Source organism: Tenrec ecaudatus, chromosome 2 (assembly GCF_050624435.1).
Source record: "Tenrec ecaudatus isolate mTenEca1 chromosome 2, mTenEca1.hap1, whole genome shotgun sequence".
In the NCBI taxonomy this organism is placed as follows: Eukaryota; Metazoa; Chordata; class Mammalia; order Afrosoricida; family Tenrecidae; genus Tenrec; species Tenrec ecaudatus.
In genome coordinates, this window is record NC_134531.1 from 193,039,757 (window position 1) to 193,111,845 (window position 72,089).

The 72,089-nt window shown below is 43.1% G+C and overlaps 1 protein-coding gene and 2 pseudogenes across 3 annotated transcripts; all 3 read right to left on the bottom strand.

Annotated features, from left to right (window-relative positions):
* Positions 1 to 10,026: 10,026 nt before the first annotated feature.
* Positions 10,027 to 30,862, bottom strand: CLK4 (CDC like kinase 4). 3 transcript variants are annotated; one of them, XM_075542063.1, is made up of 13 exons: positions 30,703 to 30,862; positions 25,158 to 25,318; positions 19,879 to 20,101; positions 18,730 to 18,820; positions 18,267 to 18,333; positions 16,337 to 16,453; positions 16,004 to 16,170; positions 15,707 to 15,801; positions 14,500 to 14,629; positions 13,498 to 13,580; positions 11,261 to 11,340; positions 10,558 to 10,648; positions 10,027 to 10,476 (listed from the first exon to the last, which is right to left on the bottom strand). In XM_075542063.1, the coding sequence occupies exons 2-13, from the start codon at positions 25,316 to 25,318 to the stop codon at positions 10,336 to 10,338; spliced, it is 1,446 nt and encodes a 481-aa protein (XP_075398178.1). In that variant the 5' UTR covers positions 30,703 to 30,862; the 3' UTR covers positions 10,027 to 10,335. The 3 variants fall into 3 exon arrangements, with proteins under 3 accessions (XP_075398178.1, XP_075398179.1, XP_075398180.1); XM_075542064.1 differs by lacking the exon at positions 30,703 to 30,862 and adding an exon at positions 21,196 to 21,254 and having other exon boundaries at positions 25,158 to 25,297; XM_075542065.1 differs by lacking the exons at positions 18,730 to 18,820; positions 25,158 to 25,318; positions 30,703 to 30,862 and having other exon boundaries at positions 19,879 to 19,952.
* A 12,829-nt stretch (positions 30,863 to 43,691) lies between these two features.
* LOC142441147 (large ribosomal subunit protein eL20 pseudogene) lies at positions 43,692 to 44,228 on the bottom strand (annotated as a pseudogene).
* Positions 44,229 to 64,088: 19,860 nt separating this feature from the next.
* Positions 64,089 to 64,619, bottom strand: LOC142441148 (large ribosomal subunit protein eL20 pseudogene; annotated as a pseudogene).
* Positions 64,620 to 72,089: the final 7,470 nt, after the last annotated feature.

Here is a 72,089-nt window from a genome sequence, read left to right on the forward strand (position 1 = left end):
GATGGGTTAGCTAGGAAGGTCTTTTTCATTTCAACCTAGAATGTTTAGATTCGGGTCCCACTAGTTTAAATTTGGGGAAGGGATCATTTATATCACACAGGTGCTGGGTAGTTCCCATTGTGATCACTAAGGAAACACATCTAGTTGTGGACCAGAGGTTCAGGACATCACCAAATTAGGGCATCAATCTGACCATTCTATTATCACATCACATCCCCTATTGCTTTTTGTGCCCAGTGACTTTAGGAGCCATTGATGACTGGTATACGTGGACAGCCAACTGCATTGCAACATAGTATTCACCATCATAGAATCTAAAAACTAAACCAATCATTAGCTACCAGAAGAATTAGGGACTAGAAGACTGGGGTTCACTATGAAGAAATCTTGAATATGGGGAATTGAGACATGATTTTTTTTCTATCACCAGCAAAATAGCATTAAAATTTTTTTTCAAAGGTGGCCAAGCAACTATAAAAGTTTTTGTGACAATCAGGAAGTTTAAATATGAACTGTGAAGTGATTAGGACCTTGTTAAAAGGATTGCTATATAAAACAAACCCTTACCTGCTGAGAGATACATAAAGAAAACTCGCTGCCATCCAGCCAATGCTGACTCCTAGCAACCCTATAGGACAAGGTAGAACTAGCCCTGTGAGTTTCTGAGACTGGCACTCTAGAGTAGGAAGCCTCCTCTTTCTCCCTTGGAGTGGCTGGTGGCTTAGAACTACTGACCTTTCAATTAGCTGTGAAACATATAGCCACTATGGTATAGGTGAAATCATAGTATCACCTGGCATTTGTATTAAAATATATAGGGAACCGGGTAAGGGAACATAGAAAATTGCAAAATAATTTTTAATTATTTTCATATTAGGGAGGTATCCTCTAATTAGTAATGAAAAAGAATTGCTAGAGCATTTGTAAAAATAATCTTTTAAATCCACATGCTCTGCTAAACAAAAACAAGCAAAATAAACCAAATAAAACAGTAATCTAAATTCATACCTCTAAGCCTACAACTATCATTGACTTGTAATTTCACTAATAAGATTGGAATGTCACATGCTAATCAGTATGAAATGTTGATATATTTTAATTGCATTTTGTGGGAATCACAATTTTCAAACTGAGATAAAACCCAGCCTGCCAGGGCAATGTAACCGAGAGGAATCACTGAAACCCACATCAAGGCTGCGCATGACAGTGGGAATAGAAGAAAGTAAAATCGAGGAAAAAACTAGGAGACAAAGGGCATTTATAGAGGTCTAAACATAGGCATGTACATATGTATATATATTGATATATGATGATGGGGAAATGTTTATGTGCATACATTTATAGGTTTAGTATTAAGGTAGCAGCAGATGGAAATTCAGCCTCCACTCAAGTACTCCTTCAATGCAAGAACACTTTGTTCTATTAAACTGGCATTCCATGATGCTCACCTTTCCAACATGATCCCTGAAGAAAACTGGGTGCATAAGCAAATGTGAAGAAAGCTGATGGTGCCCAGCTATCAAAAGATATAGTGTCTGGGGCTTTTAAAGGCTTGAAGGTAAACAAGTGGTCATCTAGCTGAGAAGCAACAAAGCCCACATGGAAGAAGCACACCAGCCTGCTTGATCACGAGGTGTTGAAGGGGTCAGGTATTGGGCATCAAAGAACAAAAAAAATCGTATCATTGTGAATGAGGGGAGTGCAGAGTGGGGAGCCAAAGCCCATCTGTAGGCAACTGGACATCCCCTTACAGACGGGTCATGGAGAGGAGATGAGACAGGGTGCAGTGTAGCAATGATGAAAAAGACAACTTTCCTCTAATTCTTAAATGCTTCCTCCCCCCACTATCATGATGCCAATTCTACCTTACAAATCTGGCTAGACCAGAGGATGTACAATAGGATCCTGGAAACAAAGGGAATCCAAGGCAGATGACCCCTTCAGGACCAGTGTTGAGTGGTGATACCAGGAGGGTGGAGGGAATGTGGGATAGATAGGGAGAACTGATTACAAGGATCTACATATAACTTCCTCCCTGGGGGACAGACAGCAGAACAGTGGGTAGGTAAAGGGAGACGTCGGACAGTGTAAGAAGTGACAAAATAATTTATAAGTTATCAAGGGTTCATGAGGGAGGGGGAAAATGAGGAGCTGATACCAAGGGCTCAAGTAGAAAGCAAATGAGAATGATGAGGGCAACAAATGTACAAATATGCTTGACACAATGGATGTATGTATGAATTGTGATAAGAGCTGTATGAGCCCCCAATGATTTAAAAAAACACCACCAAACCCCAGCCTGCCTAAATAAAAAGGCATTTCTTCATTTCAAGCAGTTCAGATACTGGTTTCTGCCTACCTACATAATATAGAACAACATGTTTTCAAATGGCTATACCGTATTAATCATTTTAATGGTTATTATTCGTATGATAAATAAAAACTTGAATCAATGAAATGCAAGTAATTTTTTTTAGCCATTGTTTTCCTCATTCCAAGCTATTTCACAGTACAACTGTGAACAATCAAGCAATGTGGACGCCATTACAAGATGGCGCTGGACCGCGCCCTTATCTTCAGGGTTAGTGATAACAAGTTATGCCACGCATGCGCTCAGTCTGGACTTTGACGCAGGAGAGCTTTGCGCCTATCTGAGAGAGCCCCGTCACCCCGAAGCATATATAAGCCAGGGTTTTTAGCCTGCCCGGGGTCTTCCATAGCTGACCTCGGATCTAGAGGCAGCTCTCAATAAACTCCGCTTATCACGCTATCAGAAGGATCCTGGTCAATTTGTCTCGTCGTGTGTCGCGTTCATCCTCTTATCTTCCGCCGTGGGAGGGTCGCGCGTGACAGCTGGTGCCGAAAACCCGGGATTTCGAGTCCTTAACAAGGCGACGAGACGGTTGAGTGGAGACCCCCGAAAGGGAGGATTCAGAACTGATCAGCGCTGCGGAGAGGGTGAGTTCTGCAAGGCCACTGCTGTGTGAATGTTTATCCGCTACGGCTGCGGCGGCCTTGGCTGAGTGTGGGAGAGAGTGCTGCTTCTGCTTTCGGTTTAGACCGAGAAGAAAATCCTGTGCTTAAGTCCCGTGTAGATAAACGGGCGACATGGGAAATGTTCCAATAAAACAGATGGTTAAAACTTTGCAGCAAATCTTGCTAGCTCGTAAACTGAAGATATCAGAAGGCACGCTTAGCAAATTTGTGAGGGAAATAGACCAGATTGCACCATGGTTTCTAACAACGGGCTCTCTGACTGTCCCATGTTGGGACAAGTTGGGAAGAGACATTGATCGAGCAAAAGAAGAGGGACAGATAAGACCGGGCACGAGACCGGTCTGGAAACTAGTTAGAAGTTGCTTAGTGGACGAAGCTTGTGCAGAAGTGATACGTCAGGGGCAGCGTGAGTGGATTGACTTTCAAGACAGCATGTCAGAAGCAGGACAGGAACACACCCGAGGAAACAGGACGTCCGAAAAGGACGATCCGGGAATAGATCGATCTAAAAGGAAAAAACACAGGAGCTCAAAATTGGAGACAAATACGGAGTCAGAGGAAACCTCCGTGACCGGCTCGGAATCAGAGACCGGAGAGGAAACGGAGACAAAACAGCCAAAAACAGGAGGGACCACAAGAGAGAGGGGGGCTGCCGCGCGGGCACGGCAGGAAGCCCCTACTGAGATTAAGCTTAAAGACAAATCCAAAGTGCCAGGAAGTATTTATCCCTGGAAGGAATTAGGGGCTTTAGTTCTTACCGAAAGTGATGAGGAGGAATTGGAGGAGGCGGCGGCTGCATATGACAGAGGGAGGTACGATGAGTTTGCTGCTATTAAGTCTATACCTCCGGCACCTCAGATACCTCCCCCCTATAGCTCAGGGGGACAAAATTATTCTCTTTTGACGCCGAAGAGCCAACGGATGCTTAGTCAGATGTTCCCGGTTTTTGAAAATGCCAACCAACAGCGATATCATGAACCTTTAGATTATAAAATTGTCAAGGAATTGGCCGAGGCAGTAAGATCTTACGGAGTCAATGCTAATTACAAACAATCTTTAATAGATCGTGTCTGTGCGCATTGTATGACTCCTACTGACTGGTGTTCAGTCACCAAGGCGGTCCTAACCACAGGACAGTACCCAGAGTGGAAGTCTATGTGGATGGAAAACAGCATGACCCAAGCAAGACAAAATGCAGCCAGGGGCATGCCTCAGCAGGCTTGGACATATGAGATGCTAACAGGAAATGGTCAATGGGTAAACAATCAGACAGGTTACCCTATAGATGTATACCAACAAATTAATTTAGCCGCCGGAAAGGCCTGGAAAGCGCTGCCCAATAGGGCAGAAGTAAGAGGGAACCTTACAAAAATAATACAAGGCCCTACGGAGCCATTTTCAGATTTTATGGCTAGAATGCTAGAAGCAGCAGGAAAAATTGTGGGGAGTGGTGAGAACCTGGCCTATACCCCATCCAGTAAATAGACAAGCCCCAGTTCTCCCAGTATTTTTTGCTCAAAAATGTGATAGATTGGGAGTCCCTTGTAGTCCTGCTGTGAGTAAAGTATCAACATTTTATAATGTCACAAATTTTACTTTAGTTAATAGCTTATGTTTCCATATCGTAAAAAATTCTTCCAGTAATCAGTGCATAAATTTGAGAAAGATAAATGTTACAACATGGCTTGATCCTGAAGTTACCCCAGGGTCAACTGTCAAGGTAGAGGTCGATCAAGAAGGCGAGATGATTTTTAGTGGCTCGCCCCCAGCCCCGCAACTAGGCGAATGGTCGACACCAGCAACTCCGCCGGTGACGCGTGTCGAGACATATGTCTGGCAAGAAGAATTGCTGGCACCAGTAGAGACGGGCGAAGAACATGAGGAAAGAACTCGATGCAATGGTACTCTGGAAAGAGTGAGGGTATTCCCTCCCTGTCGTCCTAGAGAAAGATTTCCACCAGAGTTTGAAAACTGTGACCCAGGGGTACAGGATAAATTGTATTTATCTAAACTAAACCTCAATTTTTCCCCAAAATTATATAACAGCACCCAGAATGTGAGCAAGAATACATGGCCGTGGCATCAGTGGATTCTAAATAACAGATTGAATGCTGCCACTATTATGTCCCCTTTTGCTGGCTTGTTGGGAAGCGTCATACGTCTCAAAAGAGCTAATGTAGTTATTGTGGGAAATATGGCAAACGTTAGTGAAGGCTTGAGTTATAGCCATAATTATATTTATGATTATAATCCAGTTTGCGTAAAAAGTCCTTTTTTATTTTTAGTTTTTAATGATACATGTATTATAAATGATGTTGTTAGTTGCAATAGTAGTAAATGTAGATGTAAAATTAGAGAGTGTTGGTCTGGAAACCGAACGCATAATGCTATGGTCATTCGCATTCCCACCTTAGTTCCTATACCTGTGGAAGCGGATCCGAATCAATTCCCCATTACTACTCTATTGAGACATAAAAGAGATTTTGGCATAACAGCTGCAATTGTTACAGCAATAGCGATATCAGCAACAGCGGCCGTAACTGCGGGTATCGCTATGGCCAATCAAGTGCAGACAGCTAAAGTTATAAATGAAGTTGTGGAAAAAACCGCGGATGCACTAATGGAAGCCCGCAATGCCCAAGCTCATTCAGCGGCGGGAATAATTCTGTTGAATCAAAAAACGGATTTATTGCAACAAGAAATTGAGCAACTTACCAGCTTGGTACAACTGAGCTGTGTATTATCAACACCTGCGGTTTGCGTCACCCCTATTGTATATAATGAATCAAGCAGCATTATTAAAAACATTTCAGATTTTTTGACAGGCCAATGGAGTGAAGAGCTGGAAGCGATACAGGACCAGATGTTGTTGAAGATTTTGAAATTGAATGGCACACGTACTAAGCCTATCACGCTTGGAGATTACACCTCTTGGTTGTCCTCTGCTTTTTCCTATTTCAAGGAGTGGGTGGGAACATTTTTATTTTTGGGCTTAATCTGCTTCGGTGGCATAATTCTTCTCTGGATGATTTGCAAGCTCAAGCGCAATCAGGCTAGCGAAAAGCGTGTGATATTACAAGCCCTCATGGCTCTTGAAAAGGGCGAGCAGCCAGAGATTTGGCTTTCCCTCCTCAAGCGCTAGACCATGCGCAAGCTGAGTCCGCAGCCAAAGACGGGAAAGACCAGTGGGACATGGTACCAACCTAAGACAGGAGCCTGCCGCTAGAGGGCAGGAGTTCCGATGACGGGTAAGGACCATGTGGCATGCTAGGTCACCTAAGACAGGCGGGATTCCAAAATCTTATTATATAAAAAGGGAGGAGATGTGGACGCCATTACAAGATGGCGCTGGACCGCGCCCTTATCTTCAGGGTTAGTGATAACAAGTTATGCCACGCATGCGCTCAGTCTGGACTTTGACGCAGGAGAGCTTTGCGCCTATCTGAGAGAGCCCCGTCACCCCGAAGCATATATAAGCCAGGGTTTTTAGCCTGCCCGGGGTCTTCCATAGCTGACCTCGGATCTAGAGGCAGCTCTCAATAAACTCCGCTTATCATGCTATCAGAAGGATCCTGGTCAATTTGTCTCGTCGTGTGTCGCGTTCATCCTCTTATCTTCCGCCGTGGGAGGGTCGCGCGTGACAAAGCAATTCAAGTTCTGGATCAATGTAGTGTATTTATTATCCCAGAGAAGTACTACCCTACAATCTAGGACACCCAAACCTCCTCAATTCACAATTCAGTCACGATTATTGGGATCATTAGGCAAGTCATTTCTAATTTCTCAAGCATCTAAGCCATCAATTTGCATTCAAAAGTTGTTTTATTTACTGAACTAGAAAAACCTCAGAGGGATTTTTCCCTGCTACTTACTATAAAAGCAGGCACCCATTCTATCCCATATTCTGAAGTCGAATGCATGGGTGAATGAGAGCTCAGGAAAATAATCAGTCGCCGGGAACAGTGGAGATGACAATTTAACTTCATTTTTCAAAAATTTTCAAGAAGAAAACCAACCTGGTTAGAAATGATAAATTGAGGTATCAAATGAAAAATAAACACCTAACTTGCAGATGATTCATATACTTGGACTCTTTCCGTAGAGGAATTTCCAGAACTGTCAAAAAACCTGGAGCTTCCAGAAAGTAAGTTCAGAAGCATGAAGGGCAGGAATTCTGGAGCAGGCACGAGAGAGCTCAGGGAAGATTTTCATGGAAGGAACCCAGACTGGTAAGCACCCATTTAGGCATTTCTCTAAGTTTCCTTCTCATGGCTAAAATTCTATTAACTAACATGTACCTTTTGTAAAGACAGACTTTTCAGAAGAAAAGGTTACCAATTATTGCAGAAGTTTTAAAAAATATTTTCTTTTTCTTGTATATGCTATGCTGTCAGTTATTATGAGGGAATGGAGTTTTGCTGGGGAAAAAAAGTTAAGGTTAATGGAGTATTAATTGTTAGGCATCCCACTTGGCACTGACTGGAAAATGTGCACGGGGAGGAGGGAGCACGGGTGGCAGACCACTGGGCAGGCAGCATGGTAAAGTGCTCCCTACCCTTTAAAGAGTCATGTTTTTAATACTCATGCCTTAACTATTCTGACAGCACATTAATGCTGGGTGCATTGCACAACAGATCTAATATAATTATGTAGTAATTTTATGTTAAACTTATTTCTACTTTCTTAAATTATTAGTCAACTTTAGGAACAAAACCTTTCTATTTTGGCCAATGGTGCCCTGGACTACATAAAAAAAGTTCCATGCATTTTTTTTTTCCTAATCATTTTTTCTCCTCTTTTCTTTGACATTTTATTAGGGACTCACTCTTATCACAATCCATACATATACATACATCAATTGTATAAAGCACATCCACACATTCCCTGCCCCAATCATTCTCAAAGCATTTGCTCTCCACTTAAGCCCCTTGCATCAGGTCCTCTTTTTTTTCCCCTCCCTCCCCTTTCCCCCCTCCCTCATGTGCCCTTGGTAATTTATACATCGTTATTTTGTCATATCTTGCCCTATCAGGAATCTCCCTTCCCCCCCTTCTCTGCTGTCCCTCTCCCAGGGAAGAGGTCACATGTGATCCTTGTAATCAGTTCCCCCTTTCCAACCCACTCACCTTCCACTCTCCCAGCATCGCCCCTCACACCCTTGGTCCTGAAGGTATCATCCACCCTGGATTCCCTGTACCTCCAGCCCTCATATGTACCAGTGTACAACCTCTGCCCTATCCAGCCCTGCAAGGTAGAATTCGGATCATGGTAGTTGGGGGGAGGAAGCATCCAGGATCTGGGGGAAAGCTGTGATCTTCATCGGTACTACCTCGCACCCTAATTAACCCATCTCCTCTCCTAAAACCCTCTATGAAGGGATCTTCATTGGCCGACACTTGGGCCTTGGGTCTCCACTCTGCACTTCCCCCTTCATTTAATATGGTATATATATACATATACACATACATACACACACACATCTTTTTTTTTTTTTTTTTGCATGATGCCTTATACCTGGTCCCTTGGCACCTCGTGATCGCACTGGCCGGTGTGCTTCTTCCATGTGGGCTTTCTTGCTTCTGAGCTAGATGGCCGCTTGTTCACCTTCAAGCCTTTAAGACCCCAGACACTATCTCTTTTGATAGCCGGGCACCAGCAGCTTTCTTCACCACATTTGCTTATGCACCCATTTGTCTTCAGCAATCCTATCATGGAGGTGTGCAGTCAATGATATGATTTTTTGTTCTTTGATGCCTGGTAACTGATCCCTTCAGGACCACTCGATCACATAGGCTGGTGTGTTCTTCCATGTGGACTTTGTTGCTTCTGAGCTAGATGGCCGCTGTTTATCTTCAAGCCTTTAAGACCCCAGTCACTATCTCTTTTGATAGTCGGGCACCATCAGCTTTCTTCACATTTACTTGTTCACCCACTTTGGCTCCAGCCGTTGTGTCGGGAGAGTGAACATCATAGAGTTCCAATTTAATAAAAGAAGGTATTCATGCATTGAGGGAGTGTTTGAGTAGAGGCCCAAGGTCCTTCTGCCACCTTAATACTTACCCTATAAATATAGACACATAGATCTATTTCCCCACCCTCCTATATATATTTGCAATTCACTTTTAAGCTGAAAATACAAACAAATAAAACTCAAATTGGTGTAACACACCTGCAAATGAGGATAATAAAAAAAATCTGTCTGAAAAAAGTAATTATGAATTTCCACTTGGCAGAATCAATATTAGATCTTTTTAAAAGCCTTAGAAAATTTAATATATACTGTAAAATACATATTTTTAAATTGCTGTTAACCAAATAATTAGGTTCTACAACTTCTGGAGCTTCCTTAAGAAAGTTTTCCAAGTGAATGCCTTTTTCTCCAGTGAAGGATTAACATAAATGTAAAAGCCCTTAATTCTCAGAGGCTGATATATTCCCTTGAACAGGAAGCAGCTATTAGACATTTTCAACTTGGCTCATAGCAACCTTATAGCAGGTAGAACTAACCCTGTGGGCTCGTACACTGTAATTCTTTACAAGAGTAGAAAGCCTCATCTGTCTCCCCACCCAATGGGTGTTGGTTTTGAACTCCTGACCCTCAAGTTAACAGCCCAAACCATGCCTAACCACTGTGTCACCAAGGCTCCAGGAGTCAGAACTGCAAGTTTGGTTTGATTTGACAGTGAAAACCTAAGCCTGTTATCAGACGTACTGTCTTTATGCTTGCAACTCACTAAACAGCCTTTAGGTTAATGTTCTAGTTTAATCTTAATGTACGTAGTTTGACAAAATGGATACTTTCTAATGCCTACTTATCAACATAACATCACCCAATAAAAAACAGAATGCTTTCAATTTAATTTATGAAGATTTCCCACATTAGGCAGTTTCCTATAGATTTTGGTTTCTAATACCTGTGTGCGTCCACCTAGTTAATAATTATTATCTACTCAAGAACGACAGGAAAAACTTTTAAAGATTAAACCTCTAAATCTGAAGCATATAAAGAATATCCATTTAAGAACAAAGTAGTCAAGATTTCCCTTTACTAAAAAAAAAAAATCACTTGAGAGTCAATTTCCACGTACAAAAGTATGGACAATCATTTATCACTAGACACAAAGGTCTTTAAAAATGATAAAACTTGAAATGGAAAATTAATTTTAACTTTTATATTTGCTTAACAAGATAATTACATTGATACAAAACAAACAGAATTTACATTTAACTGTACAAAATAATTTAATGTTTACAAAAATATTAGAATGTTTAGCTGACTGACACAGTCTTAAGTAATCTCTTGTAGAGAAGTATATAGTAAGACCATTGATTTCAATATCATTTCTCTTTTAATAAGTCAAAGAAAGGATGCTGCAATGCTTCATCCAAAGTAATTCTTTTAGTTGGTTCATATTCTAGCATTCTTCGGACCAAATCAAACAGTTTCTCGTGTTCTTCATCATCACAAAGCATAAATTCCTGAAAGGAAAAACATTTTTTTAAAAAAGATATTGAAAAGTGAAAATTGTGGGCTATTAAAAAGCTTTTTTCCCCTTTTACCTTTAATGGCTTGCAGCGTCTCCTGACGTATCTACCAGCAGAACTATGTTCATCCCAATCCAGCTGGTCATGATGAAAATACTTGCGTTTTCTACAAGAAAAAGAAGTCTGGATTAGTGAAAAAACAGAAGATTCATATTTCTATCCTGTCTCCACTGGGAGATAAGAGTATAAATGGATACATACATGCGTGTTTAAAACACTCTGAACAATGATCAGATATCGTATAAAACATTTTACTTAATCGTCCACTCTGAGATTTTAATATTCCAATGAAGCTGGTTCAAATATAGAGATTCCTGGATATCCATCCCTGTAATTCGGACTTCACAGATCTGGAATGGGCTGGAAAGTTTAAATAATTCCTTAGGTGACATCTTTGGTGAACCACTTTGGACACCACTACCGAACCTTGTCCCAAGGACATACAGAGTTGATCAGCAGGAGTATGGAATGCCAAAAGAAAACATTATTAAAAATTGACCATAAATGTGAAAAACACCATAAGGTTTACTAGACGAGGTGAATATTGTACCAAATTTTTAAAATTTGCCTTTTTAAAATGGGGCAAGATGTAACACTACGTTTGCATTCCTTGGAACAGATGCTGTAACACATTTGGGTCTTGTATAGTTCGAGCATACTTAGGCCCTTCCATGCAAACACCCAACACAGTGCTTGCATAATTAATTGGATAGCATACCTGGTTTTCTGAATCATGTGTGCTGGTATCGGTCCTAATATCCGTTCCATCATTGCCAGGTGCTCTTTACTATCATGAGTCTGAAAACAAAGGAAAGGTAAGTTTAGCTCTCTCCATCTCTCACCATGTCCATTAGAGGAGAACACAAGGAGAGCAAATGCACATTAAGGGATAGAACAAGACACTTACAGAATTCACATTACCCCTATTTCAGAGATAGAATTATATTCTAAGAGTTGTGTTGTAGTTACAAACCCAATAAAATTAAAGTCTTTCTGAAATAGCTCAGTATCAGCAAGGTTCTACAGAATGGGCAAAGACTAACCTGCTTAATATAAAACTGAACAACCTTCTTCTGTTTCTTGCACTGTTTCACCTTGAGGAATGATCAGAGAAGTCTCCTTCTTTAACCAGTTGCTTACCCAAGATTAATTTTTATTATATTACATTCTACCACTTTGTAAACTCAACCTATCAATCAATCATCATGAATACTTATTAATCTAAGGCAAAGAAAAAATGCTCACAACCACCCTGAGAGTAGTGTGAGGAACTTGAGTTTCAAATAGGTTAAGACACTGCTCAAAGACATACCAAGGTCAGTTGGAAAATGAACCCAAGTCACAGTTCATGTTCTTTAACTATACGGTAATAGAGCTTGGCTATAGCATAGAGAAACTCGGCTGTCGGAGACTAGAGAAAACGGCTAACTAGTAACCACGGTGGTTCTAGAAAAAGTAGCCTCAATACTGCTAACACAAATTTACAAAGGGACTCTGTAGTGAAAAACAATCTGACTCATGTGTTTAAAAACCTCAACCATACGCAAAACAAACTATGACTACTTACTAACTTTGGCATATCATTTGACCTTGGTTTTAGAGAAGAATAATAATTTTGGATATGTAAATTTAACTGCAAGAATCCTGACAGTAGTGCTCGCTTCGGCAGCACACATACTAAAACAGAATCCTGACAGTACGGCAAGTTTCCAATATGGGATCCTAAATTTTAACAGGCCTTCAACACTTAAATTCCCCAAGTTATTAAATAAATTACTATGCACATACAAAACTGTATACAGTATGCTCCAGAAATGGCAGGGATTAGCAAATTTTTCTGGAAAAGGTCAAACAGCAAATAATGTTGGTTTGGCTGGCCACAAATCATCTGTCATAAATTCTCAATCAGCCATCAAGTTAGAATTTGGGCCCTAGGCCAGTGTGCAAGCCCTTATTCTGGAGAGCAGTTGTGGGTAATACTTTAAAAATTCATTTCAATTCCTGCGCTTACTATACATTGCCTTCCCAATTAACTCATGGCAGGAATAAATACTAGTACTTTTTCTTTTTTTAATTCCTTGAGTAAAGAGTCCTGGTAGCCTAGTGGCTGGGATATCAAGTTCAACCGTATGAAACCACTTAGTCACTCCACAAGAGAAAGACGAGGCTTTCTATTCCCATAAGGAGTTACTATCTCGCAAATCCACATGTGCAGTTCTATCCTGTCCTATAAGGTTACTCCACAGCAGCGGAATCAACTCTATAGCAGTGAGTTTTTATTCTGGTTTTTTTTTTGGTGTGGCTAGTTTGATTACTGTACATACTTGAGTATAAGCCAACCACAGTATCAGCAGAGGCACCTAATTTTACCACAAAAACTGCATTAAAAAGTATGCTGAAAAAAGCCAGCTTATACTTGAGTATATACGGTATCCTGAGATTGGAATTAAAATATAAAGTATATCTCAAAATTAGTGTTGACATTCTAACTATCAATAAAACAACTGAAGTGATTTAGAATCAGTCATGTGTAGTATTCATTGATGAATTAACAAAAAGCAAGCATCCTATTTAACTTTGTCTTGATGACAGAGCTGACTACACAAAACCAGCCACTTTCTAAAATGCATGAGTAACCATGGTGGGCCTATGAAAACTAGCCACAATAACGATCATGCAAAGTAATGAAGGGACTCTAATTAAAAATAAAGAAAACATTAGCCAATATGAATTATATCCCAATCATGTGTTTTAAAAGCCTCAATCATACATAAAATGAACTATGACCCCCAACTATAACATTTCATCTTGGTTTTAGAGAAAAAATTTTTTATAGATGTAAATTTTAATTGCAAGAATCCTGACAGGGTGAGAAGTTTCCAATATGGAACCTAAAAGTTAACAGGCCTTCAACCAAATCCCTTGAGTCAATAAAGTAAATTACTATACACATACCTGAAAAACTGTGAAGCCAAGGTAATATTCAATAAGAATGCAACCTATGCTCCACACATCACAAGGCTGAGACCACCCTAAAGCTATTCGAAAAGAAACACGTTATTAGGCACCAATTTGAAATCATCAACGCCGCAAGAAACCTTTCTGTTAAGGGCACTCTGCTTACATAGTGTTGTGGAAAATCTAACAGTAAACTCGGGTTTTACACTTTATTTTACACAGTATGTTTTCAGTGTCGTCTCTGCCCTTACTCTAGTAAGTAGTATTTAAACTTGGGGGAGAAGGCATTGTAAGCATAAAAGATATTTATAAGCATTTCCAAATATAACTAACACTGTATGTAAATCTTCCAAAACTGGACATGCTCCAACACTGCTATTGATCATGGCTGCCTTAGGCATTTTTACATTTCATTAGTACAAACATGGTTTAGTACAAACACAGGTGTCTAAATGTTTCAGACTGTACTTACTACCAAACAACTGATTACAGAAAAATAGCCTACCTAACCTCAGGGACTTTACTTTGGCTCAAGCTTACTTTTATTTTCCCTGCCTCCAAGCCCCCAACCCAGTTTTCAACTTGGTCTCTTAGTATTTTAATTCTGAGGCATAGCATTCACTCTATTTACAACTATGAACCTCATCTTTTTTTTTCTTTCAGAATCTCATGTCAAAGATTACTAAAACACTCTTTTCTTAGACTAACCCTTTATTCACCTCCTTGTCACCCTACAAGCACCCTCCTGTCACCTCTTTATCAACACCATCCTTTTGTAATGACCCCCCAAATAGGCTACAGTCTCACTGTTCTCTTGTCATCATTTAAAATAGCTTCCCCCGGAGATTTTGTCACCGATGGCATTACATTTCCTGCACTCTAATTTACAGCAAATGACCACACAGCCTTTGTGAAAATAGAGAACACTGTCTGTACAATGTTAATCCCAATAAATGGTGCTTCTTTAATTTCAATCTAAGGAAGTCTGGCTCTACTAACCCAGAATGACCTCTGGAGCTCTGTAATGTCGTGTGGACACCAAAGTGCTGTGATGCTCATCATCGTATGTAGCACTCCCAAAGTCAACAACCTTGATATCTGTGTTTTTCAGTGTACGTTCATCACGCTTCTACAGACAGAGTTGAGAGAAAAACAAAATACATGAAATCAACTTTATAGCACCAGTCTGGCGGTCTGCACATGAATTAACTTTTTTAATTTTTACCATAACCCCAGAAAACAAAATTTCACTTCAACCACAAAATATAATAAGCTTTGGAGATGAAATCCCTCCCCCTTTTTTAAAATCGTTTTATTAGGGGCTCATACAACTCTTATCACAATCCATACATACATCAATTGTGTAAAGCACATTTGTACATTCATTGCCCTCGTCATTCTCAAAACATTTGCTCTCCACCTAAGCCTCTGGCATCAGCTCATTCCCCCTCCCTCCCCGCTCCTCCCTCCCTCATGAACCCTTGATAATTTATAAATTATTACTTTGTCATATCTTGCCCTGTCTGACGTCTCCCCTCACCCATTCTTCTGTTGTCCGTCCCCCAGGGAGGAGGTCACATGTAGATCCTTGTAATTGGGTCCCCCTTTCAAACCCACCCTCCTTCTACCCTCCCAGTATCACCACTCACACCACTGGTCCTGAAGGTATCATCCACCAATGTACCAATGTACATGCTCTGGTCTAGCCAGACTTGCAAGGTAGAACTGGGATCATGATAGTGGGGCAGGGGGATAGCAGTGGAAGGGGGGAAGCATTTAGGAACTAGAGGAAAGTTTTATGTTTCATCATTGCTACATCATACCCTGACTGATTCGTCTCCTCCCAGAGACCCTTCTGTAAAGGGATGTCCAGTGGCCTACAAATGGGCTTTGGGTCTCCGTTCCACATTCACCCACTCATTCACTATGATAATATTTTTTGTTCTGATGATGCCTGATACCCGATCCTTTCAACACCTCATGATCACAGGCTGGTGTGCTTCTTCCATGTGGGCTTTGTTGATTCTGAGCTAGACAGCTGCTTGTTTACCTTCAAGCCTTTAAGACTCCAGATGCTATATCTTTTGATATCTGGGCACCATCAACTTTCTTCAGCACATTTGCTTATGGAATCCCTCTTTCAAGGATCATCAACCTCAATTACAATTAAAATAGCCACCAAAATTAGCAAAAAGCCTTAACTCACCATTTTTGAGTTATATTTTACTACATAGTCAGACTTCACAAATAAAATATTTTCAGGCTTCAGATCTGTATGGGTTAATTTATTGTGATGCAAAACTACAAAAAAGCAAAAAGACATGATTAGTTTTATTTACAAGTCAAATCTGTCCCAGGGGATAAAGGACTCAGGAGTACATACAGGGAGGAGTTTCAGCTTTACCTGCAATATGTACATTTTTAGTGACTATGTGTTGGTATGTGCTTCGTATCCTAACAATTTGAATTTTCTGGTGTTTAAAGATTTATCAAGCATACTTACAATTTATTGATTGGCAGATCTGATATGCCATCTGTCTGATGTGGTCAATTTGAAATGGCAGAAAACTGTTTTCTTTAATGAAATCATAGGTACTAAGTCCCAGCAGTTCAAACACAATACAAACATGACCATGATGATCAAACCATTCTAGCATCTGGACACATCGGCTAAAAATAAATCAAAATAAAGACAGTTCAGCTCAAGGAATCTGATTATTTTACACAATAACACAAGCGGTTCAAAAAGTCTGTGGAAAATTTCTATTATATTTTGATTTCATGTATCCATAAATTTTCTGAAATCATCTTGCTCATAGTTTAAATTTATACTTACAAGACACTATTGGGATCAGTACTATTCAAATGCTCCAACACTTGAACTTCTGAATGAGCGGCTTCTCGGTATCGACCTACATTTTTAACAATTTTCACTGCAACATGTATGCCATCCCTTAAAAACAAAATTAATTAAACTGGTCAGTACCGGAGTGGACTAAACCACATCTCCTCTAAAGCACCGTTCGACAGCCTTACTAAGGACCAATCCTCCTCTGCCATGTTCTGTTATGACTCTAGGGCATTGTATCTACTTAAAACTTTGATTGTGAACTGGGTGAAGGCTCACAGGGAAGATCATCAGTTTTACAGTGAACAATCCACACACATTTTGTTTCATCTTGCTGATTGCAATAGCTTCAATTTAGCAGCATTTATCCCACTTCTTCCTATGTTTCTTATTTCTATTCCCCTTCCTTCCTAACCCTTTGAACATTGTCCTTGGGTAAATGATGCGCCTTTGATCTCCAAGAGTTGATTATTTTAAAGTGTGTGTTGGCTTTCGATCCGCATGGTTTGGCAGTTCGTAACCAGCAGCAGCTCCTCGGGAGAAAGAGTGGGCTTTCTCCTCCTGTAAAGAGTTATTCAAGGGTTCGGGTAGATTGGAAGAGCCCCAAAGACCTAGTATATTAAATCCCATAGAAGTATTTCAAAACATTTGGAAAAAATATACTTTAAATGGAATGATGGTTTCCTTAATACGCAATGAATTTTTTTATTGTTAGTCAAAGTGAAAACAACAAAGGACAAAAATGTAAAAACTAAGAATGGAGCATGCTACACATGAAAGCCTTTTTCAATTTACCAGGATGGACCCACACTGTGCCCGACAGTGACTAGATGTTAGCTAGATTTGTTCCTATGTACTTCAGTGTAAGGAGTCTTGTAGCAGAGTGAGTTAAGCACTGGACCACCAATCACACGGTCAGCAGTTCAAAACCACCAGCCCCTCAGCGCAGGACAAAGATGAGGCTTTCTGTTTCTGTAGATATGTATTGTCTCAGAAACCCATAGGGGTAGTTCTACTCTGTCCTATTGAGCCATGACGGGTAACAACTTGATGGCAGTGAGCACTTCACAGCCTAGTGGGGAAAAATATTGACAGACATGTGAACAAATTATCAAAATGGTAGAAATGCTTAATACAAGGGTAAGGAATACAGAAAAGGACTAGGGAGAACACACGTCTGTGGAGAAAAGGTGATACAGGACCAAGTCTTAAAAGATATGTAAAAGTTTGTCAACTGTGGGAGGTAAATAGAACATCTTGGCAAAAGAGAACACTGCAAGTCATTCACTGAGGCAAATAGGTAGAAAGCGCTAAATTGTACAACGGCCGTCTTCAGATTAGGGCACCTGTAAGAATCCTTTCCAAAGAGTATGGCGCCATGAATGAGTTTAGAGGCCATCAATTTCCTTTATCCCTCTCTTCTGATCCCAATAACTTTGATGCCAGATTAGAAACAAGAATTTTACAAGTCTCATAACAGATTCGCCTATAAATGTGTATAAACCATTGGTATAGAAGTCCTGCAGAAAAATAATAAAAACGGGGTTCTCACTGCCTTCTAGTCAATCACGACTCATAGGAGCCTCAAAGGGCAGAGAAGAACTGCCTTTGTAGGTTTCCAAGATCTGTGTTGCAGATCAACTGGTGGTTAGGAACTACTGACATGTAACCGAGGAGCAAATCACAAAGGCTTAAAATGTTCCATTAAAGAATTCTTTCTTTATAATGTAATTTCATTTAAATGTAGGATACCAACTCTAAGATGCAAATTAAATTCCTTTAGGAATGAGTTTTTTTTTCCATTCTGTTAAACATCCCTTCCAAGAAATAACATTGGTTATCATTTGAAATATAATTTTATCCAATTTAGGTATTTTCCCCCAAAAGATCACTGTTTAATAAAAGAAATAAAACTTACATGCCATGATCAATGCACTCTACAACTTTGCCAAAAGCCCCTTCACCCAGAGTATCCACGATTTCATCTACATGGAGGAGGGGTGGGGGAAGAGGTGTGTTCAGTTTCTGAATACAATGCATTAAGTTATTCAAACAATCAATGTTTAAATGTGGAATATTTTCAGATCTCTATCAAAGCATAACTAAAACTTCAGCACTCAAATTATTTTATTTTCAGCTGCTATAAACAATTAGAGACAGCTATCTTTCTTGCTCTAATCTCAAATTCCAATAGATTATATTTGGAACTTTAGAGTAGAAATACTTAAAATTCTACATAAAAGAATACAAAAGAACAAACAAACCCACGAAAACAAAACAAAACAAAAAATGAAGAGTTCTTTAGCCCCCCGCTGATAAACTAATCTTAAAAAGATAATTCTGTCTGCAAAGTTTAAAAAGTGTTGAAAAATGTTCTATACATCTTGCTCTTAGAACGTCTCCACTGTGACAGATCAGGTGGCCCTCCTCATCATCCTCTACACTCCTGGGTCTTTTCCTTCGGTGGCTCTTCTGGAACGGCAAGTGGGCGGCACCACGATCGTCCAGCCAATCAATATATCAGAGTGAATTCAGGGCAGAATACGCAATTCATTCAGCGGGGAGATATTCAGGCATTCAGATAAGCACCAGGCCACGAACAGTTGGCAGGAGCAATTTCAAATTCAGTCCCCAGAAATTCACAGGGCACAGTTTATGTTACAGAAGAAAAACATGGCAAGGAACAGATTTTCAGATAAGATATTTGAAGTGGCAATAGAAAAAAACAACACAATTGTCTCTTTAAAATACTGCTTTAAATTGAAGTCTGAGATTTACAGAATGCAATGTCATTATTTACTAATCTGTATAAACAGCATATGCTTTGAGTTGAAATGTCTAGTTTGTCCAAAAATGTTTTCAAAATGCCAAGATTACTTAAAATTGATCTTGCTTATCAATATTTAAAAGTATGCACGGGGAAATAACGACTAACTTCAGTTTTCTACCTGCTGAGTACTAGGGTTCCACTGAGGAACACTGGGGAGAGTACTAGCTCAAAGTTTGCTCATCAAACAGGTGTAGATGGGAGTACCAAAGAGGAAGAAAAAAGTGGGCATTTTGGTAACTTTATTTCCCATTCAGCACCCATTTTCAAAACTGCAACTGAGTCAGCTGCAGTCTAGTTCACTGCGATATACTAGGCTATATACAGATTAACAATATTTATGCATCCAAATGTTTCCAAAATTAGGAAAAGCTTTATTAAAAAATAAAACAGCATTTAATGTAAAATATTAAATATGAAATAATTCGTTCTTAAAATTACATTACAAAATACAAAAGTAATTCATTAAAATCAAACTCATGATCTGGTCTGCAGAAAAGGAGCAGATATGGGCAAATGGGAGCTAACTAATAAATACAGATTTGCTGTAAGAATTCATCTATTTCCTTTACGGACCCAAATATAAGGGCAATCATATCCAAAGGGTACAGCATCTATACAGACTTTTCCAGCCTACTGGTTCACTAAGTGCTTTAACACCCACATAAAAATCCACCCAAAATAATAACCAAAGTCATCATACCAAACGAGACTGATGGCTTGAGCAATGTCTACTATGCTTCTTTTTAGGACTGCTTTTCCTGCTTCGGCCTGAAGATTTGCTGCAGTGGATTTGATACTCGCTTCTAATGTCTCTATGATAAGGCCTGGGAGCATATCCTTCGCAGCACTCATTTCTGTATTCATCAATGTACCTCCGGTCCCGATAATCTCTCCCACTAAAGGACCTTGCTTCGAAATAATGACTGAAAATACATGAAAAGATATAAAATTATTCTTTCCATTGTACAACAGCACGGTTCCAATGAAACATTCTTTCAAGAATTCTAGATGTAAAAATAATAAAGGTTTTAGACAATGAATTAGAATATATACTTCACCCTCACAAAACTAATTAAGAATTTTATTGTAACCAACACGAAAATGAGTCAATTCTCTAATATTTAGACCTCTTTAAGGGTACTTCTTACCAAGGAACAAAAATTGAACTACATCTTTATTATGCTTAATGTTTACATAACTGTTCCTTTAGCTTCTGGAGAAAGTTGAAATAAAAAGTCACAAAACAGTTGGTCTGAAATTCATCAGTCTTAGGATATAGACATCTATAATTACAGAACCACACACAGTTGGGAGGCAAACGAAACAGGGTTCCTTTTCCTGTGAATGTACGAGTACTTTAGACATCCCTGGCACACACAGAATGCCTTTGTGAGGGGCTATCAGAGCTGGAGTGACCCTTCAATGTATTCCAGTCCTTTCATTTTACAGGTAGAGAAACAAAGACCCTACAGCAATGTGGGTTAAGCAGTGGTGAACTGTTGACTAATGACTTGCCGGGGTTATAGTGCCCATTAGTGACAAATATAGAGGTTTTCTACTATTATAGAAGCAAATTTTGTTACACCATTCATCTTCTCTGCATTTCTGGTGGGTTTTCAGGAGGGGTCCAGGTGCCAAGGACATCTAAAATATTTAACTCTCGAAGGAGAAAGCATTCCTGTATTGCTTGCCTAGCATTCGTACGACAAAAGTACCCCTATTCGACTTCCCTTTGCAGTTCCAATTTTCTATTATCTTGCTAGAGAAGTAAACAAGAGTTGTACACAGAATGCAGCATAGCATCAGCTAGTACACAGGGCTTCACTTCGGAATCTATAGCTCCATCCCCTTGAGATTCTGATGAAAGCAATGTATCCTTTCCAAGAAATGCACAAATGTATAAATAAAACTTTGCAGAGAATTTGAGAGGTCAATGGATTCCAGCTAAGTATGCTTTATCTGCTGGAAAGGAAAGGACATAGATTCAATTGACCCAATTTCCCAGCCCCCTCTCTACCTGGGATGAGTGTCCTCTTCCACAGAGTGCGAAGCTTCAAGAGGGATGCACATGGAGCACTAAAGGAGAAAGGGGACACCTGCCCAGTCAGACAAAACAGCTAAAATAATCCTGACAAGCAATGGAGTGACAGATGTGAACTAGATTGCCCTCACCAACCCCTTTCCTTTCCCAACATGTACCGCCATTCTTTTTCACAGGGGCTGATTTGTGGTGAAATAAAGAAGCATCTTAAAAAAATCCGGCCTGGGGAGGTACAGAACCTTCTTCCCTTTCCAGTGTCAGCTTTAGCTCTGTTCACTGGAGACACAACTCAAGACATCAGAGTAAGGCAAAGAGAATCTAGGTCATCTAGCTTGGAGCTAGGAGAGACCTACAGGGCACTAATCTAAAGGACAGCCTATGCAATTATATAAGGCATCCTTTCCAGGAAAGTCCAAAAGCTTCCTGCCAGGAAAAAAAATCCAATCATTTTAAATTGGACTATTACAACAAGTTAGTTACTCTTGGTCCATTCAAAAATCAACAAAATAATAAAACTCAGGGTAAAGAAATATCATGAAATAAAACTACAAAGTTAAGGAGCCCTTCGGCCTTTAGTGAGGCCTAGAAAGCAGATGTGCAAAGTCGAACTGTATCACTGTCGTGGCTCTGGACAAGGTGGCTGGGACAAAGAGGACAGTTTCAATGTTGAAAATTTAGAGTGTAGAGGATAGTTCATTGTGGCCTTTCAAAATAGCTAAGATTCACACAGGCAGGGTCATGGTGTTTATTTCCATACAAGTCTTTTGGGAGATCAAAAATGAAAGCAGAAATAGTCTGTCAACAAATAATGGGCAACATGAATGTTCAAGTAAAAATCCAACAAAACCCAACAATTCAGCAAAGATTAAAAAGTTTCATGACTACCTAAAGGCTGTAGAAGGGAAGAAATTCAATCTGTGAATTATGTTAGGGAAGATGAAACAGTTGCATCTTAAAGGGAAGCCAAAACTTGAATGAAGTAGAAGGAATTGCTGAGACAGTAGATAGTAGCACCTCACATTAGAAAGCACCTTTCCTTACAGCGTCTTGGAGAAGCCTTTGTTTAAGCATTCCTCAGGAGACAGCACAGTAAGGAGACAATTCCAGCAAGGGTGGTTTTCACATAAGGAAACAGAGACACATCAATAAGCTAGGGCAGTGGTTCTCAACCCTCCTAATGCAACGACCCTTTAATGTAGTTCATGTTGTAGTGACTCCCCCCAGCCACAAAGTTATTTTCGTTGCTACTTCATAACTGTAATTTTGCTATTGCTATGAATCAGGCAACCCTGTGAAAGGGTTGTTTGGCCCCCCCAAAGGGGTTGTGACCCACAGTTTGAGAACCACTGAGCTAGGGCATATCATCAAAGGCTCTACATGCCAGGATAAGATGTTTAAAACAGCGTTTCTCAAAGGGTGGTCCGGGTATCAATTATATTAGAATATGGAATTCTTATTTAAAATGAAGACATCTGGACTCTAGGTCAGATGCACAGAATCTAAATCCGACAATGTGCATTCGATTTGCCAAAAAGGCAAATCAAAAAGGATACTTGCAACAAATATATAAAAATTAAAATAATTGACATATAACACAGAGCTCCTAAAAACCAGTAAGAAAAAAGTTTAGTAGAAAACATTGACTAAGAATACAAAATAGGTCCAAATCTATAAGCCTATGAAAGTGGGCAGATGCACTAGAAATTTTAATTTCAAATTACAACAAAACACTATACTCAAGCCTTTCAAAATAGCCAAAATTGGAGAGAGGGTATTAGAGCACATTATAGGAGAAAACTTGATACAAACTTTCCAGGACAAGTATGCAACCAGAATTATATAACTTTTAAACCCTTCACATTTGAAAATGTCCAGTCTTAGAATCTAATTGGGGGATATAATTAGAAGCAAAGATTCATATACAAGGATATTTTTAAGAACTAGTAATTACATCCAAATAATGGAGGGCTAGCCCCTGAGGTAACCTTATTTGCAGTTCTCGGTAATTTTCACTTTTCCCCATTTTGTGATTAAAAAAATTGTAAAGTCTAAAAATCTCTAAAAAGGCAATATACGTTTGGAACAGTAATCACCCAACAATTCTGTGCTAACGTTGAAAACAAGAGCTGGGACCCACTCTGTATCACATTTAAGTAACTGATTTTGAAATATGATCCAATTATTCATGACTCAAACAATATATACTACACCATATGATAAGTACTATATGAAGCTTTAGAATATGTTTTAGATAGTAATAATTGGATACAGATTATTTTCCGATAGTACATTGTGCATCAATTAGCTGTTAATTTAAAATGCTGGCATAACCCCCCCCCCACATAAAGTGTGAAGAATAATTAATCTGCAATGATTTCAAACTTGAATGTCCTGCAGAGTAAGTCTGTTAGCATGGAGAAGGAAAAAAATTACATACTGTTTTTTAAAGTAACCCCAGCTGGCTAATTTAGAAAGCAATCTGACAAACAGTCCCAATGGAACATCTGCACAGAACAAGGAGAAAACACAGCACCAACAAAACAAATGAGAAAGGGACATTAACTAGAACAGCAGGAACGAAAAGCTAACTTCAGCTGTCTCTCTCTAACCACTAAGAGCTTTAAAATGTCAATTTTGTTTAAATGTGTTACTTTTAAACTTTATATTGATGCAAATACAATAAAATAAGGCAAACGCTATTGGAACGTCTTATTGAAACCCTTTCCTGCATTACTGGCTGCGCCTGTCTGTGCAAAAGAATGGTTCTTTTTATGATGAAGAATCTAGAATTTTCAGGGGCTTAAGTGGAGAGCAAATGCCTTGAGAATGATTGGGGCAGGGAATGTATGGATGTGCTTTATACAATTGATGTATGTATATGTATGGATTGTGGTAAGAGTTGTATGAGTCCCTAATAAAATGTAAAAGAAGAAAAAAAAAAAGAATCTAGAATTTTCAAATATATTCATTGTCCTTACCAACAAATATAGCCTGTAGAAAAAAGTATACATAACTAAAACCTCCAACATACTTTAGCATTCCCAAATTACAGCATGTTGGTTTTTCTCATCTGAAACAACTCCTTTGTCCTGAGTCATTTCATTCATGAAACACAAAATTAGCATACTAACATATATATATTTCAAAAGGAGCCCTGCTGGCAGAGCGGTTACGAGTTGGGCTGCTAACCACAGGCAGCAGTTAGAAGCCACCAGCCCCTCCTCAGGAGAAAGACGAGGCCTTAACGGATTAATAGTACCCTTGGGAGGGGCAGTTGGGGGGCAATGGGGAGCTCATAATGATGAATATAAGATAGAAGAAAAAATGTTCTAAAACTGTCACTGGTGAGGATTATACCACTCTTCTCGGTGTGGTGTGACTGAACTATTAAATTACTTGATATGCGAATCATATGCCAAATAAAACTGGTGGTGGGGAGTTACCGGTCTCGGAAACCCAGAGGGGGAGTTCTACCCTGTCCTATAGGGTGGCTCTGAGTAGACATCGACTTGAGGGCAGTGAGGGAGGAGATGGACCAGTGTAAAAGTTAAAGGCATTGACTGGGTCTTCTATAATTGGTAATGACTTTGTGGTTCACCCACCCCCTATGTCAGCGGCAGCTTAAACTGAGTGTTTTTTCTGTCAATTCCTCAGAGCACCTTTGTGCAAAGTTTTCTACCCAGTTACTGATATTATCACCAACTACTGCCAGGTATACACAGATATGGCAGGAATTTTGCCTTCTTTATAACTATAGCTTCAACATTTATAAAGCATCTGCCTCATAATTCGCACTCAGTATTTTTAATGAATAAGTATTTGTTGAATCATACATTGAAAAATGAATGCTAAAAGACAAATCACTACAAACAAACAAACAAACAAACAAACACCAAACCTACTGGAGATAAAGTGCTATTAGCTCAAGAATAACTTACCTATCAGATTCTTCAAGCTGAGGGTGTCGTTCACAATGCCTGTTCTCCTGCGTGCTACTATGAGACCTCCTTTTCCTTTTGCGACTTCCACCGTAGCTCTCATGGCCCCAGGCTTCTCTGCTATCCCATTCAGGGCGGTGGGTGCGTTTGTAATGCTGCATCTGATAAAGAAATGAAAAGGCGAGGGGGGAAATGAGCTGATGCCAAGGGCTTAAGTGAAGAGCAACTGTTTTGAGAGTGTTGACGGCAGCAAGTGCACAGATGTGCTTTACACAATTGATGTATGCATGGATTGTGATAAGAGTTGTATGGGCCCCCAATACAATAATAAAAAAATGAAAAGGAAGCTGTGGAAGTTATGCTGCACATGGCTATCTTTAATCAAGTATTATACATGAATATTATTTAAGTACTCATTAGAGTCTAAAATGTATTTTCTAAATTGTGGTAACACGTTGTCATCCAGTGATGTTAATTCACTAGCTGTGCAACCAGCACGATTAGCTATTTCCAAAACTTCCCATTACCCTCAACACACATCAGTGTTCATTGTATCACATTTTTAAGGTAATTTTTGCAAAACATGAGGAAGTAACTAGATGATTGACATAAATCTAGCACTAATGACAGTTTGTGAGTTCAAGAACAATTACTTACTTTTCAAACGTTTACTTTTTGCCACTTTCTCTTTCAGGAAAGAGCTACAGCAGTGCTGAAACTCCAGAGGATTTTCACTTTCACAAGGAAAATTCCCAACGGCAGAACTAGGATTTGTTTTGCAGCCAACTAGTAAGAGATAGCACTCACTCTGCCCCAGACCTAAGCAGCCAAGTGACATCACCAAGCTCCTCCGTAAGAACTACACTCAGCTTCAAGTTGCCATCGTTTTGAATTGTGTCTGTGAATACACCCAGTTAGATTTTAGGTTTTATATGGTATGATCTGGTACACAATTTTTTGGATCCAGAAATGCTGAACAATTCTTCCGATACAGATTAATGGTAATTGTGACTTTGTTTTATGCCATTTCAGCTAATACAAATTTACAAAGGAATGGTCTACTTTTGGATAGTGGGAGAAATGTGTATGCTTTCTTTCAATCTTTCTAATTACACCCAGGACTAAGTTTCAACTTGCTGTTTGTCTTCAACTAAGCTTGTCATTAGCCTTTAAAAATACAATAGGGCCAGGGGTTGGGCTAAGAGCCACCAGTGGCCAACAGGATCTAGCTAAAAATGATTTTTCCCATTTACTTTTACAGTTATCTTCTTAATTATGGCAAAGGATTACAGATTTTCTCATTAAGTCATTGATTTGATTTCTTTAGAAACTGTCAAGTTAGCATATGAGCTCATTTAAAGATAAGTGACTGAGCTTTGGCAAAAATACGGGACTACAAATAAGTGAACAAGAGGAAACCCCAGGAACATTACATGTGGTAGCTTATTCTGATGCCAAGTTATTAATAAAGCATTTTCACAAACTGTAGTTTCCTTCTCTAAATCGCAGAACAATGCCAACCTTTGAAAATAATGAGGCGAATAAAACATTCAAGAGAAAAACTAAAGAGCAATAAAAAGATATGATTTAACGAACTCTCTTTACCCAACAAGCTGATTCCAAATCACCTGTATTTTCAGGAGCCCCGAGTTGGGCTGTGATCCGCATGGTCGGCAGTTTGAAACCAGCAGCAGTTCGGAGGAGGAAAAAAATGGGCTTCCTGATCTCATAAAGTTATACAGTCCCAGAAACCCACAGGAGGCTGGCTATGAGTCAGTATTAACCAGATGTTACTCTTTACACCTATTTGCTATGGCCTGTGTGCGGGGCTCTGAACCCAAGAGGCTGCATCAAAAACAAACCACAAAAACAGAAGCCACTGCTTGAGTGGATTCAACTCATAGTGACCCTGTATAGAGGTTTCCAAGACTGTTCATCTTTACAGGATTAGACAGCCTCATCTATCTCCCCAGCAGTGGCTGGTGGGCTTGAACTGCTGAGCCCCATGCTACCAGATATTCAGATCTCTCTAACTCATTCCTTTTGCTGACTTTAATTCTATTATGTCCATCAAATATTCTGATAACATGGTCTTTCTTTTAACTTAAGAAAAGAATGGAAATCACTGGTCAGGTCAAACAAATAAGAATTGTAAAATACTAATTAGGCTTCTCACTGAAAGTGGGTTGGTGGAAGGAAGTATGGTGGCAATGACTAATGTGGTTCTGTTTTTCTAGCCAAAGTCTCTAACTCACACCGAATGACCTTTTCCTGAATAGGTCTTTTAAGATCGTGGGGTGAGGGTGGTGGTGGTGGTGGTAGTGTGTGTGTGTGTGTGCGTGTGTGTGTGTTGGGGGGGGAAGGGGGAGACACACACCGATAGGATTCACCTGTAAGTACTTCTGCATTCTGCACACGATTCTCTGGAGTGCCATCCTGTGGTGCATAAACTGAGTCCACAGAGAAGCAGAAAGTGGGATCTTACTAACAGCAGGAGCTGGAGTGTGTCATCTGGACACAAGATCCCTCCCTGCACAGAAAACCACCAGGACTAGAAGACAGCTATAGCATAAGAGCAGCAGGACCAGGAGTTAGAGCAGGGGACATAGAGCACGGACTTCCCAATCCATGGGGCAAGTAAAGCTGAGTGCTTCTGTGCAGGAGGCTGGCATGTGAAGTGGGGTGTCTGGGCACGTAATTGGGGAAATTGGGCTTGCTGACTCATGGAAGTGGGACTGAGTGCCTCTGGCTGAAGCTTATTGGAGTGCGACGCTTCTGGGAACTTAAGTTTAAGGGCTGAGTTTGCTGGCCCACTGAGCTCACAACTGAATGCCTCGGTTGCCTTAGGTTGAGGGTTATAGCTGCATATTGGGCCCTTTGGGCATTTTTTATTAAGGAACTTTGTAACATTCCTCAATGGCATTACAACTTGTTAACAATTTTGTCAGAATGCTTTGTAGTCATGCAATGGGTATTAGAACCCAGAGGAAATACAGAGGACATTAATTAAGACATCACAATATGGATATGTTGTTAGGTGCTATAGAATTGATTCTGACTCAGAGACCCCACATGACAGAATAGACACCCATGAAGCGGTTGTTGAGTTGGAACTGCCAACTGATAAACTCTTAGTAAGTACCCGAGCACTCGATCATTGAATCACTTGCATGCATTAAACCTTGAGGAATTGACACAGGGCACTAAAAATTTACCTGAGGCAAAAACAAAATTTTTAAGAAACCATACATATTGATTTCTAAGTGAATTCTTCTGACCTCCTCCTCTACTTAACAAAATTTTATTTTAACTACATTAGAAATTCACATTAGGAATTGAAACAGCTTTTTGGCATTCTTAAAAAAATCCCTGCTGACAGCTGGTTCCAGTCCACAGAGATCCTCAGAATACATCTTCTCCTTAAGGTTTCAGGATTGCAAATCTTGATGGGAACAGACAGTCTCATCTTTCTCAGCAGGAACAGCTAGCGGTTTGAACCACTGACATGTAGGTTAGCAGCTCAATATCACAACATCTGATGACTGAGGATTATTATGACAGCCATTCATTATGGTGCAGTCTTTGACAAACCTTGTCTGCCTCCACCCAGCCTGCAGAAAGGAGCCCTGTGATACAGGTTAAGAAGAAAGGCCCAGCAGAACCACCAAGGGTGGCAGATATGGTAGCTGGCTAATATAAAAATCCATGGCCTCCGAAACCAATAGAATAGAGTCTATCCTGCAGTCACTATGAATTACAACCGACTAGACAACAGTGGGCTTGTCAGTTGGGTACAATGAGCTCGTCTCTTACAGGGTAGAATCCTCACAGAGTACAGTAAAACTTGTGAAAGCTGGAATCTGTGTGTAAGGTGGAAACCTGTCAAAGAAGGAAAACTCAAATACTTCCCTCTAGTTAAGAGTGGTAGAAAACACTGTTCTTGTCCAAAGTGGAAAACTTGTGAGATCCAGAAAAACATTCTGGCTCTCACAGGTTTACAGTGAAGCCTATGAGAGCCAGAATAAACTCAAGACCATCCCCCATTAAGTTCAGTGCTCTAATTCTGTTACTGTTACACTGTTAGGAAGTTTGTTACCTGCTGCTCAGAGACAGATACAAAGGAGGTCGATTCTTGAACCCACATTTTACAGCAAGACTTCCTTCACATTTATAAAAAAAGAAAAACCTGGAATAATTAACTAATAAAGAAAGGTGCCCTGGTAGTGTCAGGGGATAGGAGTTGGGCTTACCACAAGGTTAGCAGTTCAAATCTACCAACAGCTCCTCAGGAAAAAGAAGCTTTCTGCAGCCCAAAAGATTTGCAGGCTTGGAAACCCACAGGGGCAGTTCTCCTTCCCCCAGGAGGGGGGAGTCCACAGAACCATCAGTTTCCATGAAAACATGCCGTGGGATCTGTATGTGTATACCGCATTAGAAATCGGGTCCTTTGTAACTGCAAGGCTACACACTGCTGGAAGCCAGCAGCTCCCCACAGGGGGGAAGGTTTTCTACTCCAACCTGAAGAGTGACAGCCTCGGAAACCCACAGGCGCAGTTCTACCCGGTCCTGCAGGCGTCAGTCGACGCGCTGGCAGCGAGTTTGAGTTTCTTTGTAAGTGACACATAACAACGTAGCGCCATGTACCCTTGGCTTAAAACCTCTAACTAGGCGTTTTGACCTGTCAGCTGAAAAAGGACCGCATTTGATGAGTGACCAGAAGGCCAAGGGTGTGTGCCTGGTGCCCAATCACCAAATACCAACTCGACGGACAGGGAGTCTTCCGACTCAGAGCGACCTGAGGTTGGAAAGGAAATACCGATTCGCTGCCAACAACGATGGAGCCACGTAGGGAAGAAAGTATTTAGCGACGCCGGGGTTCGCAGCAGCGGCCTGGGCGCGCTGGGTAAGCGCCGGGCTACTAACCAAGCGGCCGGGGGTCCACCTCACCCGCCGCTACGTGCCACCCAGCAAAATGTGCAGCTCTGGAATCGCTAACCCGGCGGACCGACCCTTAAAGGGTCGCTAGGAGTCGGAATCCAGCCCAGGACAACGGCTTTGGGGGGCTCGCAGCTCCTTGAACGCCCAGATCCCAATCCTGGGCCCGCGGTCGGGGCGTCTGGCGCACTCCCAAAGCGAGGCTCATCTTTGACCCTACGAAACTGGCCCAGTCTACGAAAATGGCAGCGAGCAAGAATCCAGGGGCGGATTCTTCAGTGGGCAACACGAACGCCAGGTACGGCGCTCGAGGGGTCTCCGCGTTGTGGGGTCCCCGCACCCGCAGGTCCTGACGGGGATCAGCAGGCCCCGCTCCGTTCGCCCCAACACTGGGACAGGCTTACGGTGTGCCCCCTCCTCAGAGAAGGGTCGGCGCAGAGCCCCGGCCTTTCCGCCCCAGGACGTACTCTAGGGCTTTAAGACCGCCAGCTGAGATTCGGTACCCCGAGTATCCCCGAACTCCGTCAACAAGCGCCGACGCCCCCAATCTCCGCCGCCGCCTGGCTTCGGAACTTGCACGTCTCTCAGCACACTCCACCCGATACGTTACCTCTGCGAAACCAAAGGCGCTGAGAGCGAAAAAGGTCGCCAGAACGACGTGTGGTTCCTTCAGGTCTGCGACAAATACACCACAAAATGGCGGCAGCGACCGATCCGACAACCCCCACCGGCGGCCCCAAGCGCCACCCAAGACGCGCGAACGCGCCTGCGTGACAGAGCCTAGCGCGCTCCCGCGGCTTCGCTTACGGGACGGGGCTGCGTATGACGTCAAGGGCGCGGCCTGGCTCTTCACACTGCGCCTGCGCGGCCTGGCTCTTCTCATTGCGCCTGCGCGGCCTTGGCGCGCCCTACTTCCCGACCCTCCGCGACTGTCGGAGCTTTCTCCTTGTACTTGGCTATCGACGTCTTCCAATTGAAGCCGCGACGAAACGTACGCCCTCCCTTCAACGCGTGGCGGATGGAAGGTGGACTCTAATTAAGTCCTCGGCCAAGCCGTGACCCTTTCCTCCCAAAGAGAGGAAAGCCTCCCCGCCTCGTCTGGTCGCCAGTCCGGCTCATCCCCACAACCTCAAAGAAATTATTTTGGAAAGGTTGGCAACATACGTACAAGTGTGCTTAATGCTATTGAATGATGGATTGTTATAAGATTTATAAGAGCCCCCAATAAAATGATGCATTAAAAATGAATAAATAAATAAAACGAGCTTGTAAACAGGACGGGGGTGCTTTGTTGTTAATAGGCTTCCTGCCCTCTGGACAGATGTGGTGACTGGAAGTTTCCATAACAAAGTTCTTCCATTGTTTGTTGCGGAGAACTGGTCTTAAAAATAAAGACCAAGTAATGTCCACTAGGAGTTTGCTTACCTCAAGACACTTTGGAGTTCTAAGAATCCCAAGAAAAGCAGGGTTCCTCAAACTATGGCCCGCGGCCCACATGCGGCCCTCAGAGGACATTTATCCAGGCCGCCAGGTGTTTTTGTCCCATTGTTTTTTTTTTTACTTCAAAATAAGATATGTGCAGTGTGCATAGGAATTTGTTCATAGTTTAAAAAAACCCAAAAAACTATAGTCTGGCTCTGCAACAGGTCTCAGTGACAGTGAACTGGACCCCTGTTTAAAAAGTTTGAGGACCCCTGCTAGAGTCTAGACTGAAAAGAAGGCCAAAGATTAGGGAGCACTTTGAGAGACAGAGGTAATAAGTGTGAGGAGAATTAGGAGTATGCTCATAGAGAAAACAAAAGAAAGGGTTTCAATGAGAGAAAGTTGGATTTTCACATGCTCAGAGGGGTCAAATATGAGTAAGACAGAAAAGTGTCAAGGAGTTTCTCCATTGTGACAAGGATTCTCTGCATAAAAGAGAAAGGCAGCAACTAAATTACGCTACTTACACTAATTAGCTTAACACTTTCACCTGCCAGCCTTAGCCCACTCTATAAAGTCCCAAGCCAAGCAAACTAACACTCTGAAGCTGATTGTGGTGGTGATTGCACAACTCTTAATACGATTGAAGGATTAAATTGTATACTATGTGAATTGCTTGTCAATGAAACTTTAAAAGAAATAGGAACTTTGAATTAATCCATATGTTAAAAACAAGTATCTGAAGAAAATTGTAAACTTTGGAGAGCAACCAGAGAAATATTCTTCTCATATATTCTGACACATATACAAGATGTTATTTGGAGTACAGAAAACACATATCTATGTATGAGTTTCAGAGCAAAAGTCTAAAATTTGAAAATTATTTAGCAAAAGCTTATCTTTAGAGAAAACTTCAGATGTACTTTCAGTTTCCTGTTTTATTATTGCTAATTATGGATAATTATCTGCTGGATCCAATTGCCTTTTTGCTATCAGTAAATACCGATTATGTGCTACCATTTTACCTATAAGCTTAATAACATAAGCAACCGTAAAAGTCAATAATTGGGTATTTGCTATAGATCATAAAGTTACCAAGTACCAGAGCGGGATTGAATTCCAGGTCTTGCTTGCTCTAAAACTCCTACATTTAATACCACTCTACAGAATGACTACATAGCAACTTACTTTACTTAACCACTAAGGGAAAACAAGCTGACTCCATCTTCCAGCAAAACGCAGAGTATGTTTTGATTAACCACTTCGCAGGGTTATTTATTTGAAGCTCCTCATGATGAAACAATGGTCCGTCTACCTCCAGTACATTAGGCCATCAAAGGTCTCAGTGGCCCTTGATTGCCACCGAACACGTCACAATGGTCTGCAATGCATGCTATACTACCCAAGATGAATAATGTCCCAGGTGTTAGATATTTCCTGGTAGTGTCGGTAGGGACATTTAAAGAGCTCACTTGCCAGAGCACATTTTCAAGGAGTATAGAGAGTGTACAGAGGAGTATGGTAACTGATTTAAATCAGAGGCTCAGTAGGAAATGCCACCAGCTGGTCTTCCCAATACCCTTGTCAATTTCTAGCAGCACCAATAAAAGGGACTTAGAGTCAGAGTCATAGCTGAATGTACCTTTTGGATACAGCTGTAACAGAAGGACTGCAATTTTAAATCTCTGTGCATTTAAACCACATCTATTGTTAGCTGCAGTTGTGTTGGCTCCTAATTCATGGCAACCCCATGCTCAACATGATGAACTACTGCCTAGTTCTGTCATCTTCTGTGAGTCTAGTAATCACCAGACCTCTGTTAGGCCGGCTTCACTAGAAAAGCAAATCCAGAGATAGTCATAGATGTGTAAGAAAGAGCTTTATTCTAGGAGAGGGTCATATCTGATCAGATGAAGGGGTAGTTGGAGAGAGTGGAGCACATCCTGGCCCACCAGGCCCTGAGGATGATGACCCCAATTAGAGCAGCCAGTCCACAGAGAGGACCACATGGCCAGCCCCAGTATGAGACATGATGTCCCTCAGTGACCCATGGCCCTGCAGGGGACAGCACCAGAGACACAGTGTGGGAATTGTGCCCGACCTGATCCCACCACACCGAGGCAAAGCACTGGGGGAGTGCAGCTGAACAGCAAGGGAATGGAGTGGCAAGGTCCCCAGGGAATGCTGAAAGTGAACTTTGGGGCCAGGGCATGGTACCCCAACAGACTGGACTAGAAAACACTCCTAAAGGCCAACAAATGATACTTGAACTAACTACAAGCTTTTCTTTCTTGATGTGTTTTGTTTTGTTCTTTGTCAGTGGTTTGTTGTTGTTGTTTTGTTGTATACTGTTACTTTGTTTTGCTCTGTGTTGGGAGCCGATAGCCATTAAGACCCTGACCTCAGACACGTAGCAGAAACTTGGCTGCTTTCTAACAGCAAGACTTTGTTTCCTGCCCAACTTCGCCCCCACATTCCAAGCTACTGTAGTATGAGCAGTTCCGATAACTGACCTTGTTGCCATTAGTCAAAGTACTGAGCACCCATTGAACTGCAGATATTCCATATTAGGAACATAGTGATAAGTTCACCCGTACATCACCACGACGTCTTTCACTGCTGTTGCGCACCCTATGTACCTTATTGGGAACATGTGGCTGATTGGTTGTTGTACAGTGTGCGGTTGTTACACAATGTGCTTCATTGGAATATGTGCCTCCCACTTCTTCTCTGTTGTGAATATATACCCAGAGTTTTGGCAAAATAAACGGTCTTGATCAGCACTTGTCTTGCCCCATGTCTCTCTTTCTTTTTCCCATCCAGGTTCGTTGCCCCTCCCGGTAACCGTGTGAGGGTCTCGCTGGACGAGACCCTAACAACTGGTGCCCAAACGTAGGGCCTGACGGGGGTCTTCGATCCTGGACGCTGCTTCCCCAAGGAACGGCCGTTCTGAGCAGTGAAATCTCCGTCTCCTGAGGAGCACCGGAGATCAGATTGAGTCCCAACCAGAAATAAAAATAATGGTATCATCAAAGTAGGGGTCCAGAGAAAGTAAAAAACATGGCATGGAGCGCAGACCTTGTTTGACGGAATCCCCGAAAGTATTTGGATCTGAGCACCAATTAAATTTGTATAATCTGTTTTAAAAACGTGTTGGGCATTTCTTTCAACTTTTCCTGAAACATTGACATGCATACACAGCAAGAGCTACTGCAGACCCCCCACAGCTCGTCAGGTCTGCGGTCATCAGTTCTCGGTGTGCTAACGCCATTCTTGAGATGGTCTCAGGATTCAGGTGGCGTAGACTCAAGGGCATATGTTGGCTCTTGTGGATTTGTTTTAATTTTCTTCAGTATTAAGCTGAAGTTGCATATGAGGAATTGATGGTTTCACAGTCAGTCCTTGGCCTGGTTTTAACTGCTGCTGATATTGAGCTTCTCCACCTGGTCTTCCCATAGAAGTAGTCAATTTCATTTCTGTGTATTCCATCGGGGGAAGTCCATGTATATTGAGCTGTTGAAAAAAGGTATTTGCTATGAATAAGTCCTTGGTCTTGCAAAATTCTATCATGTGATCTCCTGCTCCATTCCTATCACCAAGTTGGTATTTTCCGACTATTGTTCCTTCCTCTTTGTTTCCAACTTTTGGGTTGCAATTTCCAGTAACTAACAATGCATCTTGCTTGCATGTTTGATAGATTTCCAATTGAAGTCCTAGGTAGAATTCTTCAATTTCAACATCACTAGCTTTTGAGATTGCTGCCTACATTTGAATAGTCGTATTTATGGGATCTCCTTGAAGGTTAAAGCATTTAATCCTATCACAGATAGTATTGTACTTCATGATGGATTTAGCAAGATCCTTTCTGACAAGGAATGCCATGCCAATCCTCTTGATTGCTTTATGCCTAGCAGAGTAAATCATATGATTTTCTGATTCAAAATAGCCAATACTAGTCCATTTCAGCTCACTGATGTCTAGGATATTGATCTTCACGCATTCCATTTCATTTGTAACCACTTTCAATTTTCCTAAATCCATACTACACACATTTTAAGTTCCAATTGTTCGAAGAAGTTTTTCAGCTATTTTCTCACCCTGAGTCATGCCTCATCAACAAATCCAGATTCCCATGGACCACAATGGGAAGATCTTCTTCATATTCAGATAATAAAACTTGAGAGATAAAATGGACAATGCATTGGATGTGCCAAAGGAAAGCCAAAGCCTTTGTAAAAAGGTACTATAGCTTAGAAAAAATTATATTCACAAAACTTGATTAACCTTAAATTCACAAATGATTTATTAACAGATCATACACAGCTCTGAGATGGTCCTTCCTTATGAATTTCCCTGAAACTGTCCCAATGAAAACATGTACATCTTTTTACATGCAGAGGCTTGCTATTTACACAGTTTTCCAAATTCCATAATCCACACAGATGCTCCTAACACTATATACAGACGTAGTTTAGCGCTATATACAGATGAATTTTAACACTATATAAATATAAATCTTACCATTATATACAGATGGCTCAAAAACTCTAAACAGATAAGAGCTGGAAACACAGGAAATCCAGAACAGATGTACCCCTCAGGACCAATATGGAGAGTAGCTAAACCACTTTTTCAGTTTCTCAAAAAATTTCTAATTTACAATGCCATCTATATAACAATAAATTTAAAATTATTATGTACAATACATATTAACTGTGACTTTTAAAAGGCATTCCAAAAGATTTCCAAACGCCGCAGAGATGTATTTGGTGTCGGAAGGAGGCAGTGTAGACGCATGTCTGGCAGCTGCCTTGTGGAAATCAGCCTCTGGGTGGTGGGGAGTTGGAGTGTGAATGTGGCCCCACGTCATCTCCTCCCCCAAACCGGAGACATCGTAGTTCTAGAGACTCAGTGTGCTCCCCACACGCGCCCTCCTCAGTTCTTCATTTCCCCACACACGTCAGACTGGACGCTGTCTCTCTTGACAAGGAGGGTCTCACTCTCCATCACTCTCAGAGGAAGAGACAAAAAGATCTTCATAGAGGACACTTCTTGGGGGATGCGCACATGGTTTCTGTGAATCCAGGCGCCCCTGTGGGCTCGGCACTCGAGGTGCAGGCTTCTTAGATGAGACTGAGGCTGGAGCCGCTGTGGACCTGGAGCTCTGCGGTGCTCTGTTGAACGGGGTGAGGACACTGAGATGTGGAACGCGGCTGGACCGTGGAGATGGCCGCACTGCCCCGGTCTGGACTGCATTCAGGTGAGAGCTCTTGTCTGGCCTCAGCGCAGGTGCCATGGAGATCACAGCAGGGGCCTCTGGAAGCTCAAGTCTAGTTTTTTTGGTGGGATTCTTGCAAGTCTCAGTGGGCACGTGTAACAACCTCTTCCTTGGTGCCTGCAAGCTGAGTTCTGTGTTCTTGTTCAGTCTATGTGTGGCAGGCTGTCGGCTGGGGGCCACAGCGGGACAATTGTTTTGTGCCTGGAAAGGGAAGATGCGCTTCAGCTGGTGTGCCTTGTTGAGAGACTGGGGAACGTCATGAGAGCAAGCGTCGGGCGTGTTGGTGGTCGTGGTGGTAAACAGTGCAGACTGCTGCAGAGACAGATGGAAGGAGTCAGCACAGGCTACTTGATGCCCTTGATCAGGGCCCAGGGGTGAAGGGGGGGAACTTACTGTGGGTTCCTGGATGGAAGACTGTGCAGAGCAAGAGGATCTCATGCCAGCCATCTGCATAGATGGCCCCTTTGTGCGAACCAGGTCTGAGGTAGATGTCTTCACCCTTGAATAGACAGGCATTGGCCTGGTGGGAAGCTGTGGGATAAGAAACCTCATATTAGAAATCTCTGGATTGTTCCTGGTACCTCTAATTGCGTTTGGATTCTCAAGCAGTGTAAAGTAAAGATATAACGTATCTGTTCATTTGCAAACAGAAGATGTATGATAACAGCCTGGTGGGAGGAAGGACAAGCAACACTGCAATAAATAAGGGGGCTGGGCAGAAATACCCTAGTATTTCCATCAATCAAGAAGAGAGAAAAAAGAAGTTACTCTTGAAAAAGACATGCAGTAGAGATAAGCACATGGTCATTGAATCTGTGACGCTGAACGGGGCTACTTGTGAATGAAAAGCTGTTTCTACAGGTACTTTCTTGATCAATGCATTATGGTGAAAGTCCTCTTTATGTTGTCTATTGTTGAAAGAAGGGACACAAAACATTCTCTAAAATATTCTGGGTAGTGTAAATGGTCATATTGTATTAGCACTTTCTGAAAAAATATATGAAATTTTCAAAATATCAAGAATCAATAAAGAAAGTGTACCCACTGAGATGTTGCTGTCTGACTGGCAAAGAATTCACTGAATGTGGGCATAGTAAGGAAGGAAATGCGGGGAACCAGAAATGGATCCAGAGGAGGGATCAGAAGTCGGACTCACCCGGATATAGCCACAAGACTCCCTTAGGTCTTTATAGTGAGTCTGCTGCATGCTCTGTGCTTTCCGGGGCTTGATCTGGGTTGTTGTCTTCATCTCCTGGTGTTCTGGCCTGCAGAATACACTATGCTGAGTTTATGGACATGGCCAAACGTTCTGCCCCACCGTAGACTGGGAAACAAGGATCAGGCACAAATTGGAGGTTCACACTAAACACAGTTTTTTTTTTCTGGGAGGGGCCTGGAAGCCCCTGTAAAGTTTGTCAAGACTGTGTGTTGCTTTTCTTTAAAATACCACCACCAACAATTCTGAGTTGGCGACATTACTTGCTTTCCTTGACATGCTATTGCTTCCATCTGTCAAGTACCAAGGGTTCCCTATGACCTCTCCCTCCTGATATTCTCCATAGTACATAATAGCTCCTGAGTATGTCTATTTCTGCAAAGCTTCCCTGCTATGCTGTGCATGGGTGTGCCCAGGAAGGAGGCCCGAATCCCACATCCACTGAGATGATTCAACTAGTGGCCTCACCATCTATGCTTTCTTAGACTGTAGATCTTTCTGGTATCACACCACCTTATCATTCTCCTATGAAGGGATTGGTGCATTTGAATATCTGAGGTTGTGTTTCACAACAACTCATAGCACCACCAAATTCTGGAATGGACCCAATCCTTAGTTTCCAATGGCCAGTGTTCTGCCACCAGCAATTCTTTACCTCCGTCCTAGTTCAGTATGTCTGTTCATCTCCTTGAAGGACTTTTCGGAATGTGTCCCCTGGAGTCTTCTTGGTTCCAGGTTCTCTTTTTCCTCACTTGACCCCAAGGGCTGGAGAGGTAAGGCCAAATCCCAGTTCTTCATGGGGCACTTCCTGCTGCTCATTTTATGCCCCCAGGCCCCACAGTTCTTGCACCTCACCTGTGGGTGGAAGATGAGCATGGTGGTTGAATCCAAGGTCAATATAAGGACAAATTATTGAATATTGGTTTTGGGAAGGCTACATACATAGGTGGCTCTTTACTGATCAGAAAATCCCAAATCTTGTGGTTCTCCCACACATAGATTTTAAGGAATTCCAAAGGGGAACGACTATCATGGCTTGAGGTGAGTCTAACGAACCAGAAAGTGAATAATGGGCAAAAAACCCCACCGATACGACACTGAACCAGAATTGGCTCTGCTTTGAACAGACTCTGAATAGACTCCTCAACCAGATAACTGTTCACTCCTTATCAGCTTTGCATGAAGCAGGGCATACAGCTGGAGATAACAGAGCTGTCCGTGATCAAGCGCCCTCTGGGGGTCAGCAGGCACACTTACCTGGGCAGCTATGTCATCTGATGGAGGAGACCTCTCCTTCACTGGTCCGCAGTGTCTGGTTTTCAGGTTCTGCACTTTAGTGGGTCTTTGAGATTGCTGGGGCCTGTCACGATCTACCTTCTTTGTTACGTCTGTGGGTCTTTCGTTAGTCATCCTCACACCTTGGTTGATGGATTTCCTGGAACACAAGAGAGTACACAGAGCTTCAGCTACATATATAGACAAAAGTCCCAAAGGGCTTGGGAAAGAGATGACTATTAATCTATCCCACAACTAATGGATTTTCTCCTGAGTTGACATCAAAATGGATTACTCTTTTAAGCTCTCTCACGCCACAGCTACTAGAATGGATGGGTGTCTTAGATAAGACCACTCTCCCTGTAAACAGTGGAAGTCGATGGGGACCCTCAGATGCACGGTTTTGGAGGATTTGTACGGTTAGATGCTTTTGTAGCTCTTCCTGTGAAATGTTCAACCCAATGAGGCCTGCTTGGTGTGGTTTGGTGTTGGTCACACTGTCTGGTCCCTCTCCCATGCTTGTCAAAACCCGTGCATTTCATAGCAACTAATACCAGTCCTGCACCACCACCACCCCTGAGCCCAACAAACCCACAAGTGTGACAGAATCACTTGTCACTGCTGAGTCATGCAGGTCCCTGGGCCACATTGGGCCCCGTGGAATCAATACCTAGAGGCAGACAGAACACTGCCCAGGGGCGTGCCGTCAACCATAGGATGCCTGGGAAAGCTGAAATGCACAGACTGGTTCAAACCAGTGGACTCACAAGAAAAACCTACTATGGTCAACAGCAATAGAATAAACACGTCCTTGCTAGTTTAAGCAGCGAACACCATCCTGCCTGTGTGCTCATGACACACCCAGGCCTAGGCCCATGACTCCATCACCCGGGCCTACCTCTCCCTTTGCGGTCCAGGTGTGAGTGAGGCCGTGTGAGGCTGGTTCACTGAAGGCTTCCTTCTCTGGTTTGGCTCACAGCGGGCTCTGGGATCCTCTCCTGGCTTCAGGGGGAACCGTAGCAGCACCTCCACTGAGCTGGCAACCATCCACTTTTCAGTCATCATGTCAATCTGATAGACAACAAAAGGGAGTCAAAATAGAATGAGAACTGTGTTCAAAAGATAAAAAATAGAAGAAGCGCACATGAGATTTGGTCATTTTGTGCACTGTCAAACGCAGCATTCCGGTTTCCCTTGTTCCCCGGCCCAGGGAGTGTTTGGCAAAGTCTTGGAGTCGCTATCAGCGGAGGGAAGCAGAGAGACCAATGAGACTTTAGAGTGTCCCCCAGGAGGACACTGAAATGTCACAGCAGTTGCACCCGACAGTGCCCATTCCCATCAGGGCCACCCACATTGGTTCGTGACCATGTTGTAAATCTTTTATATCACCCCTAGCTAGTCACAGGCAGAGAACCTCTCTCAGGTTTGACTCACATATTCAGGTCTAGTAGTCCCCTGCAGGGCGACCTTTGGAACCGTGCATTAAATGTGGGCCACTGCGAACCATTGGCAGCCTCCGTGTACCAGCTGCCGGGCAGGAGGAAACCCTGCAGCCTCAGAAACTGAACAGACTGACCCTGTAGACAAGTCTGCTCAGTCCAGAAGCGTTTCCATGACTCACAATAGACTCCCAGGCTCTGCGTGCAAAGCTCTGCTCTCTCCTCTTGCAACTCGGCTAACCCTGCCTGACTCAGTGGACACAAGCTTGCCTTTGGTTGGTTTATTCCACCTTACCCCAATATTCACAGACTCACATCTCGCTGTGGGATCCCAGAGGCCTTCAAGAGTTGCTTTCCTTGTTCCATTGAAAGAGTGTTCGGATCCATCAGGCTTGCCACCACCCTCGGTGTCGTGGTGCTCTGTGGGAATGAACAAGAAACAAGGGAATGTACATTCCGGGAATCTCTCAGGTGCACGGTTAGCCTAGAACTAGCTTCTCTCCCTGACTTAACCGTTCATGGAAAATGTTGTACGACCTTGAAAAGAGACTAAAAAGGACAAATAGGAAATAATCATAAAGACAGAAGAATTTGTTCTCCTAAACGTCCCTGGTACTTCCAACATTCTTCTCCAGCAAAACTCAATGCACCAGTTTTTCTTGAGTATGCCATATTTACTGTCCAACTGAACCATGCATATGATGCAATGGAAAATATCGTGACTGGGTTAATGCGCTCATTAGCCCCACAGTAACTTCCTTGCCCTTCAATGCTCTAACAGGGTCTTGCGTTGCACATTGACCTAAGGCAAGGCATTATTTGATCTCTTGGCTTCTGCCTCCAAGAGCATTGAACATGGCTCCAAATGAGACACAATCCCTGACAAGTATAACCTTCTCTCCATTTATCATGACGGTACCTTTTGGTCCAGCTCTGAAATTATGGTTTCCTTAATTGAGTTGTAATAATCACTGAGGCTACCATGCTTGACCTTCAGCAATAAGTGTTTCAATTCCTCCTCACTTTCAACATGCAAGATGAGTCATCTGCATCACACAGACTTGTAAGAAACCTCTCTGACTCCCAGAGCTTCATAGGATGATTTGCTTGGCAATAGCTGAGCTCTATCACACTTGAACTGCCACTTCAACTCAGGATCGCAAGGAACATCTTTGAAATAATTATTGAAATTTTCCTGTATCATGAAATCCTGTTAAGAGTGTCAGGAGTCCTTGCGTCCACACGAGGAACCCTGGTAGTAGAGTGGATTGCTCTCTGGGCTGCTAAAAGGAGGGTAAGCAGTGCTAACCCCACAGTCACTCTGAGGGAGCAAGATGACACTTTCTGTCCCCGTCCACATCAACAGACTCAGAACCCAAAAGATCACTTCTACTCTCCTCTTTCGAGTTGCTATGGACCAGCAATGACTTGATGGCCTTGAGATTTGCTCTTGGTTGGACCATGTGTCCTTTCGTGAAGTGTGTCTTGGTTTGGCTCGGTTCCCCAGAAAAGCAACACAACAAGGAGTCCACATAGAGATAGATTTCAGAGAAATTACTCACACTGTTGGAGAGTTGTAGGCACGTTCCCTTGAGGGACCAGAACTCAGACTGGCGTCAGACTCCTCTCTGCAGGGTCACAGGATCCAAGGTTCGCAAGGAATGCAGTAGGATGTTGAAAAGTCCCAGATCAGCAAGCAATGGAGCAGTCCACTGCCTCAACTTCACTGAACCAGGAATCAGGAGTAACCAGGTGCAGGCAAAGAGGCCACCAGAGTTTGCAGAGCTTCCCCTTATATAGGTGCTTGACCCACCCTCACTGATCCTCTCATGAAGCTGTTTGCCATAGGTCAGGATGCTCAGTAATCCCTTCACCCACCCTAATCCTCTCCTACCCTCCACTTGCTGGAGACTTTGCATTGCATTAAATGTCCTGGCACTGGGGGGATGCTCTATGCCAAATTCCTTTCCATTGACGTCATTTCAATTTGTGTAGAACTGCCCCCTTTGATTTTCTGAGACTAAATCTTTACAGCAGTAGATCATTTTTATGGTTCCCATGCAGAGATTAGTGCATTCAAAACATTCCCCTTATGTGTTTGCCCTTGTTCTCAACAACAGCAACATGGGCCAGTGTAGAATTGCCCTTTGGGCGGGGCCAGCATGATTGCAGGAGGTCAAGTGTAGTTATGTAAGTGGGTGTGGAAGGTGCAGGAGCCTTAGAGGTGATGGTGCTGACAAACCTTCCATGCTTTTTAGACGAAGTCTAACTATGGACGTTTAAGGCACGTGAATTTCATTTCAAGAAATCTATTAAATGAATTAAAACAGAAAGCAACTGACCTTGACCTATGGTTACCATGGGTAGGCTAGTTACTGCTTAGCAGGCACTGAGTTCCTTTCAATGGGGGGACAATTTCAGAGGGGACATTAATAATGGCTATGCCACAGGGATACTATTATCATGCACACTAAATTATGCCTTTAGAATTTGTGGAATTAGGGAAATTTTTGTTCTGTACATTTTTTTGCCAAAAGTGAAAATTTAACACGAATCACAGTGAGTATGGGAAAACATAGTGTGGCAAAATTGATTGTCGTACAGTTTGTGAAATTTTTCCTGATATGTTTGACGTGCTGAGTTGCATGATATGTGCATGAGCAGCCAATTAATCTGTTTCAATCCAGATGGTTTAGGAAAATATTGGAGTAAGTCCTCTCCAAGTGAAGAAATGAAAGGTGAACTTTCTCATAAGGGTTCATCTCCTAAAAACAAATAGAATTTTAAAAGTCCAGAAAAAATAGGGCATTTACATAAAACAAATCGCAGGGCATATAAAACAAGACTTAGTATATAATAGCAGAAACACGCCCCTTAGTTACAAGCATTATTAGATTATATTAAATACATTTTTTTTCTTGCCGATCCCCGAAGAGTTTATTGGGCAGACTGGGGCGGGAGGTCTCAGCCTAGAAGAAGGTGTTGGGCCGCTTGGTGGTGAAGCGTGGCTTGTGCTGGAGTCTCAGGACTCGGTGGGGCAGTGGGAACTTGATCTTGGAGTCATGGAACTGCTTGACCGAAGGCCGGCGGCACTTGCTGGCTACAGTCTCATCCACCTTCATGATTTGGATGGAATGGGCCCGGGCTCGGTGCCGAGCACCCATGTCACGATAGCACTGGGTGACGGCGCCTGCGGTGGTCAAGTCCCGGTACTCCCGGTACATGTTGTGGGTCCCGCTGTGGGAGTCCTATCGCAGCCCGATGCCAAAGTTCTCCACCTGCAGAGGGGACTACTCGAACACCTGCCCGCAGTACACAATCTCCCCGGAAGACTTCTTCATCTTCTTCATCGAGACTTGACGACGACGTGGTTGGGGGCGAAGAAGCGCGTAAGGTAGAGTGGCGGGGTCCGGCACTTGGGGGTGGGCAGTCAGCGGCCCACCACCTTGTACTCACGAAGCGCGCCCGAGGCCTTCATGGCGGACCTTCCGCGCTCGTCCCGACCCGCAAAAGCAACTCCATTTTCACAAAGAAGTGAAATCAGTATGATAAATAAGGAAAAAGAAAATCAAATGATCATTGAAAGAAGAAAGAAATGACCAGCAAATAATCTCATTCTGCTGGGAACATAGTTGACTTTTCTCTGTCAGATCACGTGGTTGAGAACAGAGGAAGAGTTTCAACGACAAATCCAGGTGTAAAATAACCTTCTTTCTCCCAGTAGCTGGGAGCATCCCAGCTGAGAGGTGCTGCTGCTGCTGTTGGGTACCAGGGCCTCCAGCCCCACCCATGGAGAGCCCACTCTCACAGAGGGAGCACTGCACACTCCGCTCAGCCGCCCAGTTGTGGAGTTGCCTGAGTCCATTGATGCAGCCTTTGTGTCCATCCATCCATGGGAAGGCCTTCCTCCTCCTCGCTGCCCTGCCACTTCACCTCACATGATTTCCTGCTGCAGGCACTGGTCTCTCATTGAGCACATGTGCGCAGTATGAACACTGATCTTGCAATGGTTGCCTCTGGAGAGCACCCGCCCTTCCTTTTCCTAAGACACATGGATTTGTCCTCTTAGCACCCATGGTAACTGTCAATGCTTTCCTCTAGCCCCCACTGGAGATGCATCCGTTTTCCTAAGGTACTTTTTACTCAATATCGAACTTACACATTTATATGATGTAATAGGGAATGTTGATGTCAAGGAAATATCTGAATGGTCCTTCAAAGGAGCCTTGAGATATTAACTTTCACCTTAACTGATAAGAAGTATCAATGGGACATTACCGCTGAGTTACACGGGGAAATGGAAGAAGCAATAAGCGTAGAATTCGGTGCCATTGATTACATCTCCGTATTTTGAGTCATTGTGGTCATCCCTCTCCAAACCGTCATCCCTCTTCTCATTGTTCCACCTTCAGGAAAATGAACTCAATGCCCCTCAGCACACACTCTTCTTCTTGCACCCATGGTGACATTGGTCAAGTGCATCAGTTTCTGTCTCTCTGCATCCACGACTTCTGTGTTTCATAACCTGGGATCCTAACAGAAACAATAAAGACCAGAACCAAAAAGAAACAAATATGTATATTTCCTTTATACCTACATACATCTACCTATAAAATCTAAAAATATAAATATAGGATAAGAAAAAAAGAAAACCAGAAATATTTTGAAATCCAGAGAAGAAAGTTCTGTCACGGACCAAGCGAGAATTATTTAAGCCTAGGTAAATTCAGTTTGGGTCAAGAGGGAGATCAGCTGACCAAGTGTCCTATCACATCGTTGTTGGATCCATTTTACTCAAGTTCTCCACCATCTCTGTCTGATAGTAAAGCCATGCAGGTCCCTTGTCATGGCCAGCGAGCATCTGCCAGAGGATTCGTTTGACTAGATTGTCTTCAGGTGGATTTGGGGCTCCCGCTGTCCTACAGGGCCTTGTACAAAATGGGTGTTCACCAATTAAGACCTGATATTTTTCCCTTCATCATATTTGGATTTTGTCATTTTCACCTTTGGATTGCTCACACAGGCTGGTGTGCTTCTTTGATGTGGACTTAGTTGACACCTCATTGAGATGGCTCCCTGTCTGAATATAAGACTTTAAGACATCAGACATTGATAGACTGGCACCAGGCAATTTCCTCACATTTTTCTGTAGCGCCCTTATTTCAGGAGCTCTCCATGAAGGTGAGTATCAATGTGGTAGTTAGATAATCTTTTGTCAAGTTGAGGATTCACCATAAAGTGGTGGAGTCTAGCCTGTTAATCAGATCATAGCCAAGGAGAACTTTTTGTGGGCATCACCTTCTTCTGATAATTATGGGAAGCCATACATTTCTTCCTTGGAGGCAGGAGACACCTCTGGGCTCCCTCCCTGGGAGACATTTGCAGCGGACAAGACCCATGGAACTGCAGTAATACCTGGAGCTGGAGAAGCCACATGGGTCTGCCCTGATGCAACCAGACATCTGAAGCCAGAGAAGCCACGTAGAGATCTCTGCCAACACTGACATGATTGCAATGCCACTGCATCCAAGACTTTCTACTCACTGACCTCCTATTACCCATTACCCTTTCTACCCATTACCGTGCACTCAGTGTCATTGCATGTGTTTCATGAGTCTGAAGAGGACTTTATGGATTGGAGTCAGACATATGGCCTAATATCGGACTTATGGTCTTGGACTGGATTTGCTTGGGATGCTTTCTTAATGCCCAATTACCCTTTATATAAAATTCTCTCTTAGACACATGTGAGTTTCTTTTACACATGTCTTTTACACATGTCTCTTTTACACACATGTGGATTTTTTTCTCTAGTCTACCCAGACTAAGACAATCAAACAGGACCATGTTACCAGAACTAGGTTTGTTGTATTGGGGCTAGAAAGAAATGGGAACCCACAATTCATTTGCTTGTCAATGGGTCATGAATGGCTCTGGTTGCTTTAACTAACTCACTTACACACTCACTCACTCACTCACTCACTCACTCACTCACTCACTCATTCACTCACTCACTCACTCATTCTCTCACCCACCCACTCACTCACTGCCAGGCAGTGAAGGTTGCCTCTTGGTGGCCCCCTGTGGGTTTCAGACTGTGAAACAGCTTTTGAGCGGGACACGCTCTGAGTTTCTCCCTGGGGAAAGCTGGTGTTTCAAACTAGCTCCCTTGGGGGGTCACAGCCCATCATGTAACACCTGTGCACCAGGCCTCCTTGGTTTCCTTCAGCAGTCCTATTGTGACCAAAATGAAACCCCACAACACCACAACAACAACAAACAAGCTCCAACCCCTCACATGCTCAGAGGGGTCAAGTATGGCTAAGATAGAAAAGTGTCAAGGAGTTTCTGCATTGTGACAAGGATTCTCTGCATAAAAGAGAAAGGCAGCAACTAAATTACGCTACTTACACTAATTAGCTTAACACTTTCACCTGCCAGCCTTAACCCACTCTATAAAGTCCCAAGCCAAGCAAACTAACACTCTGAAGCTGATTGTGGTGGTGATTGCACAACCCTTAATACGATTCAAGGATTAAATTGTATACTATGTGAATTGCTTGTCAATGAAACGTTAAAAAAATAAGAACTTTGAATTAAACCATATGTTAAAAACAACTATCTGAAGAAAAGTGTAAACTTTGGAGAGCAACCAGAGCAATATTCTTCTCATATATTCTGACACATATACAAGATGTTATTTGGAGTACAGAAAACACACATCTATGTATGAGTTTCAGAGCAAAAATCTAAAATTTGAAAATTATTTCACAAAAGCTTATCTTTAGAGAAAACTTCAGAGGTGCTTTCAGTTTCCTGTTTTATTATTGCTAATTATGAATAATTATCTGCTGGATCCAATTGCCTTTTTGCTATCAGTAAATACTGATTATGTGCTACCATTTTACCTATAAGCTTAATAACATAAGCAACCGTAAAAGTCAGTAATTGGGTATTTGCTATAGATCACAAAGTTACCAAGTACCAGAGCAGGATTGAATTACAGGTCTTGCTTGCTCTAAAACTCCTACATGTAATACACGCTACAGAATGACTACATAGCAACTTACTTTACTTAACCACTAAGGGAAAACAAGCTGACTCCATCTTCCAGCAAAAGATAAAGAGTAGGGTTTGAATAACCACTTCGCAGGATTATTTATTTGAAGCTCCTCATGATGAAACAATGGTCCGTCTACCTCCAGTACATTAGGCCATCAAAGGTCTCAGTGCCCCTTGTTTGCCACCGAACAGGTCACAATAGTCTGCAATGCATGCTATACTACCCAAGATGAATAATGTCCCAGGTGTTAGATATTTCCTGGTAGTGTCGGTAGGGACATTTAAAGAGCTCACTTGCCAGAGCACATTTTCAATGTGTGTAGAGAGTGAACAGAGGAGTATGGTAACTGATTTAAATCAGAGGCTCAGTAGGATTTGCCACCAGCTGGTCTTCCCAATACCCTTGTCAATTTCTAGCAGCACCAATAAAAGGGACTTAGAGTCAGAGTCATAGCTGAATGTACCTTTTGGATACAGCTGTAACAGAAGGACTGCAAGTTTAAATCTCTGTGCATTTAAACCACATCTGTTGTTAGGTGCAGTTGTGTTTACTCCTAATTCATGGCAACCCCATGCTCAACATGATGAACTACTGCCTGGTTCTGTCATCTTCTGTGCTTCTAGTAATCACCACACCTCTGTTAGGCTGGCTTCACTAGAAAAGCAAATCCAGAGGAAGTCATAGATGTGTAAGAAAGAGTTTTTTTCTAGGAGAGGGACATATCTGATCAGATGAAGGGGGAGTTGGAGAGAGTGGAGCACATCCTGGCCCACCAGGCCCTGAGGATGATGACCCCAATTAGAGCAGCCAGTCCACAGAAAGGACACGTGGCCAGGCCAAATATGAGACATGATGTCCCTCCGTGACCCATGGCCCTGCCGCGGATAGCACCAGAGACACAGTGTGGGAATTGTGCCCGACCTGATCCCACCACACTGAGGCAAAGCACTGGGGGAGTGTAGCGGAACAGCCAGGGAACAGAGCAGCAAGGTCTCCAGAGAATGCTGACAGTGGACTTTGAGGCCAGGGCATGGTGTCCCAACAGACTGGACTAGAAAACACTTGTAAAGGCCAACAAACGATCCTTGAACTAACTACAAGCTTTTCTTTCTTGATGTGTTTTGTTTTGTTCTTTTTCAGTGGTTTGTTGTCGTTGTTTTGTTGTATACTGTTGCTTTGTTTTGCTCTGTCTTGTTTTTGTGCATGTTATTATCTCCACAGGTCTGTCTAAATAAGATAGACTGGATGAACTATCTGGAGGTAAAACAAAGGGACCAACAGTTTGTGGGGGACATGGGATAGGGGGTAAGGAAGGGGTGTTGACAAACCCAGGGACAAGGGTACAAAAAGGGATCCAAGTTGGTGGTGAGGTGGGTGTGGCAGGCCTGGTAGGGCATGATCAAGGGTAAGGTAACGAAGAGGTATAGCTGAAACCCAGGTGAGTATGGAGCATGATAGTGGGACAGGAGCAAAGTCAAGGGAAATAGAGGAAAGAGCTAGGAGGCAAAGGGTATCTATAGAGGTCTAGACAAAGACATGTACATACGCAAATATATATGAGGATGGGGAAATAGATCTATCTGTCTATATTTATAGATTCAGTAGTAAGGTGGCAGAAGGACCTTGGGCCTCTACTCAAGCACTCCCTCAATGCATGAATACTTTCTTCTATTAAATTGGCACTCTATGATGCTCACTCTCCCGACACAATTGCTGAGGCCAAAGCGGGTGAACAAACAAATGTGGTGAAGAAAGGTGATGATGCCCAGCTATTAAAAGATATAGCGTCTTGGGTCTTAAAGACTTGAAGATAAACAAGTGGCCATCTAGCTCAGAAGCAACAAAGCCCACGTGGAAGAACACACCAGCCTGTGTGATCACGTGGTTCCAAGGGGATCAGTTATCAGGCATCAAAGAACAAAAAATCATATCATAGGGGGCACACCTCCATGATACAATCGCTGAGGACAAACAGGTGCATAAGCAATGTGGTGAAGAAAGCTGATGGTGCCCGGCTATCAAAAGAGATAGTGTCTGAGGTCTTAAAGGCTTGGCGGTAAACAAGTGTCCATCTAGCTCAGAAGCAACAAAGCGCACATGGAAGAAGCACACCAGCCTGTGCGATCACAAGGTGTTGAAGGGAGCAGATATAAGGCATCATCAGAAAAAAAAATCTTACCATAGTGAATGAAGGGGGATGTGCAGAGTGGAGACCCAAAGCCCATTTGTTGGCCACTGGAGATCCCTTGCAGAGGGGTCTAGGGGAGGAGAGGAGTCAGTCAGGGTGCGATGAAGAATACAGTTGTCCTCCAGTTCCTACATTCTTCCTCCCCCACCCCCCTCAAGTATCACGATCCGAATTCTACCTTGCAAGTATGGATAGAGCAGAGGATGTACACTGGTACAGATAGGAGCTGGAGGCACAGGGAATCTAGGGCAGATGATACCTTCAGGACTAAGGGTTTGAGGGATGATACTGGGAAGGTAGAGTGAGAGTGGGTTGGAAAGGGAACCGATTAGAAGGATCTACATGTGGCCTCGCCCCGGGAGATGGACAACAGAAAAGGGGGTGAACGGAGACGTCAGACAGGGCAAGATATGACAAAATAATAATTTATAAATTATCAAGAGCTCTTGAGGGAGCGGGGAGGGAGGGGAGAAAAAAGGACCTGATGCAAAGGGGTTAAGTGGAGAGCAAATGCTTTTAAAATGATGAGGGCAAAGAATGTACAGATGTGCTTTATACAATTGATGTATGTATGAATCGTGATAAGAGTTTTATGAGTCCCTAATAAAATGTTTAAAAATAAATAAATAAAACAAAAAAGAAAGAGCTTTATATCAACGAGTGAAGCAGCTTCTTGAGCAGGGAGAATGGACATAGAACATGAATAGACACACACAGATAACACAGCACTGCAGCACAATGTAGACACAGAGATGGTACAAAACTGCAGCAGCCTTGACGGCCCGCAGTGCTTTATTATATGTACTAATTACTGGCAGTGTTCCCAGACAAGTTTGCTATTCCCACACTTGAATTTCTCATAGCCTTGATAGCGAGTTCTGTATCTCGGCCCATACCGCTTGTTTACATTCTACCAGGGAAACACTGTTTGCAGCTGCTTCTACAATTCCCTTACCATTTGCAGTCACGAAGCGGTTTATGAGAACCAGCTAGGACAGATGTTTGCATTCTGTCCTAGACAGGTACATGACATGAGACACAGCTCTCCTTTCATGGCTCCTTCAATGAGTAATGGTATATTAAGAAAACATCCCAGCCCAATCTAGATCAAGTTCATAAGTCTAATATTAGTCCATAAATTCTTTGTCAGACTCATGCAGCACATGCAATGATGTGAAATGTCGGAAGATCACAAGCCAGTGGGTGCAAAGTCTTGTGGATCCAGTGGTAGTGGAAGGTGGAAGCATCTCCAGGCTCTCCCAGGTCTCAGCGTGGCTCCACGTGGCTCGTCAACAGGACGGTGAAAGCAGGGAGAGGGAGGCAGGCCTTCAGAGAACCGTTGATCTCAGTAGCCCTCCAATCAAGCTGCAAGCAGATTGATGGGCTAAACTCCACCGTTTTCTCTCTTAATACCCTCAGGTTGACATATGATTATGTAACAACCACAAGGTAGTTTCTTCATGTCTGTCTTGGCCAGGAAACTCCACGGAATCTCTTCAGCATCAGCGCAATGCTCACACCTCCTCTGATAGGCAGGACGCGGCTGCACATTGGTCAATAATTGAACATGGTCACCCCATGGAAGATGGGAATTCTACCACTGTCTAGGATATAAATATTGAGGGTAGTCGATAGGAAAGACTGATATTAAATACAGTAGGAGTCATCAAAATATGAAATGCATAAAGATTGATCTGCTACTCATTAGTGAGTTGAAATGGACTACTATTAGCTATTTTTAATCAGAAAATCATATGATTTAGTGTGCCTGGACTAGCACAGGTGATTTCCATTCTGAGAGCAACACAACCATCATGAAGCCAATGCTGCATGTGATTGGATGAGATCTACCCACTTCAAAGAAATCTAATCAAACAACTTTTATTTAAATGTATGCAGTAACCACAAAAACTAGTGATGAAGACACTGAAGAATTCTACCTAAGTCTGATTGGAAATTGAGAAAACATGCAGTCAATATGCATCGATAGTTGTTGGTCATTGCAATGCAAAGTTTGAAACAAAGAGGAAAGAATACTAGTTGGGAAATGTGGACTTGGTGATAGAAATGAAGCTGAAATTTGCAGGATAGAAGTTTGCAAGCCCAAGGACTTGTTCAAAGCAAATACTTTATTTCAACAACACAAAAGATAGCTAACTATACACATGGACTTCCCCGCATGTGGGAAGACCAGGTGGAGAAGCTTAATATCAGCAGCAGCTGCAACCAGGCCAAAGTTGACTGGGAATGAAATGATCAATTGCTCATATGTAAATTCAGGTTAATGATGGAGAAAATTAAAACAAATCCACAGTAGCCAAAATATGCCCTTGAGTCTCAGCCACGTGAATTCTGAGACCATCTCAAGAATGGATTTAGCACACTGAGAGCTGATGACAGAAGAGCTGATGAGCTGTGAGAGGGCATTTGAATTGGGGGGCCGATAAGAATATTGAAAATACCATGGTTTCCAGAAGAACAAATAAATCTGTCTTAGAAGAAGTACCACTAGAATGTTCCTTTGAGCCAGGACAGCATGACTTCTTCCCATGTACTTTGGACATGTTGTCAGGAGAGACCAGTCCCTGGAGAAGGACATCATGCTTGGGACAATATTGAGGCAGTGTATAGAGAAGACCTCGGACAAGATGGATTGATACAGTGGCTGCAATCAAGGGGTCAGACCTGAGAAAAAATTGTGAGGTTTGCACAATGTGTTCTGCTGTTGAACACAAGGTCACTGCGAGTCAGAGCTGACTGCAGGCAACGACCTCACAAAACAGCACGCGTACATATCAAGTTTGCACCAAAACAAATACATGCCAACTTGTTAGAAGATATTTGAACAGGATCTTGTTAGGTAAACTGAGGCACGAAATGAGAAGAGACGGACCATACTCGCCGAGAATTGATTAAAAAGCAGGCTTTATTGGGGACAAGCGGACGGGTTCAACAGCCTGCAGCAGAGTGAAGCTGTGGAAGCCGCCACTGGGGAGCACTTAAGGGGTTTTTTTATACCCACCCCTGTTGAGGTGCTAAAGAACATAAGATATTAGTTTTTTTAAAAAAAAAAGGCTATCAGAACAATATGCTTCTGCTGAAATTGAAGCAAGTACAATAATAAAATTTACGGCAAACTTGAGTAGAAGAATGGCTAAAATATTGATGCTCACAGAAAGTGTACGAGGACAAGGTCCTGAAAGAAACCAACAGTTTACAAATGTAAAACTCCTTTTGAGAACAGACGGAATGACAGAGAAGATGAAGCCTGCAGTGGTCGACTCCCCACATCAATTAGTGAGGAACAATTCATCTTGCTTGTGTCCTGGTTGAAGAGGACTAGTGAGTAAGAGCAGAAACAACACCACACTCAAGACATCTCAAGTGGTTCCACTTGCTCAATTCTGACTGAGAAATTAAAGTTGAGCAAACTTTCTTTATGATGGCTGTCCAAACTAGTGCACCCAGATCAGCTGCAGGTGAACTGATTGAGCTTTTGGGGGAAATTTAAATAACTGCGTTCAAGAACCTGAAGCATTTCTTGGAAGAACTGTAGCAGGAGATGAAATTATGTTTTACCAGTAGGATCTTGAAGATAAAGCGTGATCAAACTATGGCTACAAATAGTGGAAGTTATCTAGTCGAAGGAAAGGTCATGGCAACACTTTTTTTTTGGAGGGGGGGGCTAGTGCTCAAGGAATTTTGAGTGTTGAATTTCTAGAGGGCCAAAGGACAATACAAACTCCTTATTAGAGGAGCGCTTTGATAAAGTTAGTGCTTTACAGTACAAGAGATCCTATTTTGAAAACAGTTTTTTTAAGAGTGCATTTAATAAGCTTTAAAAGAGACAAAGACAACCCAAAGCCACACCTGAGGGAGACCACCGACACGGGATTGAAATGGCATCTGAGGGTTCTCAATCTCAAGACCAAAGATGAATAGGGTTTGGGCGTGGGGTGTGGGGCGTGGGGGCATTGAAGAAAGTGTCACAAAAGTATAATCACTACATCACAGTCATAGGTGGGACTACAAAAGCGGGGTGGGGGTGGGGGTGGTGGATCCATGATTGGAGCAGGCACATTGTTAGACAGAAGGGCTGACATGACTGGTTCAGGGTCTTCCGACAAAGGCAATCAGGGTCCAGCTGATAGGCCATGACTCTTGACTATGTGACTACAAGCACCATCCTCACTATGGTGACTTCCATCAAGGCCACACCTAAGAGAGAGACTGCCCCTCCCTGGGCTGGGCAGAGAGGGGTAAAGACAATCCCCTCTCCAAGGCCTTCTGCCTGGGGGCAAGATTATCTACATCTCTTATTAATGATCAGCAAGTTTTCAATGTAGGCTTCATCTATATCTGAACTATCCGCAAATGAACTTTGGGCTGTTACCTCCATTCATCCCCTCTTGCAAACCAGGGAGCTCAGGATTGAAGCTCTAATCTATTTCATAGGGCCACAGAGGGCTGGCATGGTACCTTTGCCCTTCGCTACAGAGCCCTTCTCACCCGGAAGAGGCAAAGTTAACCAGAAATAAAAATAATGGTGTCATCAAAGTAGGGATCCAGTGAAAGTCAAAAACATGGCATGGAGCACAGACCTTGTTTGACAGAATCCCCGAAAGTATTTGGATCTGAGCACCAATTAAATTTGTATAATCTGTTTTAAAAACGTGTTGGGCATTTCTTTCAACTTTTCCTGAGACATTGATATGCATACACAGCAAGAGCTACTGCAGACCCCCCACAGCTCGTCAGGTCTGCGGTCATCAGTTCTCGGTGTGCTAACGCTGTTCTTGAGATGGTCTCAGGATTCAGGTGGCGTAGACTCAAGGGCATATGTTGGCTCTTGTGGATTTGTTTTAATTTTCTTCAGCATTAAGCTGAAGTTGCATATGAGCAATTGATTGTTTCACAGTCAGTCCTTGGCCTGGTTTTAACTGCTGCTGATATTGAGCTTCTCCACCTGGTCTTCCCATAGAAGTAGTCAATTTCATTTCTGTGCATTCCATTGGGGGAAGTCCATGTATATTGAGCTGTTGAAAAAAGGTATTTGCTATGAATAAGTCCTTGGTCTTGCAAAATTCTATCATGCGATCTCCAGCTCCATTCCTATCACCAAGTTGGTATTTTCCGACTATTGGTCCTTCCTCTTTGTTTCCAACTTTTGGGTTGCAATTTCCAGTAACTATCAATGCATCTTGATTGCATGTTTGATAGATTTCCAATTGAAGTCCTAGGTAGAATTCTTCAATTTCTTCATCACCAGCTTTTGTGATTGCTGCCTACATTTAAATAGTTGTATTGATGGGATCTCCTTGAAGGTGGAAGCATTTAATCCTATCACAGATAGCATTGTACTTCATGATGGATTTAGCAAGATCCTTTCTGACAAGGAATGCCATGCCAATCCTCTTGATTAGGTTATGCCCAGCAGAGTAAATCATATGATTTTCTGATTCAAAATAGCCAATACTAGTCCATTTCAACTCACTGATGTCTAGGATATTGATCTTCATGCATTCCATTTCTTTTGTAACCACTTTCAATTTTCCTAAATCCATACTACACACATTTTAAGTTCCAATCATTTGAAGATTTTTTTCAGCTATTTTCTCACCCTGAGTTATGCCGCATCAACAAATGAAGATTCCCATGGACCACAATCTTCTTCATATTCAGATAATAAAACTTGAGAGATAAAATGGACAATGCATTGGATGTGCCAAAGGAAAGCCAAAGCCTTTGTAAAAAGGTACCATAGCTTAGAAAAAATGATATTCACACAACTTGATTAACTTTAAATTCACAAATGATTTATTAACAGAACATACACAGCTTTGAGACTGTCCTTCCTTATGAATTTCCCTGAAACTGTCCCAATGAAAACATGTACATCTTTTTACATGCAGAGGCTTGCTATTTACCCAGAGCTTTCCAAATTCCATAATCCACACGGATGCTCCTAACACTATATACAGACGTAGTTTAGCGCTATATACAGATGAATTTTAACACTATATAAATATAAATCTTACCATTATATACAGATCACTCAAAAACTCTAAACAGATAAGAGCTGGAAACACAGGGAATCCAGAACAGATGTACCCCTCAGGACCAATATGGAGAGTAGCCATACCAGCAGGGCAAGGGGAAGGTGGGGGCAGACAGGGGGCACCAATGACAATGATCTACATATAACCCCCTCACAGGGGGACAGACAGCATAAAAGTCGGTGAAGGGAGACATTGGTAAGTGTAAGTGTAATTCACGAAAAAATAATAATTGATAAATTATCAAGGGGTCATGGTGGAATGGGGTGCGGGGTTGAGGGGAAAAATGAGCTGATACCAAGGGCTCAAGTGAAAAAAAAAGTTTTGAAAATGATGGCAACAAATGTACAAGTGTGTAAGACACAATGAAATGTATGGATTGTGATAAGACCTGTATGAGCCCCAATAAAATTAATAAAAGGAGAACAAAACTCTAAACAGATGAATCATAACATCATGTGCAGATGCTTAACAGGAGAATCTAACACTTTCTACAAAGGATTTTTGAGCTTTATGTGAAATCATTGAATAGGATATTTCACTTTTTCAGTTTCTCATAAACTTTCTAATTTACAATGCCATCTATATAACAATAAATTTAAAATTATTATGTAGAATACATATTAACTGCGACTTTTAAAAGGCATTCCAAAAGATTTCCAAACGCCGCAGAGATGTATTTGGTGTCGGAAGGAGGCAGTGTAGACGCATGTCTGGCAGCTGCCTTGTGGAAATCAGCCTCTGGGTGGTGGGGAGTTGGAGTGTGAATGTGGCCCCACGTCATCTCCTCCCCCAAACTGGAGACATCGTAGTTCTAGAGACTCAGTGTGCTCCCCACACGCGCCCTCCTCAGTTCTTCATTTGCCCACACACGTCAGACTGGACGCTGTCTCTCTTGACAAGGAGGGTCTCACTCTCCATCACTCTCAGAGGAAGAGACAAAAAGATCTTCATAGAGGACACTTCTTGGGGGATGCGCACATGGTTTCTGTGAATCCAGGCGCCCCTGTGGGCTTGGCACTCGAGGTGCAGGCTTCTTAGATGAGACTGAGGCTGGAGCCGCTGTGGACCTGGAGCTCTGCGGTGCTCTGTTGAACGGGGTGAGGACACTGAGATGTGGAACGCGGCTGGACCGTGGAGATGGCCGCACTGCCCCGGTCTGGACTGCATTCAGGGGAGAGCTCTTGTCTGGCCTCAGCGCAGGTGCCATGGAGATCACAGCAGGGGCCTCTGGAAGCTCAAGTCTAGTTTTTTTGGTGGGATTCTTGCAAGTCTCAGTGGGCACGTGTAACAACCTCTTCCTTGGTGCCTGCAAGCTGAGTTCTGTGTTCTTGTTCAGTCTATGTGTGGCAGGCTGTCGGCTGGGGGCCACAGCGGGACAATTGTTTTGTGCCTGGAAAGGGAAGATGCGCTTCAGCTGGTGTGCCTTGTTGAGAGACTGGGGAACGTCATGAGAGCAAGCGTCGGGCGTGTTGGTGGTCGTGGTGGTAAACAGTGCAGACTGCTGCAGAGACAGATGGAAGGAGTCAGCACAGGCTACTTGATGCCCTTGATCAGGGCCCAGGGGTGAAGGGGGGGAACTTACTGTGGGTTCCTGGATGGAAGACTGTGCAGAGCAAGAGGATCTCATGCCAGCCATCTGCATAGGTGGCCCCTTTGTGCGAACCAGGTCTGAGGTAGATGTCTTCACCCTTGAATAGACAGGCATTGGCCTGGTGGGAAGCTGTGGGATAAGAAACCTCATATTAGAAATCTCTGGATTGTTCCTGGTACCTCTAATTGCGTTTGGATTCTCAAGCAGTGTAAAGTAAAGATATAACGTATCTGTTCATTTGCAAACAGAAGATGTATGACAACAGCCTGGTGGGAGGAAGGACAAGCAAATACTGCAATAAATAAGGGGGCTGGGCAGAAATACCCTAGTATTTCCATCAATCAAGAAGAGAGAAAAAAGAAGTTACTCTTGAAAAAGACATGCAGTAGTGATAAGCACATGGTCATTGAATCTGTGACGCTGAATGGGGCTTCTTGTGAATGAAAAGCTGTTTCTACAGGTACTTTCTTGATCAATGCATTATGGTGAAAGTCCTCTTTATGTTGTCTATTTTTGAAAGAAGGGACACAAAACATTCTCTAAAATATTCTGGGTAGTGTAAAAGGTCATATTGTATTAGCACTTTCTGAAAAAATATATGAAATTTTCAAAATATCAAGAATCAATAAAGAAAGTGTACCCACTGAGATGTTGCTGTCTGACTGGCAAAGAATTCACTGAATGTGGGCATAGAAAGGAAGGAAGTGCAGGGAACCAGAAAGGGATCCAGAGGAGGGATCAGAAGTCGGACTCACCCGGATATAGCCACAAGACTCCCTTAGGTCTTTATAGTGAGTCTGCTGCATGCTCTGTGCCCTCCGGGGCTTGTTCTGGGTTGTTGTCTTCATCTCCTGGTGTTCTGGCCTGCAGAATACACTATGCTGAGTTTATGGACATGGCCAAAAGTTCTGCCCCACCGTAGACTGGGAATCAAGGATCAGGCACAAATTGGAGGTTCACACTAAACATAGTTTTTTTTTTCTGGGAGGGGCCTGGAAGCCCCTGTACAGTTTGCCAAGACTGTGTGTTGCTTTTCTTTAAGATACCACCACCAACAATTCTGTGTTGGCTACATTACTTGCTTTCCTTGACATGCTATTGCTTCCATCTGTCAAGTGCCAAGGGTTCCCTATATCCTCTCCCTCCTGATATTCTCCATAGTACATAACAGCTCCTGAGTATGTCTATTTCTCCAAAGCTTCCCTGCTATGCTGTGCATGGGTGTGCCCAGGAAGGAGGCCCGAATCCCACATCCACTGAGATGATTCAACTAGTGACCTCACCATCTATGGTTTCTTAGACTGTAGATCTTTCTGGTATCACACCACCTTATCATTCTCCTATGAAGGGATTGGTGCATTTGAATATCTGAGGTTGTGTTTCACAACAACTCATAGCACCACCAAATTCTGGAATGGACCCAATCCTTAGTTTCCAATGGCCAGTGTTCTGCCACCAGCAATTCTTTACCTCCGTCCTAGTTCAGTATGTCTGTTCATCTCCTTGAAGGACTTTTCGGAATGTGTCCCCTGGAGTCTTCTTGGTTCCAGGTTCTCTTTTTCCACACTTGACCCCAAGGGCTGGAGAGGTAAGGCCAAATCCCAGTTCTTCATGGGGCACTTCCTGCTGCTCATTTTATGCCCCCAGGCCCCGCAGTTCTTGCACCTCACCTGTGGGTGGAAGATGAGCATGGTGGTTGAATCCAAGGTCAATATAAGGACAAATTATTGAATATTGGTTTTGGGAAGGCTACATACATAGGTGGCTCTTTACTGATCAGAAAATCCCAAATCTTGTGCTTCTCCCACACATAGATTTTAAGGAATTCCAAAGGGGAACGACTATCATGGCTTGAGGTGAGTCTAATGAACCAGAAAGTGAATAATGGGCAAAAAACCCCACAGATATGACACTGAACCAGAATTGGCTCTGCTCTGAACAGACTCTGAATAGACTCCTCAACCAGATAACTGTTCACTCCTTATCAGCTTTGCATGAAGCAGGGCATACAGCTGGAGATAACAGAGCTGTCCGTGATCAAGCACCCTCTGGGGGTCAGCAGGCACACTTACCTGGGCAGATATGCCATCTGATGGAGGAGACCTCTCCTTCACTGGTCCGCAGTGTCTGGTTTTCAGGTTCTGCACTTTAGAGGGTCTTTGAGATTGCTGCGGCCTGTCACGATCTACCTTCTTTGTTACGTCTGTGGGTCTTTGGTTAGTCATCCTCACACCTTGGTTGATGGATTTCCTGGAACACAAGAGAGTACACAGAGCTTCAGCTACATATATAGACAAAAGTCCCAAAGGGCTTGGGAAAGAGATGACTATTAATCTATCCCACAACTAATGGATTTTCTCCTGAGTTGACATCAAAATGTATTACTCTTTTAAGCTCTCTCACGCCACAGCTACTAGAATGGATGGGTGTCTTAGATAAGACCACTCTCCCTGTACACAGTGGAAGTCGATGGGGACCCTCACATGCACGGTTCTGGAGGATTTGTACGGTTAGATGCTTTTGTAGCTCTTCCTGTGAAATGTTCAACCCAATGAGGCCTGCTTGGTGTGGTTTGGTGTTGGTCACACTGTCTGGTCCCTCTCCCATGCTTGTCAAAACCCGTGCATTTCATAGCAACTAATACCAGTCCTGCACCACCACCACCCCTGAGCCCAACAAACCCACAAGTGTGACAGAATCACTTGTCACTGCTGAGTCATGCAGGTCCCTGGGCCACATTGGGCCCCGTGGAATCAATACCTAGAGGCAGACAGAACACTGCCCAGGGGCGTGCCGTCAACCATAGGATGCCTGAGAAAGCTGAAATGCACAGACTGGTTCAAACCAGTGGACTCACAAGAAAAACCTACTATGGTCAACAGCAACAGAATAAACACGTCCTTGCTAGTTTAAGCAGCGAACACCATCCTGCCTGTGTGCTCATGACACACCCAGGCCTAGGCCCATGACTCCATCACCCGGGCCTACCTCTCCCTTTGCGGTCCAGGTGTGAGTGAGGCCGTGTGAGGCTGGTTCACTGAAGGCTTCCTTCTCTGGTTTGGCTTACAGCGGGCTCTGGGATCCTCTCCTGGCTTCAGGGGGAACCGTAGCAGCACCTCCACTGAGCTGGCAACCATCCACTTTTCAGTCATCATGTCAATCTGATAGACAACAAAAGGGAGTCAAAATAGAATGAGAACTGTGTTCAAAAGATAAAAAATAGAAGAAGCGCACATGAGATTTGGTCATTTTGTGCACTGTCAAACGCAGCATTCCGGTTTCCCTTGTTCCCCGGCCCAGGGAGTGTTTGGCAAAGTCTTGGAGTCGCTATCAGCGGAGGGAAGCAGAGAGACCAATGAGACTTTGCAGTGTCCCCCAGGAGGACACTGAAATGTCACAGCAGTTGCACCCGACAGTGCCCATTCCCATCAGGGCCACCCACATTGGTTCGTGACCATGTTGTAAATCTTTTATATCACCCCTAGCTAGTCACAGGCAGAGAACCTCTCTCAGGGTTGACTCACATATTCAGGTCTAGTAGTCCCCTGCAGGGCGCCCTTTGGAATCGTGCATTAAATGTGGGCCACTGCGAACCATTGGCAGCCTCCGTGTACCAGCTGCCGGGCAGGAGGAAACCCTGCAGCCTCAGAAACTGAACAGTCTGACCCTCTAGACAAGTCTGCTCAGCCCAGAAGCGTCTCCATGACTCACAATAGACTCCCAGGCTCTGCGTGCAAAGCTCTGCTCTCTCCTCTTGCAACTCGGCTAACCCTGCCTGACTCAGTGGACACAAGCTTGCCTTTGGTTGGTTTATTCCACCTTACCCCAATATTCACAGACTCACATCTCGCTGTGGGATCCCAAAGGCCTTCAAGAGTTGCTTTCCTTGTTCCATTGAAAGAGTGTTCGGATCCATCAGGCTTGCCACCACCCTCGGTGTCGTGGTGCTCTGTGGGATGAACAAGAAACGAGGGAATGTACATTCCGGGAATCTCTCAGGTGCACGGTTAGCCTAGAACTAGCTTCTCTCCCTGACTTAACCGTTCACGGAAAATGTTGTACGACCTTGAAAAGAGACTAAAAAGGACAAATAGGAAATAATCATAAAGACAGAAGAATTTGTTCTCCTAAAAGTCCCTGGTACTTCCAACATTCTTCTCCAGCAAACCTCAATGCACCAGTTTTTCTTGAGTATGCCATATTTACTGTCCAACTGAGCCATGCATATGATGCAATGGAAAATATCGTGACTGGGTTAATGCGCTCATTAGCCCCACAGTAACTTCCTTGCCCTTCGATGCTCTAACAGGGTCTTGCGCTGCACATTGACCTAAGGCAAGGCATTATTTGATCTCTTGGCTTCTGCCTCCAAGAGCATTGAACGTGGCTGCAAATGAGACACAATCCCTGACAAGTATAACCTTCTCTCCATTTATCATGACAGTAACTTTTGGTCCAGCTCTGAAAATATGGTTTCCTTAATTGAGTTGTAATATTCACTGAGGCTACCATGCTTGACCTTCAGCAATAAGTGTTTCAATTCCTCCTCACTTTCAACATGCAAGATGAGTCATCTGCATCACACAGACTTGTAAGAAACCTCTCTGACTCCCAGAGCTTCATAGGATGATTTGCTTGGCAATAGCTGAGCTCTATCACACTTGAACTGCCACTTCAACTCAGGGTCTCAAGGAACATCTTTGAAATAATTATTGAAATTTTCCTGTATCATGAAATCCTGTTAAGAGTGTCAGGAGTCCTTGCGTCCACACGAGGAACCCTGGTAGTAGAGTGGATTGCTCTCTGGGCTGCTAAAAGGAGGGTAAGCAGTGCTAACCCCACAGTCACTCTGAGGGAGCAAGATGACACTTTCTGTCCCCGTCCACATCAACAGACTCAGAACCCAAAAGATCACTTCTACTCTCCTCTTTCGAGTTGCTATGGACCAGCAATGACTTGATGGCCTTGAGATTTGCTCTTGGTTGGACCATGTGTCCTTTCGTGAAGTGTGTCTTGGTTTGGCTCGGTTCCCCAGAAAAGCAACACAACAAGGAGTCCACATAGAGATAGATTTCAAAGAAATTACTCACACTGTTGGAGAGTTGTAGGCACGTTCCCTTGAGGGACCAGAACTCAGACTGGCGTCAGACTCCTCTCTGCAGGGTCACAGGATCCAAGGTTCGCAAGGAATGCAGTAAGATGTTGAAAAGTCCCAGATCGACAAGCAATGGAGCCGTCCACTGCCTCGACTTCACTGAACCAGGAATCAGGAGTAACTAGGTGCAGGCAAAGAGGCCACCAGAGTGTGCAGAGCTTCCCCTTATATAGGTGCTTGACCCACCCTCACTGATCCTCTCATGAAGCTGTTTGCCATAGGTCAGGACACTCAGTAATCCCTTCACCCACCCTAATCCTCTCCTACCCTCCACTTGCTGGAGACTTTGCATTGCATTAAATGTCCTGGCACTGGGGGGATGCTCTATGCCAAATTCCTTTCCATTGACGTCATTTCAATTTGTGTAGAACTGCCCCCTTTGATTTTCTGAGACTAAATCTTTACAGTAGTAGATCATTTTCATGGTTCCCATGCAGAGATTAGTGCATTCAAAACATTCCCCTTATGTGTTTGCCCTTGTTCTCAACAACAGCAACATGGGCCTTGTAGAATTGCCCTTTGGGCGGGGCCAGCATGATTGCAGGAGGTCAAGTGTAGTTATGTAAGTGGGTTTGGAAGGTGCAGGAGCCTTAGAGGTGACAGTGGTGAGGAACCTTCCATGCTTTTTAGACGAAGTCTAACTATGGACGTTTAAGGCACGTGAATTTCATTTCAAGAAATCTATCAAATGAATTAAAACAGAAAGCAACTGACCTTGACCTATGGTTACCATGGGTAGGCTAATTACTGCTTAGCAGGCATTGAGTTCCTTTCAATGGGGGGACAATTTCAGAGGGGACATTAATAATGTCTATGCCACAGGGATACTATTATCATGCACACTAAATTATGCCTTTAGAATTTGTGGAATTAGGGAAATTTTTGTTCTGTACATTTTTTTGCCAAAAGTGAAAATTTAACACGAATCACAGTGAGTATGGGAAAACATAGTGTGGCAAAATTGATTGTCGTACAGTTTGTGAAATTTTTCCTGATATGTTTGACGTGCTGAGTTGCATGATATGTCCATGAGCAGCCAATTAATCTGTTTCAATCCAGATGGTTTAGGAAAATATTGGAGTAAGTCCTCTCCAAGTGAAGAAATGAAAGGTGAACTTTCTCATAAGGGTTCATCTCCTAAAAACAAATAGAATTTTAAAAGTCCAGAAAAAATAGGGCATTTACATAAAACAAATCGCAGGGCATATAAAACACGACTTGGTATATAATAGCGGAAACACGCCCCTTAATTACAAGCATTATTAGATTATATTAAATACATTTTTTTTCTTGCCGATCCCCGAAGCGTTTATTGGGCAGACTGGGGCGGGAGGTCTCAGCCTAGAAGAAGGTGTTGGGCCGCTTGGTGGTGAAGCGTGGCTTGTGCTGGAGTCGCAGGACTCGGTGGGGCAGTGGGAACTTGATCTTGGAGTCATGGAACTGCTTGACCGAAGGCCGGCGGCACTTGCTGGCTGCAGTCTCATCCACCTTCATGATTTGGATGGAATGGGCCCGGGCTCGGTGCCGAGCACCCATGTCATGATAGCACTGGGTGACGGCGCCTGCGGTGGTCAAGTCCCGGTACATGTTGTGGGTCCCACTGTGGGAGTCCTATCGCAGCCCGATGCCAAAGTTCTCCACTTGCAGAGGGGACTTCTCGAACACCTGCCCGCAGTACACAATCTCCCCGGAAGACTTCTTCATCTTCTTCATCGAGACTTGACGACGACATGGTTGGGGGCGAAGAAGCGCGTAAGGTAGAGTGGCGGGGTCCGGCACTTGGGGGTGGGCAGTCAGCGGCCCACCACCTTGTACTCACGAAGCGCGCCCGAGGCCTTCATGGCGGAACTTCCGCGCACGTCCCGACCCGCAAAAGCAACTCCATTTTCACAAAGAAGTGAAATCAGTATGATAAATAAGGAAAAAGAAAAGCAAATGATCATTGAAAGAAGAAAGAAATGATGAGCAAATAATCTCATTCTGCTGGGAACATAGTTGACTTTTCTCTGTCAGATCACGTGGTTGAGAACAGAGGAAGAGTTTCAACGACAAATCCAGGTGTAAAATAACCTTCTTTCTCCCAGTAGCTGGAGCATCCCAGCTGAGAGGTGCTGCTGCTGCTGTTGGGTACCAGGGCCTCCAGCCCCACCCATGGAGAGCCCACTCCCACAGAGGGAGCACTACACACTCCGCTCTGCCGCCCAGTTGTGGAGTTGCCTGAGTCCATTGATGCAGCCTCTGTGTCCATCCATCCATGGGAAGGCCTTCCTCCTCCTCGCTGCCCTGCCACTTCACCTCACATGATTACCTGCTGCAGGGACTGGTCTCTCCTGAGCACATGTGCGCAGTATGAACACTGATCTTGCAATGGTTGCCTCTGGAGAGCACCCGCCCTTCCTTTTCCTAAGACACATGGATTTGTCCTCTTAGCACCCATGGTAACTGTCAGTGGTTTCCTCCAACCCCCACTGGAGATGCATCCGTTTTCCTAAGGTACTTTTTACTCAATATTGAACTTACACATGAATATGATGTAACAGGGAATGTTGATGTCAAGGAAATATATGAATGTTCCTTCAAAGGAGCCTTGTGACTTTAACTTTCACCTTAACTGATAAGAAGTATCAATCGGACATTACCGCTGAGTTACACGGGGAAATGGAAGAAGCAATAAACGTAGAATTCGGTGCCATTGATTACATCTCCGTATTGTGAGTCATTGCGGCCATCCCTCTCCAAACCGTCATCCCTCTTCTCATTGTTCCACCGTCAGGAAAATGAACTCAGTGCCCCTCAGCAGACACTCTTCCTCTTGCACCCATGGTGACATTGGTCAAGTGTATCAGTTTCTGTCTCTCTGCATCCACGACTTCTGTGTTTCATAACCTGGGACTCCTAGCAGAAACAATAAAGACCAGAACCAAAAAGAAACAAATATATATATTTCCTTTATACCTACATACATCTACCTATAAAATCTAAAAATATAAATATACGATAAGAAAAAAAAGAAAAGCAGAAATATTTTGAAATCCAGAGAAGACAGTTCTGTCACGGACCAAGCGAGAATTATTTAAGCCTAGGTAAATTCAGTTTGGGTCAAGAGGGAGATCAGCTGACCAAGTGTCCTATCACATCGTAGTTGGATCCATTTTACTCAAGTTCTCCACCATCTCTGTCTGATAGTAAAGCCATGCAGGTCCCTTGTCATGGCCAGCGAGCATCTGCCAGAGGATTCGTTTGACTAGATTGTCTTCAGGTGGATTTGGGGCTCCCGCTGTCCTACAGGGCCTTGTACAAAATGGGTGTTCACCAATTAAGACCTGATATTTTTCCCTTCATCATATTTGGATTTTGTCATTTTCACCTTTGGATTGCTCACACAGGCTGGTGTGCTTCTTTGATGTGGACTTAGTTGACACCTCATTGAGATGGCTCCCTGTCTGAATATAAGACTTTAAGACATCAGACATTGATAGACTGGCACCAGGCAATTTCCTCACATTTTTCTGTAGCGCCCTTATTTCAGGAGCTCTCCATGAAGGTGAGTATCAATGTGGTAGTTAGATAATCTTTTGTCAAGTTGAGGATTCACCATAAAGTGGTGGAGTCTAGCCTGTTAATCAGATCATAGCCAAGGAGAACTTTCTGTGGGCATCACCTTCTTCTGAGAATTATGGGAAATTGTACATTTATTCCTTGGAGGCAGGAGACACCTCTGGGCTCCCTCCCTGGGAGACATTTGCAGCGGACAAGACCCATGGAACTGCAGTAATGCCTGGAGCTGGAGAAGCCACATGGGTCTGCCCTGATGCAACCAGACATCTGAAGCCAGAGAAGCCACGTAGAGATCTCTGCCAACACTGACATGATTGCAATGCCACTGGATCCAAGACTTTCTACTCACTGACCGCCTATTACCCATTACCCTTTCTACCCATTACCGTGCACTCGGTGTCATTGCATGTGTTTCATGAGTCTGAAGAGGACTTTATAGACTGGAGTCAGACATATGGCCTAATATCGGACTTATGATCTTGGACTGGATTTGGTTGGGATGCTTTCTTAATGCCCAATTACCCTTTATATAAAATTCTCTCTTAGACACATGTGAGTTTCTTTTACACATGTCTTTTACACATGTCTCTTTTAAACACATGTGGATTTTTTTCTCTAGTCTACCCAGACTAAGACAATCAAACAGGACCATGTTACCAGAACTAGGTTTGTTGTATTGGGGCTAGAAAGAAATGGGAACCCACAATTCATTTGCTTGTCAATGGGTCATGAATGGCTCTGGTTGCTTTAACTAACTCACTTACTCACTCACTCACTCACTCACTCACTCACTCACTCACTCACTCACTCACACACTCACTCATTCACTCACTCACTCACTCATTCTCTCACCCACCCACTCACTCACTGCCAGGCAGTGAAGGTTGCCTCTTGGTGGCCCCCTGTGGGTTTCAGACTGTGAAACAGCTTATGAGCGGGACACGCTCTGCGTTTCTCCCTGGGGAAAGCTGGTGTTTCAAACTAGCTCCCTTGGGGGGTCACAGCCCATCATGTAGCACCTGTGCACCAGGCCTCCTTGGTTTCCTTCAGCAGTCCTATTGTGACCAAAATGAAACCCCACAACACCACAACAACAACAAACAAGCTCCAACCCCTCACATGCTCAGAGGGGTCAAGTATGGCTAAGAAAGAAAAGTGTCTAGGAGTTTCTGCATTGTGACAAGGATTCTCTGCATAAAAGAGAAAGGCAGCAACTAAATTACTACTTACACTAATTAGCTTAACACTTTCACCTGCCAGCCTTAGCCCACTCTATAAAGTCCCAAGCCAAGCAAACTAATGCTCTGAAGCTGATTGTGGTGGTGATTGCACAACCCTTAATACGATTCAAGGATTAAATTGTATACTATGTGAATTGCTTGTAAATGAAACGTTTAAAAAATAAGAACTTTGAATTAAACCATATGTTAAAAACAACTATCTGAAGAAAACTGTAAACTTTGGGGAGCAACCAGAGCAATATTCTTCTCATATATTCTGACACATATACAAGATGTTATTTGGAGTACAGAAAACACACATCTATGTATGAGTTTCAGAGCAAAAATCTAAAATTTGAAAATTATTTCACAAAAGCTTATCTTTAGAGAAAACTTCAGAGGTGCTTTCAGTTTCCTGTTTTATTATTGCTAATTATGAATAATTATCTGCTGGATCCAATTGCCTTTTTGCTATCAGTAAATACTGATTATGTGCTACCATTTTACCTATAAGCTTAATAACATAAGCAACCGTAAAAGTCAGTAATTGGGTATTTGCTATAGATCACAAAGTTACCAAGTACCAGAGCAGGATTGAATTCCAGGTCTTGCTTGCTCTAAAACTCCTACATGTAATACACGCTACAGAATGACTACATAGCAACTTACTTTACTTAACCACTAAGGGAAAACAAGCTGACTCCATCTTCCAGCAAAACGTAAAGAGTAGGGTTTGAATAACCACTTCGCAGGATTATTTATTTGAAGCTCCTCATGATGAACCAATGGTCCGTCTGCCTCCAGTACATTAGGCCATCAAAGGTCTCAGTGCCCCTTGTTTGCCACCGAACAGGTCACAATAGTCTGCAATGCATGCTATACTACCCAAGATGAATAATGTCCCAGGTGTTAGATATTTCCTGGTAGTGTCGGTAGGGACATTTAAAGAGCTCACTTGCCAGAGCACATTTTCAATGTGTGTAGAGAGTGAACAGAGCAGTATGGTAACTGATTTAAATCAGAGGCTCAGTAGGATTTGCCACCAGCTGGTCTTCCCAATACCCTTGTCAATTTCTAGCAGCACCAATAAAAGGGACTTAGAGTCAGAGTCATAGCTGAATGTACCTTTTGGATACAGCTGTAACAGAAGGACTGCAAGTTTAAATCTCTGTGCATTTAAACCACATCTGTTGTTAGGTGCAGTTGTGTTTACTCCTAATTCATGGCAACCCCATGCTCAACATGATGAACTACTGCCTGGTTCTGTCATCTTCTGTGCTTCTAGTAATCACCACACCTCTGTTAGGCTGGCTTCACTAGAAAAGCAAATCCAAAGATAGTCATAGATGTGTAAGAAAGAGTTTTATTCTAGGAGAGGGACATATCTGATCAGATGAAGGGGTAGTTGGAGAGAGTGGAGCACATCCTGGCCCACCAGGCCCTGAGGATGATGACCCCAATTAGAGCAGCCAGTCCACAGAGAGGACACATGGCCAGCCCAACTATGAGACATGATGTCCCTCCGTGACCCATGGCCCTGCAGGGGATAGCACCAGAGACACAGTGTGGGAATTGTGCCCGACCTGATCCCACCACACTGAGGCAAAGCACTGGGGGAGTGTAGCGGAACAGCCAGGGAACAGAGCAGCAAGGTTTCCAGAGAATGCTGACAGTGGACTTTGAGGCCAGGGCATGGTGTCCCAACAGACTGGACTAGAAAACACTCGTAAAGGCCAACAAACGATCCTTGAACTAACTACAAGCTTTTCTTTCTTGATGTGTTTTGTTTTGTTCTTTGTCAGTGGTTTGTTGTCGTTGTTTTGTTGTATACTGTTGCTTTGTTTTGCTCTGTCTTGTTTTTGTGCATGTTATTATCTCCGCAGGTCTGTCTAAATAAGATAGACTGGATGAACTATCTGGAGGTAAAACAAAGGGACCAACAGTTTGTGGGGGACATGGGATAGGGGGTAAGGAAGTGGTGTTGACAAACCCAGGGACAAGGGTACAAAAAGGGATCCAAGTTGGTGGTGAGGTGGGTGTGGCAGGCCTGGTAGGGCATGATCAAGGGTAAGGTAACGAAGAGGTGTAGCTGAAACCCAGGTGAGTATGGAGCATGATAGTGGGACAGGAGCAAAGTCAAGGGAAATAGAGGAAAGAGCTAGGAGGCAAAGGGTATCTATAGAGGTCTAGACAAAGACATGTACATACGCAAATATATATGAGGATGGGGAAATAGATCTATCTGTCTATATTTATAGATTCAGTAGTAAGGTGGCAGAAGGACCTTGGGCCTCTACTCAAGCACTCCCTCAATGCATGAATACTTTCTTCTATTAAATTGGCACTCTATGATGCTCACTCTCCCGACACAATTGCTGAGGCCAAAGCGGGTGAACAAACAAATGTGGTGAAGAAAGGTGATGATGCCCAGCTATTAAAAGATATAGCGTCTTGGGTCTTAAAGACTTGAAGATAAACAAGTGGCCATCTAGCTCAGAAGCAACAAAGCCCACGTGGAAGAACACACCAGCCTGTGTGATCACGTGGTTCCAAAGGGATCAGTTATCAGGCATCAAAGAACAAAAAATCATATCATAGGGGGCACACCTCCATGATACAATCGCTGAGGACAAACAGGTGCATAAGCAATGTGGTGAAGAAAGCTGATGGTGCCCGGCTATCAAAAGAGATAGTGTCTGAGGTCTTAAAGGCTTGGCGGTAAACAAGTGTCCATCTAGCTCAGAAGCAACAACGCGCACATGGAAGAAACACACCAGCCTGTGCGATCACAAGGTGTTGAAGGGAGCAGATATAAGGCATCATCAGAAAAAAAAAATCTTACCATAGTGAATGAAGGGGGATGTGCAGAGTGGAGACCCAAAGCCCATTTTTCGGCCACTGGAGATCCCTTGCAGAGGGGTCTAAGGGAGGAGATGAGTCAGTCAGGGTGCGATGAAGAATACAGTTGTCCTCCAGTTCCTACATTCTTCCTCCCCCACCCCCCTCAAGTATCACGATCCGAATTCTACCTTGCAAGTATGGATAGAGCAGAGGATGTACACTGGTACAGATAGGAGCTGGAGGCACAGGGAATCTAGGGCAGATGATACCTTCAGGACTAAGGGTTTGAGGGATGATACTGGGAAGGTAGAGTGAGAGTGGGTTGGAAAGGGAACCGATTAGAAGGATCTACATGTGGCCTCGCCCTGGGAGATGGACAACAGAAAAGGGGGTGAACGGAGACGTCAGACAGGGCAAGATATGACAAAATAATAATTTATAAATTATCAAGAGCTCTTGAGGGAGCGGGGAGGGAGGGGAGAAAAAAAGGACCTGATGCAAAGGGGTTAAGTGGAGAGCAAATGCTTTTAAAATGATGAGGGCAAAGAATGTACAGATGTGCTTTATACAATTGATGTATGTATGAATCGTGATAAGAGTTGTATGAGTCCCTAATAAAATGTTTAAAAATAAATAAATAAAACAAAAAAGAAAGAGCTTTATATCAACGAGTGAAGCAGCTTCTTGAGCAGGGAGAATGGACATAGAACATGAATAGACACACACAGATAACACAGCACTGCAGCACAATGTAGACACAGAGATGGTACAAAACTGCAGCAGCCTTGACGGCCCGCAGTGCTTTATTATATGTACTAGTTACTGGCAGTGTTCCCAGACAAGTTTGCTATTCCCACACTTGAATTTCTCATAGCCTTGATAGCGAGTTCTGTATCTCGGCCCATACCGCTTGTTTACATTCTACCAGGGAAACACTGTTTGCAGCTGCTTCCACAATTCCCTTACCATTTGCAGTAACGAAGCGGTTTATGAGAACCAGCTAGGACAGATGTTTGCATTCTGTCCTAGACAGGTACATGACAGGAGACACAGCTCTCCTTTCATGGCTCCTTCAATGAGTAATGGTATATTAAGAAAACATCCCAGCCCAATCTAGATCAAGTTCATAAGTCTAATATTAGTCCATAAATTCTTTGTCAGACTCATGCAGCACATGCAATGATGCGAAATGTCGGAAGATCACAAGCAAGTGGGTGCAAAGTCTTGTGGATCCAGTGGTAGTGGAAGGTGGAAGCATCTCCAGGCTCTCCCAGGTCTCAGCGTGGCTCCACGTGGCTCGTCAACAGGACGGTGAAAGCAGGGAGAGGGAGGCAGGCCTTCAGAGAACCGTTGATCTCAGTAGCCCTCCAATCAAGCTGCAAGCAGATTGATGGGCTAACCTCCACCGTTTTCTCTCTTAATACCCTCAGGTTGACATATGATTATGTAACAACCACCAGGTAGTTTCTTCATGTCTGTCTTGGCCAGGAAACTCCACGGAACCTCTTCAGCATCAGCGCAATGCTCACACCACCTCTGATAGGCATGACGCGGCTGCACATTGGTCAATAATTGAACATGGTCACCCCATGGAAGATGGGAATTCTACCACGGTCTAGGATATTAATATTGAGGGTAGTCGAAAGGAAAGACTGATATTAAATACACTAGAAGTCTTCAAAATATGAAATG

Coding starts and splice junctions, on each gene's coding strand:
- CLK4 (XM_075542063.1), bottom strand. CDS start 25,318: ATGCAGCATTACAAACGCACCCACCGCCCTGAATGGGATAGCAGAGAA. Junction 18,821..19,878: donor CAAGCCATCAGTCTCGTTTG/GTATGATGACTT, acceptor TTGCCGTTCCAG/AAGAGCCACCGAAGGAAAAG. Junction 11,341..13,497: donor TTGGCTTCACAGTTTTTCAG/GTATGTGTATAG, acceptor CTTTGTTTTCAG/ACTCATGATAGTAAAGAGCA.